The sequence below is a fragment of the Danio aesculapii genome, chromosome 14 (assembly GCF_903798145.1).
Source record: "Danio aesculapii chromosome 14, fDanAes4.1, whole genome shotgun sequence".
In the NCBI taxonomy this organism is placed as follows: domain Eukaryota; kingdom Metazoa; phylum Chordata; class Actinopteri; order Cypriniformes; family Danionidae; genus Danio; species Danio aesculapii.
The window spans coordinates 35498186-35553537 of NC_079448.1; the positions used below are offsets into that span (position 1 = coordinate 35498186).

Below are 55352 nucleotides of genomic sequence, written 5' to 3' on the forward strand. Positions count from 1 at the left end.
GTCTATAAACATAATTTTACACCACATCGGTATTTTCTGTGGAATAATAGAGATATCTTGTACAAAAGGAAGTCTATATTTATTCAATCATGGTATGACAATGGAATCTTTACAGTCAGTCAATTACTTGATGAACATGGATTGCTTCTCTCATACTCGAAATTCCTTAAAAAAATTTAAGTTCCTGTAAGACTATGCTGTTATTTTTGATGCAATACCAAGTAAAGTTGTATCACTGTTGCGTAATTCTGTATATTATGTGGACCAACAGCCAAAAACAAGTGATGATGTTTTATTTATTGGTGATATTAACATTGTTAAAAATAAATGTAGTAATAGATATATTACAAATGTATTAAAAAAGAATCATATAGCATCAAAATGTGGAAACATTGAGTGGAAGTATGGTTACTATTACTAACAAATATATATATTTTTTTATAAGTAATAAAGTAAGACAGGTATCTTTTAAAAATGTACACATAATTTATCCTGTAAAAAGAGTTATTTGAATGGTTTGGAGTGGATAGAAAAAACGGCGATTTTTGTGGTATTGTTAAAGAATCTGTTACTCATCTGTTTTTTCTATGTGTATACTCAAGATTATTTTGGATTGATGTTTCATTTGGTACACTAATACAAATTGGCTTATATGTCATGTTTGCTTTAGTACAAGATGAAATAGATTCAAAAAGTACAACCTATTTTCTTATACAACTTATATTACTTGGAAAATACCATATTCATGTCAAGAAATGGGCCAAAGCTAAGCCAAATTGTGAACATTTTATAAAGGAGATTAAACAATATGGTACTGTGTAACATTAGAAACAGAACAGCCAAAGTAAACATATGAAGCATTATGTCAATTTCATTTGATTGAATAAATGTTTTTATTTATTATTATTATCTTACCTATTTACTTTTTTACCCCTGGCATCTGTTTATACTTTGTATAACTAAGATAATTTTTATTTTGTTCATAATTGTTGTGAGATGTATTCTTTTGTACTAAGTTTGTACATATTTACAATAAAAAAAAATTCTTCTGAGACGACTAAAAAAAATAAATAAAAAAAGACTCAACTTCCATGATAATAAGTGACTGTTGATGTCAATATTTATGCTATTCGTAACCATAAATGACGTGTGTGGAAGCCGTTTTAATAGTCCCCAATAAATCAAATTGATTTAAAAGACAATGAAGAGATTTAAAAGACATTCAAATGAATAAAAGCGTGACACAAATTTATAAGCTGCAACCATAAAAAGGACAAAATACTCCGCTTGTTTGTTTGGTTTTAACTCACAATGCTTGCTATTGCAACTAAAACAGGCTCAGAAATGCTCTTCATATGTGTGGAGAAAACCCTAATGCTGTTTTGAATACTTTTAATGAGTTCAATCAAAACAAACCTTAAGTTTTTTTGGGACAACTTAATTGTTTTATGTTCAATCCACCTGAATTTGTAAAAAAAAAACAATTAGGTAAACTGGGCGGCACAGTAGCTCAGTGGTTAGCACTATCGCCTCAAAGCAAGAATGCAGGTTCAAGTCCTGGCTGTGTCAGTTGGCATTTCTATGTGGAGTTTATCTATTCTCCCTGTGTTCGCATGGGTTTCCTCCTGGTGCTCTGGTTTCCCCCACAGTCCAAAGACATGCGGTGAATTGAATAACACACACACACACACACACTCATTCACTATTCTGAATAGTTTCATTTATTCAATTCATCGCATGTGTTTGGACTGTGGGGGAACACAGTCCAAACACATGCGATGAATTGAAAAACCAAAATTGTATTCAAAATAGTGAAGGAGTGTGTTTGAATGAGAAAGTGTATGGGTGTTGCAGCTGGAAGAGAAGCATTTTTTACAGTGCATTTGTTCTCAAGTGCTAAAAACTCCATCACACTTGTACATCACATTCAGCTCAATAGCATTAAGCAAAACTATTCTTTGTTAAATCTACAAATGTTGTCATTTTTTGTGCCTGACTGATCTCTCTTGAAATGTTTACACAGTAATCAGCCTTAAAAAAAACAGAATAAATACTTATTTTGTAAAAATGTGACTTTATTTCAACATTTAGTACAAAATTCATCATAACTGTCATCAGTTGTCAGGCTTGTCGCCCCAGCCTGATGCCATTTTGTGTCCGTGTTCAGCTCAGCACCATCTTTAGGATGGGCAGTTTCCAGTGGCACCACGTGGAGGAACGGACCTCGCCACCTATATATACAGGATTTGGATTATCGCTCACCATAAAATAACCTATATCACCTACATATAAGATCACTAGTCAGTAAATGATGATTAATGATTAGACTAAAGATGCTTGTATATGAGAACAATATTAAAGCAAACACTAAAGGTAGTAACTTTATTCATCTTCAGAGCACAAATGAAGATATTTAAATGAAAATAAAGAAGATATTTTAGTCAAATCTGAGTTTCTTAATCCTTCATAGACAGCAGTGTTCCTGACTATGAGTATACGCTTATGTGCACATAAAACAAACATAACTTTATTCAACAATTTCTTCCCTCAGTGTCAGTATAGGGCTCGCGTTCACGTGTCGCGCCTCTGACATGTAACCTTGAATGCACCTGTGCATTTATTTAACACAGGAAGTCGCACGTGGGCATATGTCACTCCACAGTGCTGTGAACGCGTGCTCTATACTGACACTGAGGAGAAGAAACTGAATGCAAATGTTTGTTTTATGTGAAGACGTATGGTCTGTTTTGAGGATGTTTGAGTCAGACTTTGAGTCTGGATTAAAATAGTTCTGAAGATGAACATGAGCATGATTAATAAATAACATAACTTCATTTATTGGGTGAACTTTTTGATTGTTTTATTTATTTTTTTGTTTCTAGAAGAATTTTGATTGGTCAATAACAGGCCAGTTAATAATTTATATTTCAATATAGACGGTTTTGTAATTGTTTTATTTTATAATAAATAGTATTTTTTCCAGTTTTGTGGCCAAATTGGATGGTGAGTGATAATGTTAATTGGAAACCCTGTATATATATCAGTTGTTCCCAGTAATCATTGGTCCAGAAGTCTCTCTGATCAGTCCCAAATTACATTTTTACAGAGACACACAAAAATATATGGACCTGAATTGGGAACGACTGAGATATGTGTTTTTATTTATTATTTTATTATACATTTTATCTTAGAATGAAAAAGTGCAAGAGTTAGTGCAAAAGCTGATGTTAAAGTGCAGGAAGAGGCACGTATACCATATAAAGGTGCAAATTGTTAAGTGCTTTATCATTTCTTTATTTATTTATATGGAATTTAATTGGAAGTTATGGGGTGGTTGGAATGACTGCATCCTTCCATTAAATCAGGACAGTTCTCCTCATTCCTCCTTGTTCTCGTCTGAAACATAAACAGAGACACATTTTAAAGCATAAATAGATTAAACAAACAACATGTAGTAAAAAGAACAGATTAGAAATGGAAGACCATAAGATTTAGCTTGGTTTCCATTCACCTGTGTTTAAATGTGTTGAAATCAGTAATGGAGGTGTTGCTTGTGCAAAAAATTCATTAATGCTAAAAATGGGAGATGGAAACACTAATTTTAGAATAAACCTTTAACTTAGTGAGCTGCTCTAACAACTGCACCTCACTAACATCATGTTGAGATGGAAACCTGGCTTATGACAGTGTAAGATGGCCAATGTCAAATGAAACCTGGCTTATGACAGTGTAAGATGGCCAATGTCAAATGGAACCTGGCTTATGACAGTGTAAGATGGCCAATGTCAAATGAAACCTGGCTTATGACAGTGTAAGATGGCCAATGTCAAATGAAACCTGGCTTATAACAGTGTAAGATGGCCAATGTCAAATGAAACCTGGTTTATGACAGTGTAAGATGGCCAATGTCAAATGAAACCTGGCTTATGACAGTGTAAGATGGCCAATGTCAAATGAAACCTGGCTTATGACAGTGTAAGATGGCTAATGTCAAATGAAACCTGGCTTATGACAGTTTAAGATGGCTAATGTCAAATGAAACCTGGCTTATGACAGTGTAAGATGGCTAATGTCAAATGAAACCTGGCTTATGACAGTGTAAGATGGCTAATGTCAAATGAAACCTGGCTTAAGACAGTGTAAGATGGCTAATGTCAAATGAAACCTGACTTATGACAGTATAAGATGGCTAATGTCAAAATGTATTCAATACCCTAAACCACTTATGGGAACTGAGGTTTTGCAGTTCAAGCCGATCCTTGTAGTCGAACTGCAGACAGCCGTGGAAGAAATCGCAGCCGTCTATGCAGAAAGAAGAAAGAGTAACTTGTAGTTATTATGTTTATACATGCTTGTTTAAATGACATTCAAATTATAACCATCTTTAGCCTAAGTGAAGATCTCACCTCTTGACAAGCCTTTAATCCTCAACCTTCTGTCGTTCATTCTGGGCAAGTCACTTTGTTCTGGATATCTGTAGAAAACTAGCAAAAACAGAACAACTCCAAGTGACCAGACTGTCGCTGGTTCCCCGTGGTATCTTCCAGTTGATGCAAACTCGGGAGGGAAGTACTCTCTGGTGCCTGAAAGAGAATTTGTTTCCAACAACAGTATAGATAAACAACAGCCAATGTTTCAAAAGTCACGTAAAAAAATAAATCTTGACTCATCAGCAGAGTTCAAGACCCTTCTTACAGCTTTGAAGGATGAACATACCTCTAATGGATTGGTAACTGTCCTCAGTAAGGAGGTCGCCGCACCCGAAGTCAATCAGTTTGACCTCAAGGGTGTCCGGGTTAATCAGCAAGTTCTCCAGCTTGATATCACGATGAAGAACTCCACGCTGGCAGCATGTTTGGGCTGCAATTGTTGTCTGGAACATGATCTTTCGTAACTTGTCCTCTGGAACAATGCCTTTGCAGTCGATAAGGAAAGCATACAAGCTGATGCAGGGTATGGGCTGCTCTAGCACCATAAAGTAGTTATCAGCATCCACCTTCCAGTCCAGAAGCTCGATGATTTCCTTAATCTTGGGGCCTTTATTGGCAAGAAAGTGCAGAGCAATCTCCAGTGGAAGTGGATTTTCAAACCCATCCTAGAAGAAAGACAGTTGTGAAGATCATTTGATAGAAAAGGTATTTTCAATAAGCAAGTCCAGGACAAACTGTTGGCAATGTCTATCATAAAAAACATTTGAAGTCTAAGATAAATATGACAAGAAAACAGTAAATGAAAGCAGACTACTTACGACACTGATGAATCGCTTCTCCTTCTCGAAATCAGACACTTTTACTGCCACCTGAAGACCATCTTCTATACGGGTCCCTGCGAAAACTGCTCCACAGCCTCCTTCACCCAGCTGAGCTTCAATTTCATAGCAGTGGGAATTGATCTCTGTGGAAAGATGAAGAAGAGATCAGAAATCAACAGTGGTACAGTACCTTCATCTAAAACGTTTCCTCTTTCATATATAAATTGCGATTCTACACTGAATATCTGTCCCTTAAAAGTTTATTTGGTGGTAAAATAAACAAATGAGTGTAAAATATTCAGTCTCACCTTAAAGGTATAGTTCACCCAACAATGAAAATGTACTGGCTATTTACTCTCCCTCAAGTGTTTCCAAACATTTGTGAGTTTCGTTTGTTAAATAAAGAAGAAATTTAGAAGAAAACTGAAAACCTGTAACCACCGTCTTCCACAGTAGGAAAAACAAATACTCTGAAAGTCAGTAGTTACAGGTTTCAAGCTTTCCTCAAACTATCATGACAGGTTTGGAACAAGTAAAGGGTGAGCAAATGATGACAGTTCCAGTTTTGGGTGAACTATCCCTTAAATATGAATACGATATATATTAAATCTTCATAAATAGATGCATTTTCATCTATTCCTAAAAAACACACACTAAAGTCTGTTTAAAGCATAAACCATTGTTAAAATATGCATGTGTGTTGGATAACTGTAGGGTCATGGTAGTAAACTTACCAATGATTTGTGTCTCTTTGTCCTTCATCAATATCTCAGGTTCAGCAGAGACAACATATAAAGGTTCATCATCTCCACAGCCAGACTCAGCAGTTAAGAAGCTTGAAGACTCTACTAGTGATGGTTCCTCACTGTGAACACTGACAGGCTCCTCCAGTGATGGTTCCTCACTGTGAACACTGACAGGCTCTACTAGTGATGGTTCCTCACTGTGAACACTGACAGGCTCTACTAGTGATGGTTCCTCACTGTGAACACTGACAGGCTCCTCCGGTGATGGTTCTTCACTGTGAACACTGACAGGCTCCTCCGGTGATGGTTCCTCACTGTGAACACTGACAGGCTCCTCCAGTGATGGTTCCTCACTGTGAACACTGACAGGCTCCTCCAGTGATGGTTCCTCACTGTGAACACTGACAGGCTCCTCCAGTGATGGTTCTTCACTGTGAATACTGACAGGCTCTACTAGTGATGGTTCTTCACTGTGAACACTGACAGGCTCCTCCAGTGATGGTTCTTCACTGTGAACACTGACAGGCTCCTCTGGTGATGGTTCTTCACTGTGAACACTGACAGGCTCCTCCAGTGATGGTTCTTCACTGTGAACACTGACAGGCTCCTCCAGTGATGGTTCTTCACTGTGAACACTGACAGGCTCCTCCGGTGATGGTTCCTCACTGTGAACACTGACAGGCTCCTCTGGTGATGGTTCTTCACTGTGAACACTGACAGGCTCCTCCAGTGATGGTTCTTCACTGTGAACACTGACAGGCTCCTCCAGTGATGGTTCCTCACTGTGAACACTGACAGGCTCCTCTGGTGATGGTTCTTCACTGTGAACACTGACAGGCTCCTCCGGTGATGATTCTTTACACCAGTCATCAATTTCTCGACCTAAAAGAAAGGATTCATATAAAAAAGATTTTAGTTTTATTCAGATGATATTTATTTACAGTTATTAAGCATATTAATGAATGCTGTAAATTATGAAGTGACGTTTTAAGATGTGCTTCTTTATGTTGTGACAGTGGTCTCAAACTCAAATGACATTGATTAACGGTTTTAATATTTTATTTTATGTCATTTTCTTGAATAGCAATAATTGGACAATATTTTGAGTGTTTTGTGCTTGTACTTCAGCTGGTTTCGGCCTGTTGTGGATTGTCCTAAATAAAAGTGACACTTAAAACCCCCAGCAGGTGGAGATTTGTCCTAAAGTATAGTTTATTTACTCATTAATTGAGGTTTTTCTGAGTGTTAGTTTCCCTAAAAATGAAACTTGTTACTCACCCTTATGTCTTTCCTAACCCAAACCTTTATTCATCTTCACAACACAATTTAAGATATTTTAGGTGACATGCTTTTTAGTAGAGCTGGGCCGATAAATGATATTATATCGAATCGTGTTAACATTTATGTCATTAACAATGAGAAGCTCTGTACTCTTTTACTCTATATTGATCACAGCAGAAATGTACAATGGGAACCTAAAAAAGTGTTGATATTAGAAATGTACTGAATTTTCGGCCACTAAAAATTTATGTTATGTCATTTAATGGACCCTCTAATTTTTGTAGATTCAGTCATTCTCTTTCAAATCTGAAAGCATTAACAACTTGTGAGCAATTCCATGCAAATGTCAACCTTGCCATGAAAAAAATAAGTTTTTACCAAAATAGCGAAACCCTTTTTGTGTAGGCTTGTAATTTAATGTACTACAAAACTACTCAATGTCCTCAAACAATTATATTTTCTTAACTAAAGTCACACAAGTGACAATTTCACAGAGACGGAGAGACGTCACATCCATAACAAAGTTTTTTCCTCATAAATACAAAAATGTAAAACAAAATAGTCAATAATTTTTGTTCTATAGAGAAACAACTCTTATTCTTTATATTTGCATTATTTATTTTGGGTTGTGCAGTTTAATTCACAGAATTTCTACAAAGTATGCTGTATACCGTAAACTCGCTAACTGTTTTGATAAAATCCATAACGTGTGCTTATTTTCCTTATTTAAAGTATAACAAATGTTTACAGATTAATATTGTTTTGATCCCATAACTCTGTATTTAGCTCTTTTGGAAAATGTAAACAGATGTTTCAATATAATATGAATATATACCTTCTCTGTGAATTTGTTTTGAGTTTTTACTGCAAATGTCACATCCATAATGCTGGAATTACTCTTATATCAAAATACATATTGTTCAATATGGAAAATGATTATTGAGACAGTATTTTTGCCATATCGTCTAGCCTTACATTTTAGTACCCTTCATGTCTTTGAGCTGTCTCTTGTTGTCTATGGAGGATGAGGGAGCTCTCTGATGTCGCCTAAAATACCCTAATTTCTTACTTAAGGTCTCAGGGTTTGGGTTTCATTTTTGGCTGAACTAAATCTTTCATTTTGAAGCAAAGAAAATAACTTGTAATATGTATCTACTTGTCTATGTAATACTAATAGACACATTTGGGTGGCTAATGTTTGACACCCCTGTGTTTAAACCAAAAGAATTAGATTAAAACCAATTAACCGTATTGACTGTGTTTTGTAATGTTTTCTCCCAGTAAGATAAAAATAAGCGTAGAGCTCTACACAGACTCCAGTTAAGAAAATGAAGCACATGTGTTACATAAAATGGACATATCGTTTACCGTCACTGTTCCTCACAGGTGGTACATCTTTCTGGCCCTCTTCTTCAGTGTTGTTGGTGTTTCTTTCTCTCAGGAAGAGAGCAATAACTCCGAGTACGGTAAGTAACATTGTTGGGTAAACTTACGTACACTTATAGATGAGAAAATTAAAATACACTTACAATAAAAACTGGATTTTACTGTAAGTAAAGCTTATTTATCAAAGTGAGCCTCAATAAACTGTACGCTATCAATTGACAGTATTAGCAGAGCAAATTACTCAAAGCAAACTTTGTTCACCTTCTCGATATCTGTCAAATAAAAGCAATGAAGGAATTTCACCGAGAGAGTGCTTATTAGCTCTTGCGTCACGATCGAACCCGCGTTCTCAACGTTCTACTGTTGCTAAGTGATTGGTCAGTTTTATGACGTGAGTGGTGCTGTTGTTTAACCGCGGCTGTTTTTGGAGCAAAATAAAATTCTTAAACATTTCCCGTTTGAAGAGTCTTTACTGTCCGTTTTGTGTTTATTTATCAGACTCAATTTAAATCGTTCACAGGTAAGATATGTCTAATATTAGCATTCGTTTTGTAGCTAATTTAAATGTAATTGTTGGCGGTAAGCGCTTGTCTACACATTAAAAGCCGAGATATGATATTGAATATCACATTAAGTCATTTGATCTAATGTTAACTTATCAATGCCCATTTACACTGCAAAATGCAGATGCAAGTAACGGAAGGTTAACGATAATGCTGAGATCAATGAAATTAAGGCATGTATTAATGAGCGAATAATCAGATTCATTCAATAATAAAACTAGCTGTGTCTAAATCTGATTATTCATCAACTCATTTCACTAATGCTTGTTCCAGCAAATAATAAACTTTTCCCTTCACTTTCTGTTTGGGTTTATGTATTGCTTGTTCTTTATTAGTTTGTTCTGTTATTTGATAACAAAGATACCAGCTTGTAAATTATCATTATATGTAATGATCAAATAATTTGATGTATTTATTTGTAAAAGCATACAGTTATTAATTTATTAACAATAATAGACATAACTAATAATAATAATAATCTACACAGGGGTTTGAATGACTCTGAATCTTAAGGTATGTTGTAAAATGTGAATAAATGATGTGAATGTAGGGAATGACAATACAAACTGGTCAAAAAAGGCACTTGTCTAGTTAGAGTAGGACTGATTAGGGTCTATCTCTGCACATGTCTGAGTGTCTGTAATTTATTTTGATATTAAACATGGCTGTTCTTAGTTTACTATAGGAAGCAGAGGAAATAGAAGAAACCTCCAAGTATGTAGAATGAATTCTTGCCTGTTTGTTAATGGAGGTTTCTGAATGTTCACTGCAGAGACCATGACATGGATTGATTTTATTTTAATATGTTCCTAGGTTTTTTTTTTAGCTTAAAAACATGTAGTGCACAGCTTAAATGAGCATATCACCATTGAAAATTATGAATTTCAGATTTTCTCATTAAATTATGACAGTGTGTATTGCAGAAATTTGATTAACACTTTTAATAAATAGTTAAACGTAGGAGCATGCTAGTTATCATACATATTAGTACTTGATTTACTGGATATTAATTAGTTGATCAGATGGGAATCCATGGAAATCAGTAGTAAAACGATAAGTTTGTTTGTTGCATAAAGCATATTTGCAAATAAAGCACCGTTTCCATCCAACAAGTCAAACAGAACCAAATAGTCACTTGCTAAAATACTGGTGCCAAATATCAAAAAGAAAAACTGTCATTTGTAGGAGAAGCCACTGTGGGCCTTCTTTCTTGTATATTACTTGCGCCTCAGAAGATAAAAGGCAATGGACTCTTTTCACATTTCCAGGTTTCTCAGCAGCAGAAGTCACCATAGTTGGGTAAACTTAGAGCGCAGTAAATGGGAGTGCAACAAATATTTTTTTACAATCCTATTTGCTGAAATAATACAAGAAAAACTCCACGATGGTGTTATCAAGACCTTCAGAAAAAGGAAAATAATTGTGTGAGACTGATGACGGCAGCCAGAACAGACAAAAATGTCTAATTTCTTGTTCTGTCCATAGACGCTGCATTAGAAACACCAACAAGCAATAATTAGCTTTTTTGTAATTTGATGCAAAGGTGATACAATACATACACAAATACATAAATAATCTAAATATTAAAAACTTTCAAGGATTTAAGATGCTGATGACCGTTAAACACGTCATAACAGTCTTGTGAAGAGTCCATAAATGCACAGTGGCTTTTGGAGGTACGAGACAGTTCATTGGCAGTAAAGATGCTCATAAAACGGACAGAATACTCTGCTTGTTTGTTTGTCAGTTTTTACTCACAATGTTTGCTATTGCAGCTAATGCAGTTTCAGAAATGCTCTTCATGTGTGTGTGTGTGTGTGATGGAGAAATTTATAATGCTGTTTTGACTCCTTTCAATGAGCTAAGACAACACGATTCTTACATTTCTTCGGGGGACACTTAATTGTTTTATGTTCAATCTACTTGAATTTGTAGTAGTTAGTACTGTCGCCTCACAGCAAGAAGGTCGCAGGTTCGAGTCCCAGTGTTCGATTTGTCCTACATTGTCAGATTGTCCTACCTCCCATTCTAAAAGTAGGCAGCACATTTTGATGGCACAATATGCTACCCATCTGATTTTGCTACCAGTGTAAATTTTACTGTGGACTAGTGTGATATGAAGATGTAATATTGCTCTAACCTACCTAACCCCAACCTCAGAACTATCCAAATACAGTGTTGGTAAAATAATATGATGGGTAGGATAAAATGTCAGGACACCCGGTGGTTAGGGTGATATTACAGCTTCATATCACACTCTGCTTGTTTGTTTGTCAGTTTTTACTCACAATGTTTGCTATTGCAGCTAATGCAGTTTCAGAAATGCTCGTGTGTGTGTGTGTGATGGAGAAATTTATAATGCTACTCCACATTAAAATTTACACTGGTAGCAAAATCAGATGAGTAGCACATTGCGTCTTCAATATGTGCTACCTACTTTTTGAATGAGAGGTAGGACAATCGGACAAAGTAGAACAAATCGACAGAACACCGGCCGTGCCAGTTGGCATTTCTGTGTGGAAATTGCCTGTTCTCTCTGTGTTCATGTGGGTTTCCTCCTGGTGCTCTGGTTTCCCCCACTGTGCAAACACATGCGCTATAGGTGAATTGAATAAACTCAATTTTATTCAAAAGAGTGAGTGTGTAGGCGACACGGTGGCGCAGTAGGTAGTGCTGTCGCCTCACAGCAAGAAGGTCGCTGGTTCGAGCCTCAGCTGGGTCAGTTGGCGTTTCTGTGTGAAGTTTGCATGTTCTCCCAGCGTTCTCGTGGGTTTCCTCTGGGTTTCCCCACAGTCCAAAGACATGTGCTATAGGTGTATTGGGTAGGCTAAATTGTCCTTAGTGTATGTGTGTGTATGGATGTTTCCCAGAGATGGGTTGCATCTGGAAGGGCATCCGCTTGGTAAAACATATGCTGGATAAATTGGCGGTTCATTCCGCTGTGCTGACCACAGATTAATAAAGGGACTAAGCCGAAATGAAAATGAATGAATACTGAGTGTGTGTGTGTGTGAATAAGAGTATATAGGTGTTTCCCAGCACGGTGCTGGTTTGCAGCTGGAAGAGAAGCATTTTTTACAGTGCATTTGTTCTCAAATGCTAAAAACTCCATCACACTTGAACATCACATTCAGCTCAATAGCATTAAGCACAACTAATCTTTGTTAAATCTACAAATGTTGTCATTTTTTGTGCCTGACTGATCTCTCTTGAAATGTTTACACAGTAATCAGCATAAAAAAACAGAATAAATACTTATTTTGTAAAAATGTGACTTTATTTCAACATTTAGTACAAAATTCATCATAACTGTCATCAGTTGTGAGGCTTGTCGCCCCAGCCTGATGCCATTTTGTGTCCGTGTTCAGCTCAGCACCATCTTTAGGATGGGCAGTTTCCAGTGGCACCACGTGGAGGAACGGACCTCGCCACCTATATATACAGGATTTGGATTATCGCTCACCATAAAATAACCTATATCACCTACATATAAGATCACTAGTCAGTAAATGATGATTAATGATTAGACTAAAGATGCTTGTATATGAGAACAATATTAAAGCAAACACTAAAGGTAGTAACTTTATTCATCTTCAGAGCACAAATGAAGATATTTAAATGAAAATAAAGAAGATATTTTAGTCAAATCTGAGTTTCTTAATCCTTCATAGACAGCAGTGTTCCTGACTATGAGTATACGCTTATGTGCACATAAAACAAACATAACTTTATTCAACAATTTCTTCCCTCAGTGTCAGTATAGGGCTCGCGTTCACGTGTCGCGCCTCTGACATGTAACCTTGAATGCACCTGTGCATTTATTTAACACAGGAAGTTGCACGTGGGCATATGTCACTGTACAGTGCTGTGAACGCGTGCTCTATACTGACACTGAGGAGAAGAAACTGAATGCAAATGTTTGTTTTATGTGAAGACGTATGGTCTGTTTTGAGGATGTTTGAGTCAGACTTTGAGTCTGGATTAAAATAGTTCTGAAGATGAACATGAGCATGATTAATAAATAACATAACTTTAATTATTGGGTGAACTTTTTGATTGTTTTATTTACTTTTTTTGTTTCTAGAAGAATTTTGATTGGTCAATAACAGGCCAGTTAATAATTTATATTTCAATATAGACGGTTTTGTAATTGTTTTATTTTATAATAAATAGTATTTTTTCCAGTTTTGTGGCCAAATTGGATGGTGAGTGATAATGTTAATTGGAAACCCTGTATATATATCAGTTGTTCCCAGTAATCATTGGTCCAGAAGTCTCTCTGATCAGTCCCAAATTACATTTTACTGAGACACACAAAAATATATAGACCTGAATTGGGAACGACTGAGATATGTATTTTTATTTATTATTTTATTATGCATTTTATTTTAGCATGTAAAAGTGCAAGAGTTAGTGCAAAAGCTGATGTTAAAGTGCAGGAAGAGGCACGTATACCATATAAAGGTCCAAATTGTTAAGTGCTTTATCATTTCTTTATTTATTTATATGGAATTTAATTGGAAGTTATGGGGTGGTTGGAATGACTGCATCCATGCATTAAATCAGGACAGTTCTCCTCATTCCTCCTTGTTCTCGTCTGAAACATAAACAGAGACACATTTTAAAGCATAAATAGATTAAACAAACAACATGTAGTAAAAAGAACATGTTAGAACAATTAGAAATGGAAGAACATAAGATTTAGCTTGGTTTCCATTCACCTGTGTTGAAATGTGTTGAAATCAGTAATGGAGGTGGTGCTTGTGCAAAAAATTCATTAATGCTAAAAATGGGAGATGGAAACACTAATTTTAGAATAAACCTTTAACTTAGTGAGCTGCTCTAACAACTGCACCTCACTAACATCATGTTGAGATGGAAACCTGGCTTATGACAGTGTAAGATGGCCATTGTCAAATGAAACCTGGTTTATGACAGTGTAAGATGGCTAATGTCAAATGAAACCTGGCTTATGACAGTGTAAGATGGCCAATGTCAAATGAAACCTGGCTTATGACAGTGTAAGATGGCTAATGTCAAATGAAACCTGGCTTATGACAGTGTAAGATGGCTAATGTCAAATGAAACCTGGCTTATAACGGTGTAAGATGGCTAATGTCAAAATGTATTCAATACCCTAAACCACTTATGGGAACTGAGGTTTTGTAGTTCAAGCCGATCCTTGTAGTCGAACTGCAGACAGCCGTGGAAGAAATCGCAGCCGTCTATGCAGAAAGAAGAAAGAGTAACTTGTAGTTATTATGTTTATACATGCTTGTTTAAATGACATTCAAATTATAACCATCTTTAGCCTAAGTGAAGATCTCACCTCTTGACAAGCCTTTAATCCTCAACCTTCTGTCGTTCATTCTGGGCAAGTCACTTTGTTCTGGATATCTGTAGAAAACTAGCAAAAACAGAACAACTCCAAGTGACCAGACTGTCGCTGGTTCCCCGTGGTATCTTCCAGTTGACGCAAACTCGGGAGGGAAGTACTCTCTGGTGCCTGAAAGAGAATTTGTTTCCAACAACAGTAAAGATAAACAACAGCCAATGTTTCAAAAGTCACGTAAAAAAATAAATCTTGACTCATCAGCAGAGTTTAAGACCCTTCTTACAGCTTTGAAGGATGAACATACCTCTAATGGATTGGTAACTGTCCTCAGTAAGGAGGTCGCCGCACCCGAAGTCAATCAGTTTGACCTCAAGGGTGTCCGGGTTAATCAGCAAGTTCTCCAGCTTGATATCACGATGAAGAACTCCACGCTGGCAGCATGTTTGGGCTGCAATTGTTGTCTGGAACATGATCTTTCGTAACTTGTCCTCTGGAACAATGCCTTTGCAGTCGATAAGGAAAGCATACAAGCTGATGCAGGGTATGGGCTGCTCTAGCACCATAAAGTAGTTATCAGCATCCACCTTCCAGTCCAGAAGCTCGATGATTTCCTTAATCTTGGGGCCTTTATTGGCAAGAAAGTGCAGAGCGATCTCCAGTGGAAGTGGATTTTCAAACCCATCCTAGAAGAAAGACAGTTGTGAAGATCATTTGATAGAAAAGGTATTTTCAATAAGCAAGTCCAGGACAAACTGTTGGCAATGTCTATCATAAAAAACATTTGAAGTCTAAGATAAATATGACAAGAAAACAGTAAATGAAAGCAGACTACTTACGACACTGATGAATCGCTTCTCCTTCTCGAAATCAGATACTTTTACTGCCACCTGAAGACCATCTTCTATACGGGTCCCTGCGAAAACTGCTCCACAGCCTCCTTCACCCAGCTGAGCTTCAATTTCATAGCAGTGGGAATTGATCTCTGTGGAAAGACAAAAAAGAGATCAAAAATCAACAGTGGTACAGTACCTTCATCTAAAACGTTTCCTCTTTCATATATAAATTGCGATTCTACACTGAATATCTGTCCCTTAAAAGTTTATTTGGTGGTAAAATAAACAAATGAGTGTAAAATATTCAGTCTCACCTTAAAGGTATAGTTCACCCAAAAATAAAATGTACTGGCTATTTACTCTCCCTCAAGTGTTTCCAAAAATTTGTGAGTTTCGTTTGTTAAATAAAGAAGAAATTTAGAAGAAAACTGAAAACCTGTAACCACTGTCTTCCACAGTAAGAAAAACAAATACTCTGAAAGTCAGTAGTTACAGGTTTCAAGCTTTCCTCAAACTATCATGACAGGTTTGGAACAAGTAAAGGGTGAGCAAATGATGACAGTTCCAGTTTTGGGTGAACTATCCCTTAAATATGAATAGGATATATATTAAAACTTCATAAATAGATGCATTTTCAGCTATTCCTAAAACACACACTAAAGTCTGTTTAAAGCATAAACCATTGTTAAAATATGCATGTGTGTTGGATAACTGTAGGGTCATGGTAGTAAACTTACCAATGATTTGTGTCTCTTTGTCCTTCATCAATATCTCAGGTTCAGCAGAGACAACATATAAAGGTTCATCATCTCCACAGCCAGACTCAGCAGTTAAGAAGCTTGAAGACAGACCATCACTCCAGCTCGACTCAACAGTTAAGAAGCTTGAAGAGAGATCATCCTTCCAGCTCGACTCAGCAGAGAAGAAGCTGAGATCCAGTGATGATTCCTCCAGCGATGGTTCCTCACTGTGAACACTGACAGGCTCTACTAGTGATGGTTCTTCACTGTGAACACTGACAGGCTCTACTAGTGATGGTTCCTCACTGTGAACACTGACAGGCTCTACAAGTGATGGTTCCTCACTGTGAACACTGACAGGCTCCTCCAGTGATGGTTCTTCACTGTGAACACTGACAGGCTCCTCCGGTGATGGTTCCTCACTGTGAACACTGACAGGCTCCTCCGGTGCTGGTTCCTCACTGTGAACACTGACAGGCTCCTCCAGTGATGGTTCCTCACTGTGAACACTGACAGGCTCCTCCAGTGATGGTTCCTCACTGTGAACACTGACAGGCTCCTCCAGTGATGGTTCTTCACTGTGAACACTGACAGGCTCCTCCGGTGCTGGTTCCTCACTGTGAACACTGACAGGCTCCTCCAGTGATGGTTCTTCACTGTGAACACTGACAGGCTCCTCCAGTGATGGTTCCTCACTGTGAACACTGACAGGCTCCTCCAGTGATGGTTCTTCACTGTGAACACTGACAGGCTCCTCCGGTGCTGGTTCCTCACTGTGAACACTGACAGGCTCCTCCAGTGATGGTTCCTCACTGTGAACACTGACAGGCTCCTCCAGTGATGGTTCTTCACTGTGAACACTGACAGGCTCCTCTAGTGATGGTTCCTCACTGTGAACACTGACAGGCTCCTCCGGTGATGGTTCTTCACTGTGAACACTGACAGGCTCCTCCGGTGATGGTTCCTCACTGTGAACACTGACAGGCTCCTCCAGTGATGGTTCTTCACTGTGAACACTGACAGGCTCCTCCGGTGATGGTTCCTCACTGTGAACACTGACAGGCTCCTCTGGTGATGGTTCTTCACTGTGAACACTGACAGGCTCCTCCAGTGATGGTTCTTCACTGTGAACACTGACAGGCTCCTCTGGTGATGGTTCCTCACTGTGAACACTGACAGGCTCCTCCGGTGATGATTCTTTACACCAGTCATCGATTTCTCGACCTAAAGAAAGGATTCATATAAAAAAGATTTTAGTTTTATTCAGATGATATTTATTTACAGTTATTAAGCATATTAATGAATGCTGTAAATTATGAAGTGACGTTTTAAGATGTGCTTCTTTATGTTGTGACAGTGGTGTCAAACTCAAATGACATTGATTAACAGTTTTAATATTTTATTTTATGTCATCTTCTTGAATAGCAATAATTGGACAATATTTTGAGTGTTTTGTGCTTGTACTTCGGCTGGTTTCGGCCTGTTGTGGATTGTTCTAAATAAAAGTGACACTTAAAACCCCCAGCAAGTGGAGATTTGTCCTAAAGTATAGTTTATTTACTCATTAATTGAGGTTTTTCTGAGTGTTAGTTTCCCCAAAAATGAAACTTGTTACTCACCCTTATGTCTTTCCTAACCCAAACCTTTATTCATCTTCACAACACAATTTAAGATATTTTAGGTGACATGCTTTTTAGTAGAGCTGGGCCGATAAATGATATTATATAGAATCGCGATAACATTTATGTCATTAACAATGAGAAGCTCTGTACTCTTTTACTCTATATTGATCACAGCAGAAATGTACAATGGGAACCTAAAAAAGTGTTGATATTAGAAATGTACTGAATTTTCGGCCACTAAAAATTTATGTTATGCCATTTAATGGACCCTCTAATTTTTGTAGATTCAGTCATTCTCTTTCAAATCTGAAAGCATTAACAACTTGTGAGCAATTCCATGCAAATGTCAACCTTGCCATGAAAAAATAAGTTTTTACCAAAATAGCGAAACCCTTTTTGTGTAGGCTTGTAATTTAATGTACTACAAAACTACTCAATGTCCTCAAACAATTATATTTGATTAACTAAAGTCACACAAGTGCCAATTTCACAGAGACGGAGAGACGTCACATCCATAACAAAGTTTTTTCCTCATAAATACAAAAATGTAAAACAAAATAGTCAATAATTTTTGTTCTATAGAGAAACAACTCTTATTCTTTAGATTTGCATTATTTATTTTGGGTTGTGCAGTTTAATTCACAGAATTTCTACAAAGTATGCTGTATACCGTAAACTCGCTAACTGTTTTGATAAAATCCATAACGTGTGCTTATTTTCCTTATTTAAAGTATAACAAATGTTTACAGATTAATATTGTTTTGATCCCATAACTCTGTATTTAGCTCTTTTGGAAAATGTAAACAGATGTTTCAATATAATATGAATATATACCTTCTCTGTGAATTTGTTTTGAGTTTTTACTGCAAATGTCACATCCATAATGCTGGAATTACTCTTATATCAAAATACATATTGTTCAATATGGAAAATGATTATTGAGACAGTATTTTTGCCATATCGTCTAGCCTTACATTTTAGTACCCTTCATGTCTTTGAGCTGTCTCTTGTTGTCTATGGAGGATGAGGGAGCTCTCTGATGTCGCCTAAAATACCCTAATTTCTTACTTAAGGTCTCAGGGTTTGGGTTTCATTTTTGGCTGAACTAAATCTTTCATTTTGAAGCAAAGAAAATAACTTGTAATATGTATCTACTTGTCTATGTAATACTAATAGACACATTTGGGTGGCTAATGTTTGACACCCCTGTGTTTAAACCAAAAGAATTAGATTAAAACCAATTAACCGTATTGACTGTGTTTTGTAATGTTTTCTCCCAGTAAGATAAAAATAAGCGTAGAGCTCTACACAGACTCCAGTTAAGAAAATGAAGCACATGTGTTACATAAAATGGACATATCGTTTACCGTCACTGTTCCTCACAGGTGGTACATCTTTCTGGCCCTCTTCTTCAGTGTTGTTGGTGTTTCTTTCTCTCAGGAAGAGAGCAATAACTCCGAGTACGGTAAGTAACATTGTTGGGTAAACTTACGTACACTTATAGATGAGAAAATTAAAATACACTTACAATAAAAACTGGATTTTACTGTAAGTAAAGCTTATTTATCAAAGTGAGCCTCAATAAACTGTACGCTATCAATTGACAGTATTAGCAGAGCAAATTACTCAAAGCAAACTTTGTTCACCTTCTCGATATCTGTCAAATAAAAGCAATGAAGGAATTTCACCGAGAGAGTGCTTATTAGCTCTTGCGTCACGATCGAACCCGCGTTCTCAACGTTCTACTGTTGCTAAGTGATTGGTCAGTTTTATGACGTGAGTGGTGCTGTTGTTTAACCGCGGCTGTTTTTGGAGCAAAATAAAATTCTTAAACATTTCCCGTTTGAAGAGTCTTTACTGTCCGTTTTGTGTTTATTTATCAGACTCAATTTAAATCGTTCACAGGTAAGATATGTCTAATATTAGCATTCGTTTTGTAGCTAATTTAAATGTAATTGTTGGCGGTAAGCGCTTGTCTACACATTAAAAGCCGAGATATGATATTGAATATCACATTAAGTCATTTGATCTAATGTTAACTTATCAATGCCCATTTACACTGCAAAATGCAGATGCAAGTAACGGAAGGTTAACGATAATGCTGAGATCAATGAAATTAAGGCATGTATTAATGAGCGAATAATCAGATTCATTCAATAATAAAACTAGCTGTGTCTAAATCTGATTATTCATCAACTCATTTCACTAATGCTTGTTCCAGCAAATAATAAACTTTTCCCTTCACTTTCTGTTTGGGTTTATGTATTGCTTGTTCTTTATTAGTTTGTTCTGTTATTTGATAACAAAGATACCAGCTTGTAAATTATCATTATATGTAATGATCAAATAATTTGATGTATTTATTTGTAAAAGCATACAGTTATTAATTTATTAACAATAATAGACATAACTAATAATAATAATAATCTACACAGGGGTTTGAATGACTCTGAATCTTAAGGTATGTTGTAAAATGTGAATAAATGATGTGAATGTAGGGAATGACAATACAAACTGGTCAAAAAAGGCACTTGTCTAGTTAGAGTAGGACTGATTAGGGTCTATCTCTGCACATGTCTGAGTGTCTGTAATTTATTTTGATAATATTAAACATGGCTGTTCTTAGTTTACTATAGGAAGCAGAGGAAATAGAAGAAACCTCCAAGTATGTAGAATGAATTCTTGCCTGTTTGTTAATGGAGGTTTCTGAATGTTCACTGCAGAGACCATGACATGGATTGATTTTATTTTAATATGTTCCTAGGTTTTTTTTTAGCTTAAAAACATGTAGTGCACAGCTTAAATGAGCATATCACCATTGAAAATTATGAATTTCAGATTTTCTCATTAAATTATGACAGTGTGTATTGCAGAAATTTGATTAACACTTTTAATAAATAGTTAAACGTAGGAGCATGCTAGTTATCATACATATTAGTACTTGATTTACTGGATATTAATTAGTTGATCAGATGGGAATCCATGGAAATCAGTAGTAAAACGATAAGTTTGTTTGTTGCATAAAGCATATTTGCAAATAAAGCACCGTTTCCATCCAACAAGTCAAACAGAACCAAATAGTCACTTGCTAAAATACTGGTGCCAAATATCAAAAAGAAAAACTGTCATTTGTAGGAGAAGCCACTGTGGGCCTTCTTTCTTGTATATTACTTGCGCCTCAGAAGATAAAAGGCAATGGACTCTTTTCACATTTCCAGGTTTCTCAGCAGCAGAAGTCACCATAGTTGGGTAAACTTAGAGCGCAGTAAATGGGAGTGCAACAAATATTTTTTACAATCCTATTTGCTGAAATAATACAAGAAAAACTCCACGATGGTGTTATCAAGACCTTCAGAAAAAGGAAAATAATTGTGTGAGACTGATGACGGCAGCCAGAACAGACAAAAATGTCTAATTTCTTGTTCTGTCCATAGACGCTGCATTAGAAACACCAACAAGCAATAATTAGCTTTTTTGTAATTTGATGCAAAGGTGATACAATACATACACAAATACATAAATAATCTAAATATTAAAAACTTTCAAGGATTTAAGATGCTGATGACCGTTAAACACGTCATAACAGTCTTGTGAAGAGTCCATAAATGCACAGTGGCTTTTGGAGGTACGAGACAGTTCTTTGGCAGTAAAGATGCTCATAAAACGGACAGAATACTCTGCTTGTTTGTTTGTCAGTTTTTACTCACAATGTTTGCTATTGCAGCTAATGCAGTTTCAGAAATGCTCTTCATGTGTGTGTGTGTGTGTGATGGAGAAATTTATAATGCTGTTTTGACTCCTTTCAATGAGTTAAGACAACACGATTCTTACATTTCTTCGGGGGACACTTTTGTTTTATGTTCAATCTACTTGAATTTGTAGTAGTTAGTACTGTCGCCTCACAGCAAGAAGGTCGCAGGTTCGAGTCCCAGTGTTCGAACTGTCCTGTGTTGTCATATTGTCCTACGTCCCATTCAAAAAGTAGGCAGCACATTTTGATGGCACAATATGTTACCCATCTGATTTTGCTACCAGTGTAAACTTTAATGTGGACTACTGTGATATGAAGCTGTAAATTTGCTCTAACCTACCTAACCCCTAACCCCAACCTCAGAACTATCCAAATACAGTGTCGGTAACATAATATGATGGGTAGGATAAAACGTCAGGACACCTGGTGGTTAGGGTGATATTACAGCTTCATATCACACTACTCCACATTAAAATTTACACTGGTAGCAAAATCAGATGAGTAGCACATTGCGTCTTCAATATGTGATACCTACTTTTTGAATGAGAGGTAGGACAATCTGACAAAGTAGAACAAATCGACAGAACACCGGCCGTGCCAGTTGGCATTTCTGTGTGGAAATTGCCTGTTCTCTCTGTGTTCATGTGGGTTTCCTCCTAGTGCACTGGTTTCCATCTCAAAATGGAAAAAGCGGTGGCGCAGTAGATAGTGCTGTGTCCTCACAACAAGAAGGCCGCTTGTTCGAGCCTCAGCTGGGTCAGTTGGCGTTTCTGTGTAGAGTTTGCATGTTCTCCCGCGTTCGCGTGGGTTTCCTCCTGGTGTTCTGGTTTCTCCTACAGTCCAAAGATATGCGGTCCAGGTGAATTGGATTGGCTAAATTGTCCATAGTGTATGTATGTGTGCGAATGAGTGTGTATGGATGTTTCTCCAGAGATGGGTTGCATCTGGAAGGGCATCCGCTGCATAAAACATATGCTAGATAAATTGGCGGTTCATTCCGCTGTGGCGACCACAGATTAATAAAGGGACTAATCCGAAACGAAAATGAATGAATAGTGAGTGTGTGTGAACAAGAGTATATAGGTGTTTCCCAGCACGGTGCTGGTTTGCAGCTGGAAGAGAAGCATTTTTTACAGTGCATTTGTTCTCAAATGCTAAAAACTCCATCACACTTGAACATCACATTCAGCTCAATAGCATTAAGCACAAACAATCTTTGTTAAATCTACAAATGTTGTCATTTTTTGTGCCTGACTGATCTCTCTTGAAATGTTTACACAGTAATCAGCCTTAAAAAAACAGAATAAATACTTATTTTGTAAAAATGTGACTTTATTTCAACATTTAGTACAAAATTCATCATAACTGTCATCAGTTGTCAGGCTTGTCGCCCCAGCCTGATGCCATTTTGTGTCCGTGTTCAGCTCAGCACCATCTTTAGGATGGGCAGTTTCCAGTGGCACCACGTGGAGGAACGGACCTCGCCACCTATATATACAGGATTTGGATTATCGCTCACCATAAAATAACCTATATCACCTACATATAAGATCACTAGTCAGTAAATGATGATTAATGATTAGACTAAAGATGCTTGTATATGAGAACAATATTAAAGCAAACACTAAAGGTAGTAACTTTATTCATCTTCAGAGCACAAATGAAGATATTTAAATGAAAATAAAGAAGATATTTTAGTCAAATCTGAGTTTCTTAATCCTTCATAGACAGCAGTGTTCCTGACTATGAGTATACGCTTATGTGCACATAAAACAAACATAACTTTATTCAACAATTTCTTCCCTCAGTGTCAGTATAGGGCTCGCGTTCACGTGTCGCGCCTCTGACATGTAACCTTGAATGCACCTGTGCATTTATTTAACACAGGAAGTTTCACGTGGGCATATGTCACTGTAAAGTGCTGTGAACGCGTGCCCTATACTGACACTGAGGAGAAGAAACTGAATACAAATGTTTGTTTTATGTGAAGACGTATGGTCTGTTTTGAGGATGTTTGAGTCAGACTTTGAGTCTGGATTAAAATAGTTCTGAAGATGAACATGAGCATGATTAATAAATAACATAACTTTAATTATTGGGTGAACTTTTTGATTGTTTTATTTACTTTTTTTGTTTCTAGAAGAATTTTGATTGGTCAATAACAGGCCAGTTAATAATTTATATTTCAATATAGACGGTTTTGTAATTGTTTTATTTTATAATAAATAGTATTTTTTCCAGTTTTGTGGCCAAATTGGATGGTGAGTGATAATGTTAATTGGAAACCCTGTATATATATCAGTTGTTCCCAGTAATCATTGGTCCAGAAGTCTCTCTGATCAGTCCCAAATTACATTTTTACAGAGACACACAAAAATATATGGACCTGAATTGGGAACGACTGAGATATGTATTTTTATTTATTATTTTATTATACATTTTATTTTAGCATGTAAAAGTGCAAGAGTTAGTGCAAAAGCTGATGTTAAAGTGCAGGAAGAGGCACGTATACCATATAAAGGTGCAAATTGTTAAGTGCTTTATCATTTCTTTATTTATTTATATGGAATTTAATTGGAAGTTATGGGGTGGTTGGAATGACTGCATCCATCCATTAAATCAGGACAGTTCTCCTCATTCCTCCTTGTTCTCGTCTGAAACATAAACAGAGACACATTTTAAAGCATAAATAGATTAAACAAACAACATGTAGTAAAAAGAACAGATTAGAAATGGAAGAACATAAGATTTAGCTTGGTTTCCATTCACCTGTGTTTAAATGTGTTGAAATCAGTAATGGAGGTGTTGCTTGTGCAAAAAATTCATTAATGCTAAAAATGGGAGATGGAAACACTAATTTTAGAATAAACCTTTAACTTAGTGAGCTGCTCTAACAACTGCACCTAACTAACGTCATGTTGAGATGGAAACCTGGCTTATGACAGTGTAAGATGGCCAATGTCAAATGAAACCTGGTTTATGACAGTGTAAGATGGCCAATGTCAAATGAAACCTGGCTTATGACAGTGTAAGATGGCCAATGTCAAATGAAACCTGGCTTATGACAGTGTAAGATGGCCAATGTCAAATGAAACCTGAGTTTTGACAGTGTAAGATGGCTAATGTCAAATGAAACCTGGCTTATGACAGTGTAAGATGGCTAATGTCAAATGAAACCTGGCTTATGACAGTGTAAGATGGCTAATGTCAAATGAAACCTGGCTTATGACAGTGTAAGATGGCTAATGTCAAATGAAACCTGGCTTATGACAGTGTAAGATGGCTAATGTCAAAATGTATTCAATACCCTAAACCACTTATGGGAACTGAGGTTTTGCAGTTCAAGCCGATCCTTGTAGTCGAACTGCAGACAGCCGTGGAAGAAATTGCAGCCGTCTATGCAGAAAGAAGAAAGAGTAACTTGTAGTTATTATGTTTATACATGCTTGTTTAAATGACATTCAAATTATAACCATCTTTAGCCTAAGTGAAGATCTCACCTCTTGACAAGCCTTTAATCCTCAACCTTCTGTCGTTCATTCTGGGCAAGTCACTTTGTTCTGGATATCTGTAGAAAACTAGCAAAAACAGAACAACTCCAAGTGACCAGACTGTCGCTGGTTCCCCGTGGTATCTTCCAGTTGATGCAAACTCGGGAGGGAAGTACTCTCTGGTGCCTGAAAGAGAATTTGTTTCCAACAACAGTATAGATAAACAACAGCCAATGTTTCAAAAGTCACGTAAAAAAATAAATCTTGACTCATCAGCAGAGTTTAAGACCTTTCTTACAGCTTTGAAGGATGAACATACCTCTAATGGATTGGTAACTGTCCTCAGTAAGGAGGTCGCCGCACCCGAAGTCAATCAGTTTGACCTCAAGGGTGTCCGGGTTAATCAGCAAGTTCTCCAGCTTGATATCACGATGAAGAACTCCACGCTGGCAGCATGTTTGGGCTGCAATTGTTGTCTGGAACATGATCTTTCGTAACTTGTCCTCTGGAACAATGCCTTTGCAGTCGATAAGGAAAGCATACAAGCTGATGCAGGGTATGGGCTGCTCTAGCACCATAAAGTAGTTATCAGCATCCACCTTCCAGTCCAGAAGCTCGATGATTTCCTTAATCTTGGGGCCTTTATTGGCAAGAAAGTGCAGAGCAATCTCCAGTGGAAGTGGATTTTCAAACCCATCCTAGAAGAAAGACAGTTGTGAAGATCATTTGATAGAAAAGGTATTTTCAATAAGCAAGTCCAGGACAAACTGTTGCAATGTCTAAGATAAAGATAGTATAAGATAAATATGACAAGAAAACAGTAAATGAAAGCAGACTACTTACGACACTGATGAATCGCTTCTCCTTCTTGAAATCAGACACTTTTACTGCCACCTGAAGACCATCTTCTATACGGGTCCCTGCGAAAACTGCTCCACAGCCTCCTTCACCCAGCTGAGCTTCAATTTCATAGCAGTGGGAATTGATCTCTGTGGAAAGACGAAGAAGAGATCAGAAATCAACAATGGTACAGTACCTTCATCTAAAACGTTTCCTCTTTCATATATAAATTGCGATTCTACACTGAATATCTGTCCCTTAAAAGTTTATTTGGTGGTAAAATAAACAAATGAGTGTAAAATATTCAGTCTCACCTTAAAGGTATAGTTCACCCAACAATGAAAATGTACTGGCTATTTACTCTCCCTCAAGTGTTTCCAAACATTTGTGAGTTTCGTCTGTTAAATAAAGAAGAAATTTAGAAGAAAACTGAAAACCTGTAACCACCGTCTTCCACAGTAGGAAAAACAAATACTCTGAAAGTCAGTAGTTACAGGTTTCAAGCTTTCCTCAAACTATCATGACAGGTTTGGAACAAGTAAAGGGTGAGCAAATGATGACAGTTCCAGTTTTGGGTGAACTATCCCTTAAATATGAATACGATATATATTAAAACTTCATAAATAGGTGCATTTTCATCTATTCCTAAAAAACACACACTAAAGTCTGTTTAAAGCATAAACCATTGTTAAAATATGCATGTGTGTTGGATAACTGTAGGGTCATGGTAGTAAACTTACCAATGATTTGTGTCTCTTTGTCCTTCATCAATATCTCAGGTTCAGCAGAGACAACATATAAAGGTTCATCATCTCCACAGCCAGACTCAGCAGTTAAGAAGCTTGAAGACTCTACTAGTGATGGTTCCTCACTGTGAACACTGACAGGCTCTACTAGTGATGGTTCCTCACTGTGAACACTGACAGGCTCTACTAGTGATGGTTCCTCACTGTGAACACTGACAGGCTCTACTAGTGATGGTTTCTCACTGTGAACACTGACAGGCTCTACTAGTGATGGTTCCTCACTGTGAACACTGACAGGCTCTACTAGTGATGGTTCCTCACTGTGAACACTGACAGGCTCCTCCGGTGATGGTTCCTCACTGTGAACACTGACAGGCTCCTCCAGTGATGGTTCCTCACTGTGAACACTGACAGGCTCCTCCAGTGATGGTTCCTCACTGTGAACACTGACAGGCTCCTCCAGTGATGGTTCTTCACTGTGAACACTGACAGGCTCTACTAGTGATGGTTCTTCACTGTGAACACTGACAGGCTCCTCCGTTGATGATTCTTTACACCAGTCATCGATTTCTCGACCTAAAAGAAAGGATTCATATAAAAAAGATTTTAGTTTTATTCAGATGATATTTATTTACAGTTATTAAGCATATTAATGAATGCTGTAAATTATGAAGTGACGTTTTAAGATGTGCTTCTTTATGTTGTGACAGTGGTCTCAAACTCAAATGACATTGATTAACGGTTTTAATATTTTATTTTATGTCATTTTCTTGAATAGCAATAATTGGACAATATTTTGAGTGTTTTGTGCTTGTACTTCGGCTGGTTTCGGCCTGTTGTGGATTGTCCTAAATAAAAGTGACACTTAAAACCCCCAGCAGGTGGAGATTTGTCCCAAAGTATAGTTTATTTACTCATTAATTGAGGTTTTTCTGAGTGTTAGTTTCCCTAAAAATGAAACTTGTTACTCACCCTTATGTCTTTCCTAACCCAAACCTTTATTCATCTTCACAACACAATTTAAGATATTTTAGGTGACATGCTTTTTAGTAGAGCTGGGCCGATAAATGATATTATATCGAATCGTGTTAACATTTATGTCATTAACAATGAGAAGCTCTGTACTCTTTTACTCTATATTGATCACAGCAGAAATGTACAATGGAAAACTAAAAAAGTGTTGATATTAGAAATGTACTGAATTTTCGGCCACTAAAAATTTATGTTATGTCATTTAATGGACCCTCTAATTTTTGTAGATTCAGTCATTCTCTTTCAAATCTGAAAGCATTAACAACTTGTGACCAATTCCATGCAAATGTCAACCTTGCCATGAAAAAAATAAGTTTTTACCAAAATAGCGAAACCCTTTTTTTGTAGGCTTGTAATTTAATGTACTACAAAACTACTCAATGTCCTCAAACAATTATATTTGATTAACTAAAGTCACACAAGTGACAATTTCACAGAGAGAGACGGAGGGACGTCACATCCATAACAAAGTTTTTTCCTCATAAATACAAAAATGTAAAACAAAATAGTCAATAATTTTTGTTCTATAGAGAAACAACTCTTATTCTTTAGATTTGCATTATTTATTTTGGGTTGTGCAGTTTAATTCACAGATTTCTACAAAGTATGCTGTATACCGTAAACTCGCTAACTTTTTTGATAAAATCCATAACGTGTGCTTATTTTCCTTATTTAAAGTATAACAAATGTTTACAGATTAATATTGTTTTGATCCCATAACTCTGTATTTAGCTCTTTTGGAAAATGTAAACAGATGTTTCAATATAATATGAATATATACCTTCCCTGTGAATTTGTTTTGAGTTTTTACTGCAAATGTCACATCCATAATGCTGGAATTACTCTTATATCAAAATACATATTGTTCAATATGGAAAATGATTATTGAGACAGTATTTTTGCCATATCGCCCAGCCTTACATTTTAGTACCCTTCATGTCTTTGAGCTGTCTCTTGTTGTCTATGGAGGATGAGGGAGCTCTCTGATGTCGCCTAAAATACCCTAATTTCTTACTTATGGTCTCAGGGTTTGGGTTTCATTTTTGGCTGAACTAAATCTTTCATTTTGAAGCAAAGAAAATAACTTGTAATATGTATCTACTTGTCTATGTAATACTAATAGACACATTTGGGTGGCTAATGTTTGACACCCCTGTGTTTAAACAAAAAGAATTAGATTAAAACCAATTAACCGTATTCACTGTGTTTTGTAATGTTTTCTCCCAGTAAGATAAAAATAAGCGTAGAGCTCTACACAGACTCCAGTTAAGAAAATGAAGCACATGTGTTACATAAAATGGACATATCGTTTACCGTCACTGTTCCTCACAGGTGGTACATCTTTCTGGCCCTCTTCTTCAGTGTTGTTGGTGTTTCTTTCTCTCAGGAAGAGAGCAATAACTCCGAGTACGGTAAGTAACATTATTGGGTAAACTTACGTACTCTTATAGATGAGAAAATCAAAATATACTTACAATAAAAACTGAAATTTACTGTAAGTAAAGCTTATTTATCAAAGTGAGCCTCAATAAACCGTACGCTATCAATTGACAGTATTAGCAGAGCAAATTACTCACAGCAAACTTTGTTCACCTTCTCGATATCTGTCAAATAAAAGCAATGAAGGAATTTCACCGAGAGAGTGCCTATTAGCTCTGGCGTCACGATCGAACCCGCGTTCTCAACGTTCTACTGTTGCTAAGTGATTGGTCAGTTTAATGACGTGAGTGGTGCTGTTGTTTAACCGCGGCTGTTTTTGGAGCAAAATAAAATTCTTAAACATTTCCCGTTTGAAGAGTCTTTACTGTCCGTTTTGTGTTTATTTATCAGACTCAATTTAAATCGTTCACAGGTAAGATATGTCTAATATTAGCATTCGTTTTGTAGCTAATTTAAATATAATTGTTGGCGGTAAGCGCTTGTCTACACATTAAAAGCCGAGATATGATATTGAATATCACATTAAGTCATTTGATCTAATGTTAACTTATTAAAGCCCATTTACACTGCAAATGCAGATGCAAGTAACGGAAGGTTAACGATAATGCTGAGATCAATGAAATTAAGGCATGTATTAATGAGCGAATAATCAGATTCATTCAATAATAAAACTAGCTGTGTCTAAATCTGATTATTCATCAACTCATTTCACTAATGCTTGTTCCAGCAAATAATAAACTTTTCCCTTCACTTTCTGTTTGGGTTTATAAATTGCTCGTTCTTTATTAGTTTGTTCTGTTATTTGATAACAAAGATACCAGCTTGTAAATTATCATTATATGTAATGATCAAATAATTTGATGCATTTATTTGTAAAAGAATACAGTTATTAATTTATTAACAATAATCGACATAACTAATAATAATAATAATCTACACAGGGGTTTGAATGACTCTGAATCTTAAGGTATGTTGTAAAATGTGAATAAATGATGTGAATGTAGGGAATGACAATACAAACTGGTCAAAAAAGGCACTTGTCTAGTTAGAGTAGGACTGATTAGGGTCTATCTCTGCACATGTCTGAGTGTCTGTAAGTTATTTTGATAATATTAAACATGGCTGTTCTTAGTTTACTATAGGAAGCAGAGGAAATAGAAGAAACCTCCAAGTATGTAGAAAGCAGATTCTTGTATGTTTGTTAATGGAGGTTTCTGAATGTTCACTGCAAAGACCATGACATGGATTGATTTTTATTTTAATATGTTCCTAGGTTTTTTTTTTTTAGCTTAAAAACATGTAGTGCACAGCTTAAATGAGCATATCACCATTGAAAATTATGAATTTCAGATTTTCTCATTAAATTATGACAGTGTGTATTGCAGAAATTTGATTAACACTTTTATTAAATAGTTAAACGTAGGAGCATGCTAGTTATCATACATATTAGTACTTGTTTTACTGGATATTAATTAGTTGATCAGATGGGAATCCATGGAAATCAGTAGTAAAATGATAAGTTTGTTTGTCGCATAAAGCATATTTGCAAATAAAGCACCGTTTCCATCCAACAAGTCAAACAGAACCAAATAGTCACTTGCTAAAATACTGGTGCCAAATATCAAAAAGAAAAAATGTCATTTGTAGGAGAAGCCACTGTGGGCCTTCTTTCTTGTATATTACTTGCGCCTCAGAAGATAAAAGGCAATGGACTCTTTTCACATTTCCAGGTTTCTCAGCAGCAGAAGTCACCATAGTTGGGTAAACTTAGAGCGCAGTAAATGGGAGTGCAACAAATATTTTTTTTTACAATCCTATTTGCTGAAATAATACAAGAAAAACTCCACGATGGTTTTATCAAGACCTTCAGAAAAAGGAAAATAATTGTGTGAGACTGATGACGGCAGCCAGAACAGACAAAAATGTCTAATTTCTTGTTCTGTCCATAGACGCTGCATTAGAAACACCAACAAACAATAATTAGCTTTTTTGTAATTTGATGCAAAGGTGATACAATACATACACAAATACATAAATAATCTAAATATTAAAAACTTTCAAGGATTTAAGATGCTGATGACCGTTAAACACGTCATAACAGTCTTGTGAAGAGTCCATAAATGCACAGTGGCTTTTGGAGGTACGAGACAGTTCTTTGGCAGTACAGATGCTCATAAAATGGACAGAATACTCTGCTTGTTTGTTTGTCAGTTTTTACTCACAATGTTTGCTATTGCAGCTAATGCAGTTTCAGAAATGCTCTTCATGTGTGTGTGTGTGTGATGGAGAAATTTATAATGCTGTTTTGACTCCTTTCAATGAGTTAAGACAACACGATTCTTACATTTCTTCGGGGGACACTTTTGTTTTATGTTCAATCTACTTGAATTTGTAGTAGTTAGTACTGTCGCCTCACAGCAAGAAGGTCGCAGGTTCGAGTCCCAGTGTTCGAACTGTCCTATGTTGTCATATTGTCCTACCTCCCATTCAAAAAGTAGGCAGCACATTTTGATGGCACAATATGTTACCCATCTGATTTTGCTACCAGTGTAAACTTTAATGTGGACTACTGTGATATGAAGCTGTAAATTAACTCTAACCTACCTAACCCCTAACCCCAACCTCAGAACCATCCAAATACAGTGTTGGTAAAATAATATGATGGGTAGGATAAAATGTCAGGACACCCGGTGGTTAGGGTGATATTACAGCTTCATATCACACTACTCCACATTAAAATTTACACTGGTAGCAAAATCAGATGAGTAGCACATTGCGTCTTCAATATGTGATACCTACTTTTTGAATGAGAGGTAGGACAATCTGACAAAGTAGAACAAATCGACAGAACACCGGCCGTGCCAGTTGGCATTTCTGTGTGGAAATTGCCTGTTCTCTGTGTTCATGTGGGTTTCCTCCTCGTGCACTGGTTTCCATCTCAAAATGGAAAAAGCGGTGGCGCAGTAGATAGTGCTGTTGCCTCACAACAAGAAGGCCGCTTGTTCGAGCCTTAGCTGGGTCAGTTGGTGTTTCTGTGTGGAGTTTGCATGTTCTCCCCGCGTTCGCGTGGGTTTCCTCCTGGTGTTCTGGTTTCTCCTACAGTCCAAAGATATGCGGTCCAGGTGAATTGGATTGGCTAAATTGTCCATAGTGTATGTATGTGTGCGAATGAGTGTGTATGGATGTTTCTCCAGAGATGGGTTGCATCTGGAAGGGCATCCGCTGCATAAAACATATGCTAGATAAATTGGCGGTTTATTTCGCTGTGGCGACCACAGATTAATAAAGGGACTAAGCCGAAACGAAAATGAATGAATAGTGAGTGTGTGTGAACAAGAGTGTATAGGTGTTTCCCACCACGGTGCTGGTTTGCAGCTGGAGGAGAAGCATTTTTTACAGTGCATTTGTTCTCAAATGCTAAAAACTCCATCACACTTGAACATCACATTCAGCTCAATAGCATTAAGCAAAACTATTCTTTGTTAAATCTACAAATGTTGTCATTTTTTGTGCCTGACTGATCTCTCTTGAAATGTTTACACAGTAATCAGCCTTAAAAAAACAGAATAAATACTTATTTTGTAAAAATGTGACTTTATTTCAACATTTAGTACAAAATTCATCATAACTGTCATCAGTTGTCAGGCTTGTCGCCCCAGCCTGATGCCATTTTGTGTCCGTGTTCAGCTCAGCACCATCTTTAGGATGGGCAGTTTCCAGTGGCACCACGTGGAGGAACGGACCTCGCCACCTATATATACAGGATTTGGATTATCGCTCACCATAAAATAACCTATATCACCTACATATAAGATCACTAGTCAGTAAATGATGATTAATGATTAGACTAAAGATGCTTGTATATGAGAACAATATTAAAGCAAACACTAAAGGTAGTAACTTTATTCATCTTCAGAGCACAAATGAAGATATTTAAATGAAAATAAAGAAGATATTTTAGTCAAATCTGAGTTTCTTAATCCTTCATAGACAGCAGTGTTCCTGACTATGAGTATACGCTTATGTGCACATAAAACAAACATAACTTTATTCAACAATTTCTTCCCTCAGTGTCAGTATAGGGCTCGCGTTCACGTGTCGCGCCTCTGACATGTAACCTTGAATGCACCTGTGCATTTATTTAACACAGGAAGTTGCACGTGGGCATATGTCACTCCACAGTGCTGTGAACGCGTGCTCTATACTGACACTGAGGAGAAGAAACTGAATACAAATGTTTGTTTTATGTGAAGACATGTTGTCTGTTTTGAGGATGTTTGAGTCAGACTTAACTTGTCAGACTTAACTTGCTTAGCTTCTTAGACTTTACACACCTGAAACTTGTCTATAGCACTTGTTCACTGCTGCTCTTATAGTTGTGTAAATTGCTTCCTTGTCCTCATTTGTAAGTCGCTTTAGATAAAAGCGTCTGCTAAATGACTAAATGTAAATGTAAGACTTTGAGTCTGGATTAAAATAGTTCTGAAGATGAACATGAGCATGATTAATAAATAACATAACTTTAATTATTGGGTGAACTTTTTGATTGTTTTATTTATTTTTTGTTTCTAGAAGAATTTTGATTGGTCAATAACAGGCCAGTTAATAATTTATATTTCAATATAGACGCTTTTGTAATTGTTTTATTTTATATGTTATATTGTTTTATAGTAATGATTTTAACATTTTATTATTAATTAATTTTTTTTTTCCAGTTTTGTGGCCAAATTGGATGGTGAGTGATAATGTTAATTGGAAACCCTGTATATATATCAGTTGTTCCCAGTAATCATTGGTCCAGAAGTCTCTCTGATCAGTCCCAAATTACATGTTACAGAGACACACAAAAATATATGGACCTGAATTGGGAACGACTGAGATATGTATTTTTATTTATTATTTTATTATACATTTTATTTTAGCATGTAAAAGTCCAAGAGTTAGTGCAAAAGCTGATGGTAAAGTGCAGGAAGAGGCACGTATACCATATAAAGGTCCAAATTGTTAAGTGCTTTATCATTTCTTTATTTATTTATATGGAATTTAGTTGGAAGTTATGGGGTGGTTGGAATGACTGCATCCATCCATTAAATCAGGACAGTTCTCCTCATTCCTCCTTGTTCTCGTCTGAAACATAAACAGAGACACATTTTAAAGCATAAATAGATTAAACAAACAACATGTAGTAAAAAGAACAGATTAGAAATGGAAGAACATAAGATTTAGCTTGGTTTCCATTCACCTGTGTTGAAATGTGTTGAAATCAGTAATGGAGGTGTTGCTTGTGCAAAAAATTCATTAATGCTAAAAATGGTAGAAGGAAACACTAATTTGTCGAATAAACTCTAACTTACTGAGCTGCTCTAACAACTGCACCTAACTAACGTCATGTTGAGATGGAAACCTGGCTTATGACAGTGTAAGATGGCCAATGTCAAATGAAACCTGGTTTATGACAGTGTAAGATGGCTAATGTCAAATGAAACCTGGCTTATGACAGTGTTAGATGGCTAATGTCAAATGAAACCTGGCTTATGACAGTGTAAGATGGTCAATGTCAAATGAAACCTGGCTTATGACAGTGTAAGATGGCTAATGTCAAATGAAACCTGGCTTATGACAGTGTAAGATGGCTAATGTCAAAATGTATTCAATACCCTAAACCACTTATGGGAACTGAGGTTTTGCAGTTCAAGCCGATCCTTGTAGTCGAACTGCAGACAGCCGTGGAAGAAATCGCAGCCGTCTATGCAGAAAGAAGAAAGAGTAACTTGTAGTTATTATGTTTATACATGCTTGTTTAAATGACATTCAAATTATAACTATCTTTAGCCTCAGTGAAGATCTCACCTCTTGACAAGCCTTTAATCCTCAGCCTTCTGTCGTTCATTCTGGGCAAGTCACTTTGTTCTGGAAATCTGTAGAAAACTAGCAAAAACAGAACAACTCCAAGTGACCAGACTGTCGCTGGTTCCCCGTGGTATCTTCCAGTTGACGCAAACTCGGGAGGGAAGTACTCTCTGGTGCCTGAAAGAGAATTTGTTTCCAACAACAGTATAGATAAACAACAGCCAATGTTTCAAAAGTCACGTAAAAAAATAAATCTTGACTCATCAGCAGAGTTCAAGACCCTTCTTACAGCTTTGAAGGATGAACATACCTCTAATGGATTGGTAACTGTCCTCAGTAAGGAGGTCGCCGCACCCGAAGTCAATCAGTTTGACCTCAAGGGTGTCCGGGTTAATCAGCAAGTTCTCCAGCTTGATATCACGATGAAGAACTCCACGCTGGCAGCATGTTTGGGCTGCAATTGTTGTCTGGAACATGATCTTTCGTAACTTGCCCTCTGGAACAATGCCTTTGCAGTCGATAAGGAAAGCATACAAGCTGATGCAGGGTATGGGCTGCTCTAGCACCATAAAGTAGTTATCAGCATCCACCTTCCAGTCCAGAAGCTCGATGATTTCCTTAATCTTGGGGCCTTTATTGGCAAGAAAGTGCAGAGCGATCTCCAGTGGAAGTGGATCTTCAAACCCATCCTAGAAGAAAGACAGTTGTGAAGATCATTTGATAGAAAAGGTATTTTCAATAAGCAAGTCCTGGACAAACTGTTGCAATGTCTAAGATAAAGATAGTCTAAGATAAATATGACAAGAAAACAGTAAATGAAAGCAGACTACTTACGACACTGATGAATCGCTTCTCCTTCTCGAAATCAGACACTTTTACTGCCACCTGAAGACCATCTTCTATACGGGTCCCTGCGAAAACTGCTCCACAGCCTCCTTCACCCAGCTGAGCTTCAATTTCATAGCAGTGGGAATTGATCTCTGTGGAAAGACGAAGAAGAGATCAGAAATCAACAGTGGTACAGTACCTTCATCTAAAACGTTTCCTCTTTCATATATAAATTGCGATTCTACACTGAATATCTGTCCCTTAAAAGTTTATTTGGTGGTAAAATAAACAAATGAGTGTAAAATATTCAGTCTCACCTTAAAGGTATAGTTCACCCAACAATGAAAATGTACTGGCTATTTACTCTCCCTCAAGTGTTTCCAAACATTTGTGAGTTTCGTCTGTTAAATAAAGAAGAAATTTAGAAGAAAACTGAAAACCTGTAACCACCGTCTTTAACAGTAGGAAAAACAAATACTCTGAAAGTCAGTAGTTACAGGTTTCAAGCTTTCCTCAAACTATCATTTTTTTTATTTTCAACAGGAGAAAGATTCTCAGACAGGTTTGGAACAAGTAAAGGGTGAGCAAATGATGACAGTTCCAGTTTTGGGTGAACTATCCCTTAAATATGAATACGATATATATTAAATCTTCATAAATAGGTGCATTTTCATCTATTCCTAAAAAAACACACACTAAAGTCTGTTTAAAGCATAAACCATTGTTAAAATATGCATGTGTGTTGGATAACTGTAGGGTCATGGTAGTAAACTTACCAATGATTTGTGTCTCTTTGTCCTTCATCAATATCTCAGGTTCAGCAGAGACAACATATAAAGGTTCATCATCTCCACAGCCAGACTCAGCAGTTAAGAAGCTTGAAGACAGACCATCACTCCAGCTCGACTCAACAGTTAAGAAGCTTGAAGAGAGATCATCCTTCCAGCTCGACTCAGCAGAGAAGAAGCTGAGATCCAGTGATGATTCCTCCAGCGATGGTTCCTCACTGTGAACACTGACAGGCTCTACAAGTGATGGTTCCTCACTGTGAACACTGACAGGCTCCTCCAGTGATGGTTCCTCACTGTGAACACTGACAGGCTCCTCCGGTGATGGTTCTTCACTGTGAACACTGACAGGCTCCTCCAGTGATGGTTCCTCACTGTGAACACTGACAGGCTCCTCCAGTGATGGTTCCTCACTGTGAACACTGACAGGCTCCTCCAGTGATGGTTCCTCACTGTGAACACTGACAGGCTCCTCCGGTGATGGTTCTTCACTGTGAACACTGACAGGCTCCTCCAGTGATGGTTCCTCACTGTGAACACTGACAGGCTCCTCCAGTGATGGTTCTTCACTGTGAACACTGACAGGCTCCTCCAGTGATGGTTCTTCACTGTGAACACTGACAGGCTCCTCCAGTGATGGTTCCTCACTGTGAACACTGACAGGCTCCTCCGGTGATGGTTCTTCACTGTGAACACTGACAGGCTCCTCCAGTGATGGTTCCTCACTGTGAACACTGACAGGCTCCTCCAGTGATGGTTCCTCACTGTGAACACTGACAGGCTCCTCCAGTGATGGTTCCTCACTGTGAACACTGACAGGCTCCTCCGGTGATGGTTCTTCACTGTGAACACTGACAGGCTCCTCCAGTGATGGTTCCTCACTGTGAACACTGACAGGCTCCTCCAGTGATGGTTCTTCACTGTGAACACTGACAGGCTCCTCCAGTGATGGTTCCTCACTGTGAACACTGACAGGCTCCTCCGGTGATGGTTCTTCACTGTGAACACTGACAGGCTCCTCCAGTGATGGTTCCTCACTGTGAACACTGACAGGCTCCTCCAGTGATGGTTCTTCACTGTGAACACTGACAGGCTCCTCCGGTGATGGTTCCTCACTGTGAACACTGACAGGCTCCTCTGGTGATGGTTCCTCACTGTGAACACTGACAGGCTCCTCCGGTGATGATTCTTTACACCAGTCATCGATTTCTCGACCTAAAAGAAAGGATTCATATAAAAAAGATTTCAGTTTTATTCAGATGATATTTATTTACAGTTATTAAGCATATTAATGAATGCTGTAAATTATGAAGTGACGTTTTAAGATGTGCTTCTTTATGTTGTGACAGTGGTCTCAAACTCAAATGACATTGATTAACGGTTTTAATATTTTATTTTATGTCATCTTCTTGAATAGCAATAATTGGACAATATTTTGAGTGTTTTGTGCTTGTACTTCGGCTGGTTTCGGCCTGTTGTGGATTGTTCTAAATAAAAGTGACACTTAAAACCCCCAGCAGGTGGAGATTTGTCCTAAAGTATAGTTTATTTACTCATTAATTGAGGTTTTTCTGAGTGTTAGTTTCCCCAAAAATGAAACTTGTTACTCACCCTTATGTCTTTCCTAACCCAAACCTTTATTCATCTTCACAACACAATTTAAGATATTTTAGGTGACATGCTTTTTAGTAGAGCTGGGCCGATAAATGATATTATATCGAATCGTGTTAACATTTATGTCATTAACAATGAGAAGCTCTGTACTCTTTTACTCTATATTGATCACAGCAGAAATGTACAATGGGAAACTAAAAAAGTGTTGATATTAGAAATGTACAGAATTTTCCGCCACTAAAAATTTATGTTATGCCATTTAATGGACCCTCTAATTTTTGTAGATTCAGTCATTCTCTTTCAAATCTGAAAGCATTAACAACTTGTGAGCAATTCCATGCAAATGTCAACCTTGCCATGAAAAAAATAAGTTTTTACCAAAATAGCTAAACCCTTTTTGTGTAGGCTTGTATTTTAATGTACTACAAAACTACTCAATGTCCTCAAACAATTATATTTGATTACCTAAAGTCACACAAGTGCCAATTTCACAGAGAGAGACGGAGGGACGTCACATCCATAACAAAGTTTTTTCCTCATAAATACAAAAATGTAAAACAAAATAGTCAATAATTTTTGTTCTATAGAGAAACAACTCTTATTCTTTAGATTTGCATTATTTATTTTGGGTGGTGCAGTTTAATTCACAGAATTTCTACAAAGTATGCTGTATACCGTAAACTCGCTAACTGTTTTGATAAAATCCATAACGTGTGCTTATTTTCCTCATTTAAAGTATACAAATGTTTACAGATTAATATTGTTTTGATCCCATAACTCTGTATTTAGCTCTTTTGGAAAATGTAAACAGATGTTTCAATATAATATGAATATATACCTTCTCTGTGAATTTGTTTTGAGTTTTTACTGCAAATGTCACATCCATAATGCTAGAATTACTCTTATATCAAAATACATATTGTTCAATATGGAAAATGATTATTGAGACAGTATTTTTGCCATATCGCCTAGCCTTACATTTTAGTACCCTTCATGTCTTTGAGCTGTCTCTTGTTGTCTATGGAGGATGAGGGAGCTCTCTGATGTCGCCTAAAATACCCTAATTTCTTACTTAAGGTCTCAGGGTTTGGGTTTCATCTTTGTGTGAACTAAACCTTTCATTTTGAAGCAAAGAAAATAACTTGTAATATGTATCTACTTGTCTATGTAATACTAATAGACACATTTGGGTGGCTAATGTTTGACACCCCTGTGTTTAAACCAAAAGAATTAGATTAAAACCAATTAACCGTATTCACTGTGTTTTGTAATGTTTTCTCCCAGTAAGATAAAAATAAGCGTAGAGCTCTACACAGACTCCAGTTAAGAAAATGAAGCACATGTGTTACATAAAATGGACATATCGTTTACCGTCACTGTTCCTCACAGGTGGTACATCATTCTGGCCCTCTTCTTCAGTGTTGTTGGTGTTTCTTTCTCTCAGGAAGAGAGCAATAACTCCGAGTACGGTAAGTAACATTGTTGGGTAAACTTATGTACACTTATAGATGACAAAAAAAATATATATACTTACAATAAAAACTGAAATTTACTGTAAGTAAAGCTTATTTATCAAAGTGAGCCTCAATAAATCGTACGCTATCAATTGACAGTATTAGCAGAGCAAATTACTCAAAGCAAACTTTGTTCACCTTCTCGATATCTGTCAAATAAAAGCAATGAAGGAATTTCACCGAGAGAGTGCTTATTAGCTCTTGCGTCACGATCGAACCCGCGTTCTCAACGTTCTACTGTTGCTATGCGATTGGTCAGTTTAATGACGTGAGTGGTGCTGTTGTTTAACCGCGGCTGTTTTTGGAGCAAAATAAAATTCTTAAACATTTCCCGTTTGAAGAGTCTTTACTGTCCGTTTTGTGTTTATTTATCAGACTCAATTTAAATCGTTCACAGGTAAGATATGTCTAATATTAGCATTCGTTTTGTAGCTAATTTAAATGTAATTGTTGGCGGTAAGCGCTTGTCTACACATTTAAAGCCGAGATATGATATTGAATATCACATTAAGTCATTTGATCTAATGTTAACTTATCAAAGCCCATTTACACTGCAAATGCAGTTGCAAGTAACGTCAGGTTAACGATATTGCTGAGATCGATGAAATTAAGGCATGTATTAATGAGTGAATAATCAGATTCATTCATTAATAAAACTAGCTGTGTCTAAATCTGATTATTCATCAACTCATTTCACTAATGCTTGTTCCAGCAAATAATAAACTTTTCCCTTCACTTTCTGTTTGGGTTTATGTATTGCTTGTTTTTTATTAGTTTGTTCTGTTATTTGATAACAAAGATACCAGCTTGTAAATTATCATTATATTTAATGATAAAATAATTTGATGCATTTATTTGTAAAAGCATACAGTTATTAATTTATTAACAATAATAGACATAACTAATAATAATAATAATAATCTACACCGGGGTTTGAATGACTCTGAATCTTAAGGTATGTTGTAAAATGTGAATAAATGATGTGAATGTAGGGAATGACAATACAAACTGGTCAAAAAGGCACTTGTCTAGTTAGAGTAGGACTGATTAGGGTCTATCTCTGCACATGTCTGAGTGTCTGTAAGTTATTTTGATAATATTAAACATGGCTGTTCTTAGTTTACTATAGGAAGCAGAGGAAATAGAAGAAGAAACCTCCAAGTATGTAGAAAGCAGATTCTTGTATGTTTGTTAACGGATGTTTTTGAATAATCACTTCAGGGATCATGACATGGATTGATTTTATTTTAATATGTTCCTAGGTGTTCACAACAAATGATATCCAGGATAAATGAGTTTATCACCTTTGAAAATTATGAATTTCAAAATTTCTAATTAATAATGACAATGTGTTTTGCAGAAATGTTATTAACACTTTTATTAAACCGTTAATGAAAGAGCATGCTCGTTATCATATGTACTTGTTTCAATAGATGCTAATTAGTTGATCAGATGGGAATCCATAGAAATCAGTAGTAAAACTATATGTTTGTTACTAGTAGCAATAGAATAGAATAGAATTTAAATGTGTTTCTAGTAACAAACTGAAGATTTTTGCCACTGATTTATGAGGATCTGTCTTTGTCAGATTTAACTAGAATTTCTTTTAAATATATACACCGGCATTATTCATTAGTTACTAATACTTTTCAGTAGTAGTTTTTAATTAAAGCTCTAGTACTAAAGTTCATTTAGTATTTTTTTAAATGAAGTACTATTGGTGATTACTGGTATCTAATATTAGATAGCCTATTAGTATTAAAAAAGTACTAGCACCAAAAAAATACCAGTCCTATATAAAAATGTACCAATAACACTTTTCTCTACAGTGCAACAGAATTACAGAGACCAAAGAGACCAAAACGGACAATGAAATATATTTTAAAATTTTAAGTAAGTAGTTAATGCCAGTATACAAATTGACAACTGTATGTGCAGGTATATCACTATATACTGTGTTATATGTGCAGGTGCTATGTGCAAATTGGCATGTAAAGTATGTTGTTAAAGAAATAAGTGTTTATGTGTATAAAAATTAGTGGTGTTTGTTTTATAATTACTATCATAATATATTCATGAGATGGATTGCCTGAGAGTAGAAACGGTTTCTGTGTCGGGCTGTTCTGGTGCGCTGTGCTCTGTAGTGTCGACCAGAAGGGAAAAGTTCAAAGAGGCAGTGTTCTGGGTGTGGAGGGTCCAGAATGATTTTGGCAGCCCTTCTGCTCACTCTGGATAGGTACAGTTCTTGGAGAGTATAGGGAGGGTTGTATCAGTGATTCTTTCAGCAGTCCGAACTATTCGACGTAGTCTTCAGAGGTCAGATTTGGTAGCTGAGCTAAACAGACAGTTATTGAACTGTTGAGGACTGATTCAATTATGGAAGTGTAGAACTGTTTCAGCAGCGCCTATGGAAGGTAGAACTTCATTTCATTCACAAATTCAAACAGTACTGCAATATGATATATAAATCATACCTGTAAACCCTCCTGTTTTTCCCGGGATTCTCCCGTATTTTACAGTTCTATCCTACTATCATCCCGTAAAAGTATTTTCCCGTATTTCTCCCGTATTTTCAGTCTTTCTCTGAAGGGTGGCAAACAAACATTAAAGGGCCTAGCCTTCCTATACGCAACCCATATCGCCGAACCACCAGGGCTGCCCCTTGCTCTTAAATGTGAATTTATTCTGTGCTATCGCTTTTTTTAGGCATGAAAACTCTTTAAAATAAATATAAAAACCGCGGGATTCACTTTCCTTTTCATTACAGGTGCCGTCATATGGTCCCCTTCATATGCAATCCTCAAAACAGTCATATAGCGGTGCATGACAGTCAGCTGACGCGGTCCATGGTGATAAATAACTGTTTCCCAAATGGATTCTGTACAAGCGATTTGAAGCCGAGCGAAAGTCTGGGTTGTGGGTTTGTGTTTGAACAGACATATGCACATAATTAACAATAATAATATCTAAAGATATTAATCTTGGTGGGGTTTTTTTTAAACACAAATAATTTCGTCCTAAATGAGCATAAAAAGTTAGGAAAGCAATCGAAAGCTTTCATTATTAGATCTGTGCATTTTTAAAGTGACACCTGTTAATGTAATGAAATGAAAAAAATCTAAATAAATAAGAGATTCATTCGTTGCTCTTTTTGATCAGAAAGTGTAAGTTATACAGTGAAGAACAGCTAATGAGATTTGATAGCTTGATGATTTGATAGATATCTATTTCATTGTAATAGCTTTTAATTTTAATAAGCTGAACTGTTTGCTAATGTATACTATTTAATTTTATTTTGTAAATAATAATAATAATAGTCGGTGCCTATGGCGTAATGGAAAGTGCACCGACACATGCACTCCGGTGTTCGCACCGACCCGAGTTCGATTCCTGCCTTGAGGTCCTATGCTGCCACTTCCCCTCTCTCTTCTCCCACACTTTCCTGTCAATTCACTCTACTGTCCTGTCAAAATAAAGGTGAAAACCCCTAAAAAATAATTATAAAAAAAAAAATATATATATATATATATAATAAAACATATTACTGGCCATTTAACTGTTTATTTACAATGAAACAGCTCCAAATGAACGTATTTAGTAATTTGGGGATTTTTTTTTGGGGGGGGGGGGGGGGTGTCGGGGGAATCCCTCATTATGGTGGGCATATCCCTTATTTTCACATCCCAATGTTGACAGGTATGATATATAAATGTAAATCAAAAAAGCTCTGAAGACCTCTAATATTATCTGTTAATTCAAGATTGAGAAGTAAACTACCATCATCATATTTATTTGCTTAATTTTAATTCAGTTTTATTCCTCTGTCTGTTTTGTATATTTTATTCTCTACTTCTATATTATGTACTGTTGGCATAGGGTGTGATTTGTTTTTCACGTTGTAATATGCGTTCATAAGCAGTTTTTTTTGTTTGCTTTATTAACAAGAACTAGCATATACAGTATTATTATACAACAAAATTACTTTACAGCCCTTAACATGAAGGATTACATGAGGAAAGAAATTACATAAAAAAGTAGAAGAAAGAGAGGAGAGGGTTCATGATTATCAGATTACATTCAAATATGGTGTACAAATTTTTCCAATTTTAGTTGTTAACAGAGATTAATGACGCACATACAGAAAATACATGGATACAGTTTTGTGCAAAAATGTTAAGGGAGGAGCATATATTAACTGTTTTTAGACTTAGAAATCACTTTTCTATACATTTTAATCTCTTTTTCTAGCACCATGAGTAGAGGTTTGCTTTTGGCAAACTTACATTTGTGTGTGTGAAATTTACATAATAATAAAATACATTTTATGATAAAGGGCAACGCAGTGGCGCAGTAGGTAGTGCTGTCGCCTCACAGCAAGAAGGTCGCTGGTTCGAGTCTCGGCTGGGTCAGTTGGCATTTCTGTGTGGAGTTTGCATGTTCTCCCTGAGTTTGCATGGGTTTCCTCCGGGTGCTCTGGTTTCCCCCACAGTCCAAAGACATGCGATACAGGTGAATTGGGTGGGCTAAATTGTCCGTTGTGTATGTGTGTAAGGATGTTTCCCAGAGATGGGTTGCAGCTGGAAATGCATCCGCTACGTAAAACATGTGCTGGATAAGTTGGCGGTTCATTCCGCTGTGACGACCCCAGATTAATAAAGGGACCAAGCCAAAAAGAAAATGAATGAATGAATGAATTGTAGGATAAAACCGGCATCTTTTAAAGAGCGATCCTTAATGTAATAACCCAAAATCACACATTTCTAAGATAAGGAACATGCTTTTAAAATATTATGAGCAATAAAAGTTTCAGCATTAATGCAAAAATGTTTTAAATATTGGCAAGACGAAAATAAACAAGAAATAGTTTCATTAAAGCTTTCACTAGTTCATATGCAGTTAAAGAAAGATGAAACAGCTCTCTTTTTAAATGGCTGCCACTCGAACACAGTGTTGTTTTCCAGGACCTGTTAAGAGAGCTTATATTTTGTCTCATTATGATAAAAAAATGTGTATGATATTAGAAAAAGATTTCTTTCATATCCTGTTAATCCTATATGTAAAGAAGTGCACTTAAAAATGATGAATCACATTTATTCTGCAAAAGAATTTCTAAGTTTAAAATTCAAAATTGGTGACTCAACTGTATGCCAGTTTTGTATAATAAAAAAAAATATATATATATATAATATAGTTTTATATATTATATATAAATTATATCATAAATAATTTGTTGTTATTAAAATTCCAAATTCATAAATATAAATTTGTCAAAATCCCCCCAAGACTAGTGGTGTTTAAAGAAGAATTTGTGATATATTTGAAGGCATTAAGAGAGATGAAAAATCAAAAAGCAAGACATTTATATTCATCATTAGAGGATTTTGGGTTCATATTTTGAGAACTTTAACTCCCCTGCTACTTAATTTTCTTTATCATTTATTCTTTTGTTAATTAAAGTTGTTTTATTTATTTATATCTGTTGTATTATTAATGAGGATTAATGTTGTATTATTAATTATTATTCATTGTTCTTTCTTATCTAGATTATTGTTCAGTGGTATGGTTGAGTATCATTTTACTTGTAACAAGTAAAATGAGGTTTAAAAAACCGTTTAAGAAATTTTTAATGGAACAATTTTAAGTGGATTGTTGATCTGGATGTTAGGAATTTTGTATTTTAATGTTTTTATTGGTCTTGTTGTTATGTATTAATTTAATTTTTGTGTTGTGTTCGATGGACCACAGGAAGAATAGCCACTACCTTGCTAGTGGCTAATGGGGATCCTGATAAATAAAAAAAAATTTAATAATTGAGAATGGAAAGATTGTGAATGTATGTAAATTGATTGTTATCTCAGTGTTTTGTGTAATTTTAAAAAGTATTAATGCCTTTAAATATATGGCTCCCACTGAAGAGCCACAACGCGGCGCTGCAGCAACAGTGCACTGCGAGCTTCCGATGCGGAAGTAAAATATTCAACCCTCGGAAGTTGTTTTGGTGACCGTCATAAGGGCAGACATTTTGGCCAAGGTAGACGACGATTTTTAATATGATTGAAAAATATTACATTAAATAGACTACCCGCTGCAGCAGTTTCTTTGTGTGTTTACGCTTATATTTCAGCAGTCATGTGGTGGCACGAGGTACTGCCGGGCTTAGCTGTCATGACAGTTTGTCTGTTCATTCCTGGCATTGCGACGGCTCAAATCCATAAGTTCACAAACGGTGGGAAGGTGAGTGAGGATGAACATGATGTTTAGATTCGCTCAGGTTATTGAGAACATGTTTTTTTTTTTACTGTTAAAGGTTGTTTGAAACCTATAGTTATACAAATGTACACTGCAGCATTTACCACTGCTCTTTTGAACTTTAGGAAAAGCGGCTTGCACGGGCGCCATATCAGTGGTACCTTATGGAGAGAGACAGGAAACTTTCTGGATGCAATAAATATTACGTCTCCAAGGTATGAACTTGTGTTAATCTGCATTATCGATGATTTTGTTTATGCATTAAAGCAGTCCACTTAAATTTTTGTCTTTGTTTATTTCACAGGGACTTGAAAACATCAATTGAAATGCCACAGTGATGAACCTGAAATGTAAATTTTGTCCAGTCATATATTAAAATGTTGTCCTTAAATTATTCACTTGCTTGCTGTTGTCATATTTGTTCATGTTTGAAGTATTTTACAGCTACTTTGCACTGTTATGACACTCACTGATCATCGCTGTTTGAATATGAATGTCAAGATTTGCTGACAGTGTTATAAGTTTATGGTTGATTTACTAGATTATTTACCTTAATTACCTGGAAATTTAGTTCAGGGGTTACCATATTGTTTCAGCCCATGACCCCCAAAATAACTGACTCACACCCCCCCAATATTCTCTGAGCTGGTTATAAATATATAAACCTTGCACACTACGGTGCACACATACTAATAGGCCCAAGTCTATTCATTCACTCGTGGCCATCCTCCATGTTCAGTTGTGGCCTGTATATACTTTTAATGCACATGAGTGCCATAAAGGTGTCAAAGTTTAACCTGGTGTCATAAAATCAATCTGATGCTTCTGACGCTATTGCCGTGTCTTTAATATAACCTAATCACTTCAGGGCTCGCAAACTGAAGTCGTAAGGTTGATGGCTTTTCATTTGCATGTTGTTTTTTAATGTGTATTATTAGCATGTTAAGAGTGTTACTATTAACTTTTATTTTGTTCTTCAGTAAGTTATAGATAAAATATGGTAATTCTAATAGTTTAATAAAATGAATTTGATTTTTGGAAATTACCAAGCGACCCCCACTTTGTGAACCACTGTTTTAGTTGATAGTTTTTGTTTTAGGGGATAAATCTGTTTATCACTTACATTCAGTATTAAATAATTCACCCTTCTACGATAATCAGTGTTCTTAATGTTAAAAGGGCATGGTAAATGTTATGTTCAGTGCAAGAAAATTGATGTCAGCATTTCATTTTTCCATACAAATATCTACAAGTAATGATGCATTTACTTGGGCCTCAAAATTAAGACTTGCTTTTTTTTTTTTTTTTAGAGAAATTGTGCATTTTGAACGAATCTACAAAAAGCTTTAAAGTACACATTAAGTGCATAGATGGGTTGTGATATTTATTATTATTATACAGGATGCATAGAATCCTTTGACAGCTTTAACTGGATTCTCAGCAGACGCAATACACAGTAATCCAGTCAAGAAATGCTGTTATTTGGTTAAGAAAATCATGAGCACTTCTTACATCCATTTAGTAGCAAAGTGGAGAAAACAGAGATGATGAAAAGTATGTGCACACTACTTGCTTCTATTCTAAACCATAATGCTTAGAGCTCTCTTCATGACTCTTACTGTCACAGAATTGAGATTTCCAGGCCTGGGAAAGTAATGCAATGAAATTTTCTTCAAAATCATAACATGATACTCATTCAGTTATGCTCAGCTCTTTAAAGAGTTATCACATGACTGAAAAGCAGGAGCTTTTGAGCTGTCCATGACATAAACATTACACAATGGAGATAACATTGTTGAATGATAACTGTCAGTGAAACTTTAAATCACCTTTTTGATCACTACAGAGTAGACTCAGTCTCCAAATATTGTCTTTGGTGCAAGATGGCAGCTGACATAACTGGAATATTTTGGCTTCACTTCTTTTATTATCCACCTTTTTTTTTATAGTTTCTAGTAAAACATTTAATGTTTGTAAACAAGACACATCATGCCAGATTTTGTAGTATTATTATCAACTTCAAAATCTATACCTCCCTACTATATAATGAGTGAGAAACGGTAACAAAAGAAGCACATTCAGATTCACTCTACACATTGTAAGGCAAAAAGATGACCATTACTGGCAAGCTACTGTGTGCATATGATGGGCACTTCACTTCATCCCATGAGGCCACTGGAAAAAACCTTTAAATGGTAGTGAAGCAACACAACTGACAATTACAATTCACATGACAGTTCCTTCATGGTGATTCAACATTATATCCACAACATTAAATCCACCGTATTTTTTTAATGTGAAAGTAATTTTCTGTGAATCTGAAAGTGTATACTGCAAATAAAATGCTAGATTATGCACAATGGACTATATGCACAGCTAGTGTTGTTCAGCCAATGATAAACTTCCAGTAAAAGCTTAATGTGACTATTTTCAATTTCACAAAGTTGATTTTACAGCATTGGTGTTGTAATGTAATTAAAATAGATTCAGTTAAATAGGCTTAAGCATTCATTTAGTTGTTCAGGAAAATGGAATTTAATGCAGTGCTTCTTGTCCAGTCTGAGACCCACTTTATATTGTATATCTATCAGACAGTGAATATCACAGATTTTTAAAGAAATCAGATATTAAACGTGGAAACTTTATAATAGAAAGACAGTTGACCGGAAGCCCTGAAATTAAAAGTCCCTGTGCATATACCCCATTCCATCATGTTGTCTTAACATAAATCATTTAAGTTAACAATCAAATTTAAGTGGATTGAACAATGAACAATTAAGTTGTCCCCCAAAAAACTTAAGAATTGTGTAGTTTCAATTCAATTTAAATAAGTAGTTTGAACAAACAGCAAAAGTCATTTGTTTGAGTTTAAGTGCAGTAAACTTTAAAACGTTTTGGGGTGGAAAATCAAACAAAAACACTCAACAAATGATGTTTGCTGCTTGTTCAAACTACTTTTATAAAATGAGCTAAAACAACACAATTCTTGAGTTTTTTGGGGGACAACTTCATTGTTCAATAAATGTACATTAGTAAAAACTATTAAGTTAACTTTAGTTCTTTATGTTGTCCCAACACAAATTAAGTGGAACTCTGCATTTTTTTATAGTCAAGCCATTCAGTCCAAGTAAACAAAAATTAGAAGTAACTGACACCAGACAATACTAAGGGCTATGCTTACAGTGGATCACATGACCTATCCATTTATTTAACAAAATCACGCATTACATAAACTGTGTTGCAGTGGTTACTGAATTGACTTCTACCGATCACATTTGATTATTTCTGATTTTAAATGTACACATCAGTTTCGGCCTCTCACTCTATTATACACTTAAACACATATTAAAGTAAAATCTGTGTCTTATTCAACTTTTGCGCTGTCTTACTTTTAAAAAGGAAAAACAAGGACAAACAGACTGAAAATTGAATTCTGCGGTACTGCCTACTTCTCATCTTTGCCTTTGGTTTTTCGGTAAACCATTTCCCTGAAGCTGGAGAGAATTTTGCTCTCCCTCTTCCTCCTTTCCTCCTGGTTAAAAGACGCAAGCGCTCTCTTCTCATCAGCACTGTAGATCTGGTTTTCCTTTCTCAGACGCACAGCCTCCATACGCCGATGTCTGACGGCATAAAGAAAAATCATTTTAAAACACAGAGGATATTGATTAATAGTCTATGTGGCTGGAAACACATAAAACATAACAAAGAGTAATTGGCAGTAGGGAAGGGCGATTATATAGACTATATAGATATTATATAGACCTAAAATTATATAACAATATTTTCTGGTATTTATTGTGATAACAATTTTGACAATAATTTACATGCATTCACAGAAAGATGATTTTAAAAAAAAACTCCAGGACACTTGGGTATTTTATACACATTCAAATATATTTATAGTGTAATGCTAACTGATCTAGCCTTTACCTCTAAAAATAGCACGATTTCATCTTCATTCTGTGATATTAAGCAGTATCTGGTCATAAAAATATATATTTTTTATTTTGACTGGTGTAAACTTTTTATCATGGGGTGAATTTTCACTGGTATAAATTTATCACGAATTGGCAGTTCATTCCTCTGTGGTGACCCCTGATAAATCGGAGACTAAGCCAAAGTAACTGAGTGAGTCTATAAGCCCCTTTCACAAAGTGATACCGGTAAATATCTTGAAAAATAACCGGAACGACTTTACCGGTAAATTCAAAAAGCGCTGCTCCAGAATTTTTCCGGAAAAGACCTTTCACACATCTATTCCAAATTACAGGTAAACTCCGACATCACTAACCATAAACGACCTCTAAACGGCTGCGCTTGTATTTGAAGGGGTTGGGCTCTTGTTGATGGTACATAATATGTTTGTGCGCTGGCGCTCAACGGCTGCTTCACATGCACACGGGGCAGAGCTTGAAGGTAAACAAGCAGCGGTTTATCATTAGCATTTTATCGATAATTCTTTCCACAGTTGCATTAAGCAACATAGAAAAGTTATCTGACTAACATCTAGCAGCTAAATGTGTCTGGAAAAATATAAAAGGCTTTTATTTTCATAAACAGCACAGATGTGAATGCGTCTGAATGTTCTGATTGGCTGGAGTAGACGTCATGTCAGCACGGTCTAATCATGAATGAACTCATTCCAGCAGTCTTCCTTCTGCATTCACACAGCGCAGCATTCCAGCAAATTACCGGTAATGTTACAACTTCTCTTTCCGGAAAATTGCCGGAATGAATTGACCGGTATTTTTTTTGAAAAAGGGCCTGTTCACACATGATCCCTATCCAGAAAATTGCCGGTAATTTTCCAGAAAGTCTATATGTGTGAAAAGGGCTAATGTCTAAAAGCTAAATAATCATACCTGCTTCCACTCATGACATAGCCAGATTTCTCAAACTCCGCAATCTCATTACTGGTCAAGCCGATTTCACCTCTTCTTGGGATACGTTTTCCTGCCTTGACAAACTCTGCCATGGCAGCACCTTCACCTGGCAGTAAAGCATGGCCAAAACTACAGAACACACAACAGAAAGCTGTAACACTGTAACACTCAGTTCCAGGGATGTCAAGTTGAAAAATGATATTGAAACAAGGAAAGAAGCCTCATGTTCTCACTCTAAAGGTTTATCATCTTGGGACAGGTGAGTGAGCGGAGCGTCAGGACCGACCACATGTTCTCCAACACAAGTTTTCTCCACCCAAGAGATTTCATTGGCATCCTCTTCTTCTTCAGAATGTTCGCTGCTAGAGCTACTGGACTCTTTCTGATTCTTCTTGGCCTTCTTCTTCTTTGACTTCTTTCTGCCAGAGCAAAATTCAAGCCTTGATGATTCAATATACAAATAATATAGAGTGCCTAAAGAAAAATCATCATACCCTGAGAAAATCTAGACCTTTACTCATATTTCACCGTGCTTTCAAAAGATCTTTGGAATAAACTTGTAGAAAGGCACCGGTTAGGAGAAGGCTACAAAAACATTTTAAAGGCAAGAAAAGATATTTGTAATGTGATTTGATTTCAGACTGTCTGACAAAGTTATCATTTCAAAGGGGTATGAGGATTTTTTTATAGGTAGTGTAGATTATAAAGAAGATACTTACTTTTTATTTTTCTTCTTTCTTTTCTTCTTTTTCATCTCTTCTGCAAAAAGAAAAGCTGTTATAGAATCATACAGATAATGTAATATACAATCATACATGTTTTAAGAATGATAATGCTTGAAAGCTTGTATTTTTGCCACAGAATCATAAAAAAAACTCTTTTTTGTTTCAGTAGAATATTTAAGATTTTTGCTGATAATGTGATGAATAAAATGCAAGTCAGTGCATCATGCTTCGTAAGACCTCACATTTTTGTCGGCAGCTATATGTATTAATTCTGTGTTGCCAATATACAGTTAAGGTCAGAATTATTAGCCCCGTTTATTTTTCCCCCATTTTCTGTTTAACAGAGAGAAGATTTTTTTTTCAACATTTCTAAACATAATAGTTTTACTAACTCGTTTCTAATAACTGATTTATTATCATGATGACATTTTATCATGATGACATTTTATTCAATATTTTTCAAGACACTTCTATACAGCTTTAAAGCGACATTTAAAGGCTTAACCAGGTTAATTAGGCAGGTTAGTGTAATTAGGCAAGTTATTGTATAATGATGGTTTATTCTGTAAACAATTGAAAAAATATATAGCTTAAACGGGCTAATAATTTTGAACTTAAATTTTTTTATTCTAGCCGAAATAAAACAAATAAGGCTTTCTCCAGAAGAAAAAATATTATCAGACACACTGTGAAAATTTCCTTGCTCTGTTAAACATCATTTGGGAAATATTTAAAAAAAGAAAAAAAATTCAAAGGCAGGCTAATAATTCTGACTTCAACTGTAGGTTTTTTTTGACTCTCAATTTACCTCTCAATCTCCAAGGACTACAGTTTCAGTTAAAAATTAAATTATAAAATTTTTTAAATATGTGACTCGGGACCACAAAACCAGCCTTATGTTGCACGGATATATTTGTAGGAATAGCCAAAGTTGATTTTTATTTAATAGTGATAATCACCAGAATATTATGCAAAGATCATCTTCCATCGAGACTTTGTTGTAAATTTCTGTATTTCTTCTGTGACTATATAAAAATGTTATTTTGTTTAGTAATATGTACTGCTTAAAACCTTTTTTGTATCTCTGATATTCTTTATTCTCTCATATTCTTATCAAACCATACATCAATGCAAAGCTTATTTATTCCAATTATATACTTGCACATTTGAGTTTATGTTTTGCAGATTTTTCAAGTTTAATGTTTTTTCTTAGAATAGCAAGATAAAATTTTTGATGTATAAGATTTTAAGATAAAAAAGTCACAAATGCTTTCATAGAATTTAATCCAGAAAAAAAATCCCAGAACCTTCAGAATCACTTTCTGACTCGCTGTCCTCTGACTGCTTCCTGTTTTTCCTCTTCTTGGATTTCTTCTTCTTCTTCTTTTTCTTTTTCTTCTTTTCCTCTGTGAGTATGATAGAAGCCATTTACATATTTTTTTTAAATTTCATGTTCGGAAAAAAGTTATAATGAAAAAGCATCAAGATATTAAAGTATCATTTACCCTCTGAACTTGAACCAGAGCTGCTGTTCTTCACGTCCTCTTCTACAGGAGTGTGTTCATCTGAGCTATTACAAGACAGCAGATGAAAACATTTAAAAGTATTATGCATATATTACTGTAAACAGGGTCAATTCTTACTATTGTGCTTGACAAGTAAAGTTAAAGTGAACAAAACAGTAAATTCTTGATAAACATTCTTCACTAACAAAAACTGAACTTGCTTTAATAGGAAAAGCCACTGTGATGCTTTTCTCATAGATATTAGATAACTCGAGCCTCAAACAGATGTTAGAAATGGCATAAGTTGGGATCGGTTGACTGGTTTGTCGTTCAATCACATCATCTACCAGAAAATGTCTTTCCATCATAGAATATACAATACAATTGAGCACACAAGAATGCTATGCTCATCATTCAGCACTTTATAACGTAATATCGTAAAATGTGCATAATATAGGTGAATAGAGACTGGTCTACTGCATTGTTGTGAATATGCACTCACTCAGGTTCTCTGACTCTTGGAGAATATCCCCAAACCTCTGGACATCCGATTTCACCAATTCTCTCTCGTTCCTGCAGACGCCTTTATAGAGAAATTTAGAAGTCACACTTTAACATACATCACATTTAACCCCTTAACTGACACCATGTTTGTTTTTTTTATTTGGTCTAAACCTGAACTTTCCTCGACAAACCATATCACATCACATCATATATCACTTTCAACTGTGAAGCTGCGAACTGAAAAAGTGGTGTGACAGTTAAAGGAAAGTTCACAAAATGATAATTCTGTCAACATTCACTCATCTTCTTGTTGAAACCTGTTTGAGTTTCTTCTGTTAAACACACAAGAAGGTATACCGATGAATGCTGGACAAAAATAGTCATTAACATCCATAGAATTTTTGTTTATACTATGGATGTGAATGGCTGCATTTCTGCCAACTTTCTTCATAATATCTTGTTTTGTGTTCAACAGAAGAAAGAAATGTATAAAATATTAGAACCAATAAATGGTGAGGACATTTTTGAACATCATTTGGAACTCTTTAAGGGGTTAAACACAGGATATTTTCCTGCTATTAACATTTACTCTTAGAAGAAGTATAATGAGAGTCTGTGTCTGACCTCGCGATGAAGGCTTCTTGTCTCTGTCGTTGAGCGTCGTCTCTTTTCTCGTAGTAATCGGAGAATCCATGATCTCTGTCCGACCAGTTCTGTCGGTCCCTTTCCCGTGACCTCGAGCGACTGCGGGAATACGCCATTCGGAAGCGGTTTCTGCTGCGGTCTTTGTCGCCGTGTCGTGATTTGTGCTCGTCTTCATGGTTGTGTCTGTGGTTCTTCAGTCCTCGGTCCGGGGATCGGCTGCTGGAGCGGCTGTGCCTGCGTCTCCTCGGGCTCACCGAGCCTGAATGCTTCACGTCTAGCTCAGGCATTACTGCAATATAACGACGTCTTCGATTCTCTTATATTGTTAGGTTAAAAAGCGACGCATCTGCTACGTTTTGCTAGTCATGTCGCAGTTCACCAACAACCAACCAAGTTAATCCAGCTACATAAGCATGTTAGCAAACAGCGGTTTTGAAGCACTTTTAGTACTGCGACAAAATTATTATTTATGTAAATTATGACACTCACCGAAAAACCTACAAACAACTTTAACGCAAAACATACACACTAGCAACGCTGAATTCAACTTTAGCCTGCCTGTGTTTACGTTTCCGCTACGCTAAATCCTTCTAATGTGACGTACATCTCATTGAAGTGAAACGCGCTCAATATCGACCCCAGGTGACCTGGAGGACACTTATTTCAAAACGGCACTTCAATCTTTTTTTTTTTTTTTTTTTTTAAATAAACAACAAATACAGAATATATGCCAAAGTGTAAATAAAAACATTCAGTCTTCTTTGCTTTTTTATTAACAATGTTCTCCAAACTTGTGCAGTAGTGCTTAATCTCTTGAAGGAAATTAACGAAATTTGGCTTTGATCCAGTCCATTTTTTATGTATATGAAACTCCCAAAATAATAAAGAAGTTGTACAAGGAAGGTAAATGAGTGAGACTGCTCGCTGCAGAGCCATTTGAGCTCCAGCGAGGGGGAGCTTGAGCTCTCGCTCCTCCTCCTGTAAGCTGTTTTAATGCGTACACCCACCCCACCCCTAACCTCAACGCCCAGTGACATCACTCGTAGAAGAAGTGCAAGGAAGGAGGAGCTGGAGGTGAAGCTCCCCCTTGCTGGAGCTCAGCTCTGCCCAAGTGGCTTCTGCAGTGAGCACCTTTTGAAATGTGTTGCATGTACTCACATAATAAATTCAAATATTAACACTTTGTAACT

At 36.3% G+C, this 55352-nt stretch overlaps 6 protein-coding genes across 6 annotated transcripts; 1 reads left to right on the plus strand and 5 right to left on the minus strand.

Annotated features, from left to right (window-relative positions):
* Window positions 1–4195: 4195 nt before the first annotated feature.
* LOC130240980 (uncharacterized) lies at window positions 4196–8755 on the minus strand. The gene is made up of 7 exons (XM_056472674.1): window positions 8647–8755; window positions 6861–6879; window positions 5986–6623; window positions 5249–5394; window positions 4717–5095; window positions 4407–4583; window positions 4196–4302 (listed from the first exon to the last, which is right to left on the minus strand). The coding sequence occupies exons 1-7, from the start codon at window positions 8753–8755 to the stop codon at window positions 4196–4198; spliced, it is 1575 nt and encodes a 524-aa protein (XP_056328649.1).
* Window positions 8756–14345: 5590 nt separating this feature from the next.
* Window positions 14346–19233, minus strand: LOC130240988 (aurora kinase A-like). The gene is made up of 8 exons (XM_056472682.1): window positions 19125–19233; window positions 17341–17359; window positions 16325–16869; window positions 16133–16204; window positions 15399–15544; window positions 14867–15245; window positions 14557–14733; window positions 14346–14452 (listed from the first exon to the last, which is right to left on the minus strand). Exons 1-8 carry the CDS (start codon window positions 19231–19233, stop codon window positions 14346–14348), a joined length of 1554 nt encoding a protein of 517 aa, XP_056328657.1.
* Window positions 19234–24797: 5564 nt separating this feature from the next.
* Window positions 24798–29040, minus strand: LOC130240972 (serine/threonine-protein kinase pim-2-like). The gene is made up of 6 exons (XM_056472662.1): window positions 28932–29040; window positions 26580–27161; window positions 25843–25988; window positions 25319–25697; window positions 25009–25185; window positions 24798–24904 (listed from the first exon to the last, which is right to left on the minus strand). The coding sequence occupies exons 1-6, from the start codon at window positions 29038–29040 to the stop codon at window positions 24798–24800; spliced, it is 1500 nt and encodes a 499-aa protein (XP_056328637.1).
* Window positions 29041–34696: 5656 nt separating this feature from the next.
* Window positions 34697–39617, minus strand: LOC130240990 (serine/threonine-protein kinase pim-2-like). Its single transcript, XM_056472684.1, has 7 exons — window positions 39509–39617; window positions 37146–37738; window positions 36512–36533; window positions 35742–35887; window positions 35218–35596; window positions 34908–35084; window positions 34697–34803 (listed from the first exon to the last, which is right to left on the minus strand). The coding sequence occupies exons 1-7, from the start codon at window positions 39615–39617 to the stop codon at window positions 34697–34699; spliced, it is 1533 nt and encodes a 510-aa protein (XP_056328659.1).
* A 6024-nt stretch (window positions 39618–45641) lies between these two features.
* Window positions 45642–46294, plus strand: ndufa1 (NADH:ubiquinone oxidoreductase subunit A1). The gene is made up of 4 exons (XM_056472331.1): window positions 45642–45682; window positions 45779–45885; window positions 46026–46115; window positions 46205–46294. The coding sequence occupies exons 2-4, from the start codon at window positions 45781–45783 to the stop codon at window positions 46223–46225; spliced, it is 216 nt and encodes a 71-aa protein (XP_056328306.1). The 5' UTR covers window positions 45642–45682; window positions 45779–45780; the 3' UTR covers window positions 46226–46294.
* A 2778-nt stretch (window positions 46295–49072) lies between these two features.
* Window positions 49073–54767, minus strand: nkap (NFKB activating protein). Its single transcript, XM_056472533.1, has 8 exons — window positions 54142–54767; window positions 53516–53596; window positions 53014–53078; window positions 52816–52914; window positions 51503–51542; window positions 51017–51202; window positions 50763–50912; window positions 49073–49520 (listed from the first exon to the last, which is right to left on the minus strand). The coding sequence occupies exons 1-8, from the start codon at window positions 54447–54449 to the stop codon at window positions 49346–49348; spliced, it is 1104 nt and encodes a 367-aa protein (XP_056328508.1). The 5' UTR covers window positions 54450–54767; the 3' UTR covers window positions 49073–49345.
* Window positions 54768–55352: the final 585 nt, after the last annotated feature.

Bases quoted from the DNA above. Each gene is read 5' to 3' on its own strand.
- LOC130240980 (XM_056472674.1), bottom strand. From the start codon at position 8,755: ATGTTACTTACCGTACTCGGAGTTATTGCTCTCTTCCTGAGAGAAAGA. The intron at 5,395-5,985 runs GTAAGTTTACTA...ATCTTTCCACAG, and splicing joins CAAAGAGACACAAATCATTG to AGATCAATTCCCACTGCTAT. The intron at 4,584-4,716 runs GTATGTTCATCC...ATTCTCTTTCAG, and splicing joins CAGTTACCAATCCATTAGAG to GCACCAGAGAGTACTTCCCT.
- LOC130240988 (XM_056472682.1), bottom strand. From the start codon at position 19,233: ATGTTACTTACCGTACTCGGAGTTATTGCTCTCTTCCTGAGAGAAAGA. The intron at 15,545-16,132 runs GTAAGTTTACTA...GTCTTTCCACAG, and splicing joins CAAAGAGACACAAATCATTG to AGATCAATTCCCACTGCTAT. The intron at 15,246-15,398 runs GTAAGTAGTCTG...TCTTTCTTCTAG, and splicing joins AGAAGCGATTCATCAGTGTC to GATGGGTTTGAAAATCCACT.
- LOC130240972 (XM_056472662.1), bottom strand. From the start codon at position 29,040: ATGTTACTTACCGTACTCGGAGTTATTGCTCTCTTCCTGAGAGAAAGA. The intron at 25,698-25,842 runs GTAAGTAGTCTG...TCTTTCTTCTAG, and splicing joins AGAAGCGATTCATCAGTGTC to GATGGGTTTGAAAATCCACT. The intron at 25,186-25,318 runs GTATGTTCATCC...ATTCTCTTTCAG, and splicing joins CAGTTACCAATCCATTAGAG to GCACCAGAGAGTACTTCCCT.
- LOC130240990 (XM_056472684.1), bottom strand. From the start codon at position 39,617: ATGTTACTTACCGTACTCGGAGTTATTGCTCTCTTCCTGAGAGAAAGA. The intron at 36,534-37,145 runs GTCAGTGTTCAC...ATATTGATGAAG, and splicing joins AACCATCACTGGAGGAGCCT to GACAAAGAGACACAAATCAT. The intron at 35,597-35,741 runs GTAAGTAGTCTG...TCTTTCTTCTAG, and splicing joins AGAAGCGATTCATCAGTGTC to GATGGGTTTGAAGATCCACT.
- ndufa1 (XM_056472331.1), top strand. From the start codon at position 45,781: ATGTGGTGGCACGAGGTACTGCCGGGCTTAGCTGTCATGACAGTTTGT. The intron at 45,886-46,025 runs GTGAGTGAGGAT...TTTGAACTTTAG, and splicing joins AGTTCACAAACGGTGGGAAG to GAAAAGCGGCTTGCACGGGC. The intron at 46,116-46,204 runs GTATGAACTTGT...TTTATTTCACAG, and splicing joins ATAAATATTACGTCTCCAAG to GGACTTGAAAACATCAATTG.
- nkap (XM_056472533.1), bottom strand. From the start codon at position 54,449: ATGCCTGAGCTAGACGTGAAGCATTCAGGCTCGGTGAGCCCGAGGAGA. The intron at 53,597-54,141 runs GTCAGACACAGA...TTCTCTATAAAG, and splicing joins CAAGAAGCCTTCATCGCGAG to GCGTCTGCAGGAACGAGAGA. The intron at 52,915-53,013 runs GTAAATGATACT...TCATACTCACAG, and splicing joins CTCTGGTTCAAGTTCAGAGG to AGGAAAAGAAGAAAAAGAAA.